This window comes from Musa acuminata, chromosome BXJ3-7, assembly GCF_036884655.1.
Source record: "Musa acuminata AAA Group cultivar baxijiao chromosome BXJ3-7, Cavendish_Baxijiao_AAA, whole genome shotgun sequence".
In the NCBI taxonomy this organism is placed as follows: domain Eukaryota; kingdom Viridiplantae; phylum Streptophyta; class Magnoliopsida; order Zingiberales; family Musaceae; genus Musa; species Musa acuminata.
The window spans coordinates 16,945,696-17,017,784 of NC_088355.1; the positions used below are offsets into that span (position 1 = coordinate 16,945,696).

At 39.9% G+C, this 72,089-nt stretch overlaps 1 long non-coding RNA gene and 3 other non-coding genes across 4 annotated transcripts; all 4 read left to right on the plus strand.

Annotated features, from left to right (window-relative positions):
• Positions 1–33,148: 33,148 nt before the first annotated feature.
• On the plus strand, positions 33,149–39,229 carry LOC135642863 (uncharacterized). The gene is made up of 3 exons (XR_010498105.1): positions 33,149–33,804; positions 37,327–37,461; positions 37,647–39,229. It is a non-coding gene; the product is annotated as an uncharacterized LOC135642863 (long non-coding RNA).
• LOC135643892 (small nucleolar RNA U31b) lies at positions 33,231–33,317 on the plus strand. The gene has a single exon (XR_010498381.1). It is a non-coding gene; the product is annotated as a small nucleolar RNA U31b (small nucleolar RNA).
• On the plus strand, positions 33,400–33,489 carry LOC135643885 (small nucleolar RNA Z195/SNORD33/SNORD32 family). The gene has a single exon (XR_010498375.1). It is a non-coding gene; the product is annotated as a small nucleolar RNA Z195/SNORD33/SNORD32 family (small nucleolar RNA).
• LOC135643891 (small nucleolar RNA F1/F2/snoR5a) lies at positions 33,712–33,853 on the plus strand. The gene has a single exon (XR_010498380.1). It is a non-coding gene; the product is annotated as a small nucleolar RNA F1/F2/snoR5a (small nucleolar RNA).
• Positions 39,230–72,089: the final 32,860 nt, after the last annotated feature.

The following is a 72,089-nucleotide window of genomic DNA, read 5'->3' on the forward strand; positions in this document are numbered from 1 at the left end:
CTGCCAAGCGGTTGAACCACCCAAGGCAGGAGGTTGCACCGCCTGGGCTCAGTCTCCAAGTGAGACTGGGAGGTGCAACTGCTCCAGCCAGGCGGTCGCACCGCCTGGGCTTAGTCTCCGAGTGAGACTAGGCGGTGCAACCTCCCTTGACAGGAGGTGGCACCGCTTGGGCTCGGTCTCCGAGCACTGACTGAGCGGTGCAACCACCTCAGTTAGGAGGTTGCACCGCCTGAGCTCGTTCTTCGAGCTCTTGCAGGAGGTGCGACCGCCCCTGACAGGAGGTGGCACCGCTCAGAGGCTCAATCTTCGAGCTCTGCCAAGCGGTGCAACTGCTCCAGTCAGGAGGTGCAACCGCCTGATCCCGGAATTCCGGGAATTGACAGTTTTGAGCTCCAAATTTGAACTGGGTTGGGGCCTATAAATACCCCACCCATTCAGCACTGAAAAAGCACAGAATACACACCGAAATCTTGATCTTGTTCTGTGATTTTTGGAGCTCAAAATTGTTGTAAAGGCCAAAAGTTCTTCTCCCTCTTTTCTTCTAAGTTCTGAGCTGTAAAGAGAGGAGAGAAAATTCTGTAAGGGTTGTCTCCTAAGCCCGTGAAAAGGAGTGAAACTGTAAAAGGGTGGTTGGCCTTCGCCTATTGAAGGAAGGCCTCTAGTTGACGTCGGTGACCTCGTCGGTGGAGGAAGCCAAAAGTGGAGTAGGTCAAGATTGACCGAACCACTCTAAATCTCAGTTTGCATTTACTTTGAGCATATTATCTTTACTGCAAACCTCCTCTAAAGCTTACTGCTTTCTGTGCATATATGATCGAGTTTCAAGCTTTGCACTTTCCGAATCAGCATTTAGACGTAAATCTATTTTTTCGTATGATCATCATATTTCAATTTGCGTTTACGTTTTGATTTCTGTCGTAACTGCAAACTACCTTTATATCCTTGCTTAAGCTGCATCTCGCCTAATCAAATGATTTACGAATCAGCATTTAGACGTAAATCAGTTTCTTCGTACGAACGTCATATTTCAGTTTGCGCTTATATTCTGGTTTTCATCATAACTGCAAACTGCCTTCATAGATTGACTTTAACGTCATCTTGTTTGATCTTAAGTTAAAGTAATCTTAGAATCGGCTTTCACACCAAAATCATTTTTATCATCGAAAGATTTCTGCTGCACTAATTCACTCCCCCCCCCCCCCTTTTAGTGCTCTTGATCCTAACACACATCCATACCAATTATGTTGGTTGTAGAAAGGAAATGATATCAAAGTAACTAAAAGATGTTTTGTTTCATTTTCTATTGGCAAGTATTATCAAGACGAAGTATGGCGTGATGTTGCTCCTATGGACGCTCGTCATTTGCTATTGAGAAAACCTTGGCATTATGATAGAAGGGTGTTGTATGACAGCTACAAATATACTTATTCTTTTAACGTGAATGAAAAGAAGATTATTTTAGCTCCATTACAACCTTCCAAAATCAGTGCACCAAAGAAGGAAGTTAGTGCTTTTATGTCCTATGGTGAATGCAAAGGGGAATTAGATAAGGGTGGTCATGTTATGGCTCTAGTAGTAATAGAAAAAAATGAACAACACAAGGAGACACCAGCAATCATGAAACAAATCCTGGAGGAGTTTAAAGATGTTATGCCCGAAGAGATTCCACATGGCCTTCAACCTTTGAGAGACATTCAACATCATATCGATCTTATTCTGGAGGGTATTCTACCAAATAAGACAACATATAGAATGAATCCCAAGGAGTATAAAGAACTTCAAAGGCAAGTTGATGAATTACTGAACAAGGTGTTAATTTGGGAGAGCATGAGTCATTACGTGGTTCCATCCTTATTGGTGCCTAAGAAAGATGGTTCTTGGAGAATATGTGTGGACAATCGCACCATCAATAAAATCACAATAGACTATCATTTTACAATTCCAATGTTAGATGATTTACTTGATCAATTATGTGGTGCTTATATTTTCTCTAAAATTGATTTTAGGAGTGGCTATCACCAAATAAGAATGAGGCTTGGAGATGAGTGAAAAACAACTTTTAAAATTAGATAAGGCTTATATAAATGGTTGGTTATGCCATTTGGGCTATCTAATGCTCCTAGTACTTTCATGAGATTTATGAATCGCATACTTAAGCCATGCATTGGAATATTTGTTGTAGTTTACTTTTATGATATATTGGTGTATAGCAGAAGCGAAGAGGAGCATATGAATCATCTGAAAGAGATCTTTCTTATTTTGAGGTAACAAAAGCTTTATGCTAATCTAAAGAAGTGTAATTTCTTTACTTCTAGTATTGTATTTCTAGGGTATGTTGTTTCAAAAGATGGAATCATGATGGATCAAAGTAAGGTAGAAGCTATTCTCAATTGGCCAACACTTGCTTCATTGCATGATGTAAGGAGTTTCCATGGCTTAACTTTATTTTACAGAAGATTCATCAAGGGTTTTAGCTTTATTGTCGCTCCAATCACCGAATATCTGAAATGTGATAAATTCAAACGGACTAGTGAGGCAAATGATGCTTTTGTGCTTTAAAAAAAAAATGTGACCGAAGCTCCTATCTTAGTTCTACCAAATTTTGACAATGTGTTTAAGGTTGAATGTGATGCATCTAATGTGGGAATTGGTGCTGTTTTGAGTCACGAAAGAAAGCCCATTGCTTTTGTTAGTGAGAAGATGAATGATACAAGAAGGAAATATTCTACTTATGATAAGGAGTTCTATGCCATTTATCGAGCTTTATCTCATTGGAGCCATTTGTGCAATATTCATATCATGAGGCATTAAAGTTCAATAATCACCAACACAAGCTTAACAAGAGGCATGCAGCTTCGGTGCAATTTTTGCAATCTTATAACTTTACAATCAAGCATAAATCAGGTGTTCAAAATATAGTTGCTGATGTATTGAGCAGAAAGCATTCTTTATTATCAGCAATGGAAGTCAAAGTGGTTGGATTTGAAACATTCAAAGATCTCTATGAGAATGATGTGGATTTTGGCTCAATATGGCAAAATTACAAATCAGGTTCATTTTAATAATTTTCTATCTTTGATGGTTTTCTTTTTCGAACTAATGTTTTATGTATTTCATCTTATCCTTTGAGACAAGTAATTCTAACTAAGGCCCACAGTGGTGTTTTGGGTGGACATTTTGGTAGAGACAAGACTCTAGCTCTTGTTCAATTAAACTTTTATTGGCCTAAGTTGTTTAGAGATATGGAGAGACATATAAAGCAATGCCGAGTGTGTCATTTGGCGAAAATAAGTCAAAATTCTGGATGGTACACTCCATTGCCTATGACAAATGCTCTATGGGAGGATGTGAGTCTTGATTTCGTTTTGGGACTACTAATAACTCAAAGGAACAAGGATTCTATCATGGTTGTTATTGATAGATTTTCAAAAATATCTCACTTTGTTCCCAGCAATAAATCGAATGATGCATCTCATATTGCTGACTTGTATTTTAAGCAGATTGTTAAATTGCATGGTATTCCAAGAACTATAGTATCTCATCAAGATTCAAAATTTCTTAGTCATTTTTGGAGAACTCTTTGGAGGAAGCTAGGCACGTCTTTGAGTTTCAACAGCTCGCATCATCCACAAACCGATAGGCAAACTGAGGTAACGAATAGAAGTATAGGAAATTTACTTAGAAGCTATGTTGGCAACCATATTAAGCAGTGGGATCTCATTCTTCCACAAATTGAGTTTGCCTATAATCATTCTTTGCATTATAGTATTGGTAAGAGTTCTTTTGAGGTTATTTATGATGCTAATTCTACTGGTCCTTTGGACTTCATCCCTCATTCAACAACTACTCAATTTAGTGGAGATGCTAATGAGAGAGTAAAGCAGATAAAGAAGCTACATGAGGGTATTAAAGCAAATATAGAAAAGCAAAATGAGAGGTACATGGAAGTTGCCAACAAACACATAAAACATAAAGAGTTTAATATTGGTGATTTGGTTTGGATGCATCTAAGGAGAGGTTTCCATGGGACAAATTTAGAAAATTGAAACCAAATGCTGATGGTCTATTCAAAGTGCTTAAGAGAATTGGCAAAAACGCTTATAAGATCGAGCTACCTGAAGATTACAGAATATCCCCAATATTTAATATTGCTGATTTAATTCCTTTTCACAATCATGTAGATGAAACAAATATGGACTTAAGGACAAGTCTTTTTCAACCAGGGGAGATTGACATATTAGTGTCTAATTTGCTACAATTTGCTTATATGGACCTTGCTAATGATATGGTATTTTTTTCAGCCAACAATGTTGCCTCATAATCTTCAACACGGGTCATTCAAATAGGACAGCTCATCAGCATATTCTCTGCATAAAGATAAAGCTGTTTCAAGGTACTTTTCTTCATGACCGAGGAATGCATTAAAGGAGTTGGTTAGTAGTTATAAAATACTTAATTTCAAAATTCCCTATGCATGAAGGGTTGTTTCACGAACTAATACTTATTTTGGGTGTTTAGGGCTTAGAAGGAATATTGAACATAAGAGGATGAATGAGAGAGTTACCATTTTGAAAGCCGAAAAGAGCCATTTCTCTTGGGTGTTAAACCAAATAAGAAAAACTAGGCTCTGATATCAATTGTTAGGAACTAGTCGACACTAAGAGGGGGGGGGGGGGTGAATTAGTGCAGTAGTATAAACGTCAGCTCAATTAAATTCATTGCGATTAAACCGTTTCAGAAGATGTTAACTTGAAAGCATATGGAAGCGTGTAGTGGATGTAAAGCAAGTAAGGCAATTTGCAGTTTAAAGTAAATTGCTCAAAAGAAATGCAAACCGAGTTTATAATGTTTCGGTCATCGTGACCTACATCCACTCTCGATTCCTCCTCCGTTGAGGCCACTATCATCCACTATTGGTCTTCCTTCAATGAGCGAAGACTAACTACCCTTTTACACCCCTCTTCTCCTTTTCACAAGTTTAGGAGACAACCTTTACAAGCACTCATTCCTCTCTAAACAAAGTTAACACTTAGACTAGAAGAGGAAGGATTTTCACAAGAGATTACTGCAACGATTTTTTCTTTTTAAATTCTCTGTGCTTGTGTATGTTAACCAAGGATGAGAGGGATATTTATAGGCCTCAAGTTGATTCAAACTTAGAGCCTAAAAATATCTCATCCTGGGTTTTCGGGGTACGGGCAGTACCACCTCCTACAGCTTGACACTCGATGGTACCACCACCCAGTCTAGCGGTACCACCGCCTGACATAATCTTGAAGATCGTGCCACGACGGTGCCACTTGTTGGATCACTATTTCGACCTTTCATTGGGCCTAACATAGTCCATACATGGGCCTAATTGGCCCCTAATTGGTTGGCCCAATTCCAATCCCAATTATGTGCTAACTACAAAATTTAAGACATTTACTAAGCTAAATAAGTCCATAAGTCTAGGTTTCTTCCGACGAGCTTCCAACGAACTTTTGGCGAACTTTCGATGATCTCTCGGTAATGTTCCAATGGAATCCCAGCAAGCTCCTGGACTTCACGATGATCTTCTTGGCAAGTTTCGATGAGCTTCTTTGGTAAGCTCCTAGACTTCTCGGTCAATTTTGGTAGAACTTTCGACGAACGTCTAGACTTCTGACGAACTCTCGAACTCCCAACGAAATCGCGTTCTTGACTCTGGGACTTCATTTTGCTTTATGCCTTGCTATCATAGTTAATCCTGCACACATAAAACCCACTTCGATTTAGATAATTATTACAAAGGTTGAATCATGTTGTTCGACATGTCATTGGTTCATCGATGCTTCGTCCGATTCTTTGGCGCATCGTCCTCTCTTGCAGCCTATTGCCCAATCGGCTAGTTGACTCCTCAACTCCGATTTTCTTGGCGTAATTTTTGTTTTTCTTGGCCTGATACCCGAACTCATGGCCCGAAGCCTTCTACCGATACATCGACCGATCCTTCGGCGCGACGTCTAATCTGTTGAATCTCGGATTTTGATGATGAAGTCAATTGTCATTTGTTATCTAATCTATGTGTTGAGATAAGTGTGCAGGATTAACTACGATGAGATTAAGACAAGCAGCAGGAGTTGCGCCGGAGTCAAGATCATGATCACGTTGGGAGTTCGAGAGTTCGACGGAAGTTCGGACGGTCGTCGGAGGTTCAGAGAGAACAGATCCGAGAAGTCCAGAAGCTTGCCAAGCGAAGCTCGTCGGAACTCGCCAAGTGGATCGTCGCAAAGTCCAGGAGTATGCCGGATGTCCGCAGGAGGATCACCGAGGGTTATCGGTTGATCGACGGAAGTTGGCCGGAAACTCGCCGGAAGAAGCGATTGACGCATCGGAGCAAGCTGCAGGAGTTGTCTTAGAGATAATCGTAGTTAGCACGATGATTAAGCATGAAAATGGGAGGTGATCCCATTAGCTTAATCTTGGGGCAATTGGGCCCCTGAAAAGATTCAAAGTGGGTCGAATGGAGTGAACCATTCGGACCCTGATTGCACCAGGAGGTGCAACCGCCCCAGCCAGGAGGTGCAACCGCCTGGGCTGTGGGGTTGAGAGGTGCAACCGCCCCAGCCAGGAGGTGAAACCGCCTGGGCTGTGGGGCTGGGAGGTGCAACCGCCCCAGCCAGGAGGTGCAACCGCCAGGGCTGCACGGCTGGGAGGTGCAACCGCCCCAGCCAAGAGGTTGCACCGCCAGAGCTCAAGTTCCGAGCTCTGCCAGGCGATGCAACCACCAAGCTCAGTCTTCGAGCTTTGGCAGAGTGGTGCATCAGCCTGAGCTCAGTCTCGAGCTTTGCCAGGTGATGAATTCACCAAGCTCAGTCTTCGAGCTATGGCAGAATGGTGCATCAGCTTGAGCTCAGTTTGGAGCTCTGCCAAGTGATGCAACCACCAAGCTCAGATTTCGAGCTCTGCCAGGTGATGCAACCACCAAGCTCAGTCTTCGAGCTCTGCCAGGTGATGCAACCATCGAGCTCAGTCTTCGAGCTCTGGCTGAGAAGAAGCAATCGGCAGAGCTCAGTCTTCGAGCTCTGCCAGGCGGTGCCACCTCTCCAGTTGAGAGGTGCAACCGCCTGATCCCAGAAATTCTGGGATTAGATCGATTTGATCGTTTTGAGCTCGAATTTTGAATTGGGTTGGGGCCTATAAATACCCCACCCATTCAGCACTGAAAAGATACAGACATATACCGAAATTGTGATCTTTTCTGTGATTCTAAAGAGCTCAAAAGTGTTGTAAATCCTTGAGTCTCCTCCTTCTGTTCTTCAAGTTTTCAACTGTAAAGTGAGGAGAGAAAGGTCTGTAAAGGTTGTCTCCTAAGCCTGTCAAAAGGAGAGAAACTGTAAGAGGGAAGTTTGGCCTTCGCCCATTGAAGGAAGGCAGCTAGTTGACGTCGGCAACCTCATCGGTGGAGGGAGCCAAAAGTGGAGTAGGTCAAGGCTGACCGAACCACTCTAAATCTCTGGTTTGCGTTTAATTTCGAGCACTCTATCATTACTGCAAACCTCCCTCATCACTACTGCTCTCTGCGCTTTCACGAACAAGTTCTAAGTGCTGTTCTTCCAAATCTGCATTCAGACGTAAACTTGTATTTTCGTACATTACAGTTTACGTTTACGTTTGATTCTGCAGAACTGTTTTCCGCGCTTTTACGAACGAGCTTCCTTGCAGTTTACGTTTACATTTTAATCCTATTAATAACTGCAATCTGTCTTCTGCGAATATACAAACGAGTTTCAAAGTTTAGACGTAAATCTGCGTCTAGACGTAAAACTGCGTTTAGACGTAAAACTGCGTTTAGACGTAAATCTGCGTTTAGACGTAAAACTGCGTTTAGACGTAAAACTGCGTTTAGACGTAAATCTGCGTTTAGACGTAAAACTACGTTTAGACGTAAAACTGCGTTTAGACGTAAATCTGCGTTTAGACGTAAATCTGCATTTAGACGCAAAACTGCGCTTAGACGCAAAACTGCGCTTAGACGCAAAACTGCGCTTAGACGCAATCTGCGCTTAGACGCAAAACTGCGCTTAGACGCAATCTGCGCTTAGTCGCAAACTGCACTTAGATACAAACTGAGAATTTGCTTTTGCATCATAATCGTTTTTGAACGAACGCAGCTTGTTGTTTTTAAATTATTATAAGATTTCCGCTGCACTAATTCACCCCCCCCCCCTCTTAGTGCTCTTGATCCTAACAATTGGTATCAGAGCTCGGTTAACTCTCTAAAGGATTAAAACCCAAGAGAGATGGCATACGCCGGAAACCAAGAGGGGCATTCGATTACACGTCCACCCATGTTCAGTGGAACGGACTACACTTACTGGAAGACCCGAATGAGGATCTTTCTTATTTCTATGGATTTTGAACTATGGAATCTTGTTGAAAATGGATTTTCAAAATCTTCTCTTCCAATGATCGATTGGAACGATTTGGAAAAGAAGGCTTTCGCTCTTAATGCAAAGGCTATGAATGCCTTATTTTGCGCACTAGATAAAAACGAATTTAATCGTGTTTCAACTTGCGAAACTGCTTTTGATATTTGGCACACACTTGAAGTGACCCACGAGGGCACAAGTAGAGTGAAAGAGTCAAAAATCAATCTGTTGCTGCATTCTTTTGAACTTTTTCGAATGAAACCGAGTGAAACCATTGGCGACATGTTTACCCGTTTCACGGATGTCGTCAACGGTTTAAAAGGTCTCGGAAAGAGCTTTTCGGATTTTGAGCTTGTTAATAAGATACTAAGATCCCTTCCTAAGAGTTGGGATCCTAAAGTCACCGCCATTCAAGAGGCAAAAGATCTGCAAAATTTCCCTCTTGAAGAACTAATCGGGTCATTAATGACCTACGAAATGACCTGCAAAGCTCATGAAGAGCAAGAAGACATCCTTCCAAAGAACAGGAAGGATATGGCACTTAAAACTTCTGAATGCCACTTGAGAGAAAACTCAAGTGATGAGGATTGTGACGATGACTTGGCACTGTTGACAAGAAAGTTTAAAAAATTCTTCAAAAGAAACAAGTTTAAAAACGATATGAAAAATAAACTTGAACCTAAGAAGGACCAAGTGATCTGCTATGAATGTAAAAAGCCGGGACATTACAAAAGTGATTGTCCCCAAGTCAAGAAAAGAACAACAAAGAAGAAGGCGCTCCAAGCAACATGGGATGATTCGAGCGCATCCGAGGAAGAAGAATCCAACACCGAGCAAGTTGCTCATTACGCCTTTATGGCCATCGAAGGGGAGGTAACAGATTTATTAGATGCTGATTTATCTTTCGATGAATTATTAAATGCCTTCCATGATTTATTTGATGAATGCAAAGTTATAAATAGAAAATATAAGTTGCTAAAAAGGGTACATGATAATCTTACTTGTGAGTTTGATAAGTTAAAAGTCAAACATCATGATAGTTTAAACTCATGTATCAAATGTCATGATTTAGAAACTATACAAAAAGAAAACTTGCTGCTTAAGGACACCTTGAAGAAATTCGAGGTTGGTAGCAAGTCATTAAACATGATCCTTACAAACAAGGGTCATGCTCCCAAAAGAAGTGGGATTGGATTTGTGAGGAGTCCTCACCGAAATCCAACTACCTTTGTAAAAGGCCCCATCTTACATGTTCAAAACCAAACCAAGTGCAACTTTTGTTGCAAATCTGGACACAAGACACATTGTTGTCCATTCAAGAAAATAAGTCCAAACAAATTAATTTGGGTTCCTAAAGGAACCATGATAAACTCTATGCAACATGATAGAAAATGTAGATCTATTTATGAGGCACCCAAAAGCAAATGGGTACCTAAACGTCATCCTTTCTTGTAGAAAACTAAACAATCGCAAGCTAGGAGCAAGAAATGGTACCTTGATAGTGGATGCTCAAGGCATATGACCGGAGATCCATCTCAATTCTCTAAGCTCTCTAGCATAGACGAAGGATATGTCACCTTCGGAGACAACAACAAGGGTAAAATCATTGGCAAAGGAACCATAGGTAACAAATCCAACCTCTCTATTGAAGATGTTTTACTAGTTGATGGTTTAAAACATAACCTCTTGAGCATTAGTCAATTATGTGATAAAGGATATATTATAAGATTTGAATCTAATGCCTGCATCATTGAAAAACCACACAAAAATATATCTATGATTGCATTAAAACAAAACAACGTATACACTATTGACATCAATGACTTATGTGATGAAATGTGCTTTGCCGTTATGAATGAGGATGCTTGGCTATGGCATAGAAGATTAGGTCATGCTAGCATGAAACTAATCAATCAAGTATCATCTAGAGAACTTGTAAGAGGAATTCCTCGTATCAAGTTCATCAAAGATAATGTATGTGATGCTTGCCAATTAGGTAAGCAAATTAGGGGTAGCTTCAAAGCTAAGAATCAAATAAGCACCTCTAGGCCCTTACAATTGATCCATATGGACTTGTTCGGACCAATCTCTACATCGAGTCTAGGAGGTAGCAAATACGCCTTTGTCATTATTGATGACTATAGCAGATATACATGGACCTACTTCTTAAAACAAAAAAATGAATGCTTTAGACATTTTACCAAGTTTTGTAAACTTGTTCAAAATGAGAAGGAATCTATGATTTCGTCAATTAGAAGTGATCACGGTGGAGAATTTCAAAACCATGACTTCCAAGAATTCTGTGAACTCAACGGATACAACCATAACTTCTCTACTCCAAGAAATCCTCAACAAAATGGGGTAGTAGAAAGAAAAAATCGAAATTTGCAAGAAATGGCTAGAACCATGTTGAATGAACATAGCCTACCCAAATATTTTTGGGCCGAAGCTGTAAACACTGCATGTTATATTTTAAATAGAGTCCTAGTAAGACCCTTACTCACCAAAACTCCTTATGAGTTATGGAATAACAAAAAACCCAATGTCTCATATTTTAAAGTCTTTGGGTGTAAGTGTTTTATCTTGAATGAAAAGGATAACTTAGGAAAATTCGATGCTAAATCTGATGAAGGAATTTTTCTTGGTTATTCTTCGGTTTCTAAAGCTTTTCGCATCTTCAATAAAAGAACCTTAATTATTGAAGAATCCATCCATGTTGTTTTCAATGAGATTTCAGAAATTAAGAAAAATGATCTTGATGATGATATTAATTTTGATTCCTTGAATTTAAACGAAACCCCGTCTCCAACTAGCAACTTGGTTGCATCCACTTCCAAAACATCCTTACCCAAGGATTGGAAGTATATAGATGCTCATCCTAAGGAGCTAATCCTAGGAGACACATCAAAGGGGGTTCAAACACGATCTTCTTTTAAAAACTTTTGTGCCAACGCCGCTTTTCTCTCCCAAATTGAACCCAAATGTGTTGATGAAGCCATGAAAGATGATTCATGGATTATCGCAATGCAAGATGAATTAAATCAATTTGAGAGAAATGAGGTGTGGACGCTTGTTCCCAGGCCAAATGACCATTTAGTAATTGGTACTAAATGGGTCTTTAGAAACAAGCAAGATGAAAATGGTATCGTGGTTAGAAACAAGGCTAGATTAGTGGCCAAAGGTTTCAACCAAGAAGAAGGTATCGATTACGAAGAAACCTTCGCACCTGTGGCTCGATTGGAAGCCATAAGGATGCTCCTTGCCTATGCTAGTTGCAATAATTTTAAGTTGTTTCAAATGGATGTTAAAAGCGCTTTTCTAAATGGTTTCATTTCCGAAGAAGTTTATGTTGAACAACCTCCTGGATTTGAAAATAATGGCTACCCTAATCATGTGTTTAGATTAACTAAAGCTCTCTATGGTTTAAAGCAAGCCCCAAGGGCTTGGTATGAGAGACTTAGCTCTTTTCTCATTGAAAATAATTTCGTAAAAGGCAAGGTTGATACTACATTGTTTATCAAGAATTTTGAAAATGATTTTCTCATTGTTCAGATTTATGTTGATGACATTATCTTTGGTTCTACAAATGAATCTCTTTGTGAATCCTTTTCGAAAACTATGAGTCATGAATTCGAAATGAGTCTAATGGGAGAGTTAACATTCTTCTTAGGCCTACAAATCAAACAACTTAGCAATGGCATCTTTATTAGTCAAACCAAATATGCTGTAAGTTTGCTAAAGAAGTTCAAAATGAATAATTCAAAAGCCATTGACACTCCTATGAGCACCTCCACTAAGTTAGAAATTGATGAGAATGGAGAAAGCTTCGATCAAAAAACCTATAGGGGTATGATAGGAAGTTTACTTTACCTCACTGCCACCAGACCAGACATTATGTTCAGTGTAGGACTTTGTGCTAGATTTCAATCAGACCCTAAGATATCTCATCTCAAAGCTGTCAAAAGAATACTCAGATATCTTAATGGAACTACCAATCTAGGATTATGGTACCCAAAATCAGAAAATTTTGAATTAACAGCCTATGCTGATGCGGACTTCGCTGGCTGTAAACTAGACAGAAAAAGCACATCAGGATCATGTCAATTTTTAGGACATGCCCTTGTATCCTGGTCATCTAAGAAATAAAACTCGGTTGCCCTATCAACAACCGAAGCTGAATACATTGCAGCAAGTGCATGCTATGCACAAGTTGTATGGATGAAAAACACTTTAGAAGATTACAAAGTGAATCTTAAAGATATTCCCATTAAATGTGATAACACGAGTGCAATATGCTTAACTAAAAATCCTATACAACACTCAAGAACAAAACACATTGATATTAGACATCACTTTATACGTGATCATGTCACTAATCATGACGTGACCATAGAGTTTATTGATACCAAACATCAACTGGCTGATATCTTCACAAAACCCCTATGTAAAGAACAATTTGATTACATAAGAAGAGAATTAGGTATGTTGATGTGTCCAAATACTTAAACTAGTTAAAATTATTTTTCGGATGTTATTACTATTACATGCCTTGACAAACGCTTGATCAAATAACATGTTGCAAATTATGTGACAAATATTTTTAAAATGCATGTAAGAAAGTTCATTTTTCGGGTTATATGCTAAAAATGGGATGTTCCCGTACACTCTTATGAAAACTCGTTGGAAAATGACTTTTCTCGGTCAAGCAAAAACAATAAAGTGATATATGTGTCATGACTTCCTTTATATGCTTGATCATGCTTTTTGTTGATGACAAAGGGGGAGAAAAATATGAATTGATAAACACTATGTCATAGCTGAACTGCCATAATCATATCTATGTCAAAGTTACAAATACTTGAGTGATGCTATAAACAATGTTATGCCATCCTTGCATCACCAAGAGATATGTGAACATGTACTATAGTTTGCATCATATCTTGATTTGATATTGTGAAGAAAATGCAAACTTGCTAGAAAATCTCAAATGTAAGCATCATGTAAGAAGTCCTTTGTTGCTTTATATGATTACATGATGAATGGTTACAAACACATGATGAATGGTTACAAACACTATCATACAAACTTATTGACGTATGTCATGCCTTGACATAATTCTTGAAGAGATACATCATGATAGGCATCATGATGGGAGCATTGATAAAGTTTAACTGATCTAACTTATCAATGCGTCACTTGAATTCTTAGGTCTTGAATTCAAGGTTGACTTATCTCAACTATGACATATAGATAGGGGGAGTTAAGGATAACTCCTTTATCAATTGATTGTCATCATCAAAAAGGGGGAGATTGTTGAATCTCGGATTTTGATGATGAAGTCAATTGTCATTTGTTATCTAATCTATGTGTTGAGATAAGTGTGCAGGATTAACTACGATGAGATTAAGACAAGCAGCAGGAGTTGCGCCGGAGTCAAGATCATGATCACGTTGGGAGTTCGAGAGTTCGACGGAAGTTCGGACGGTCGTCGGAGGTTCAGAGAGAACAGATCCGAGAAGTCCAGAAGCTTGCCAAGCGAAGCTCGTCGGAACTCGCCAAGTGGATCGTCGCAAAGTCCAGGAGTATGCCGGATGTCCGCAGGAGGATCACCGAGGGTTATCGGTTGATCGACGGAAGTTGGCCGGAAACTCGCCGGAAGAAGCGATTGACGCATCGGAGCAAGCTGCAGGAGTTGTCTTAGAGATAATCGTAGTTAGCACGATGATTAAGCATGAAAATGGGAGGTGATCCCATTAGCTTAATCTTGGGGCAATTGGGCCCCTGAAAAGATTCAAAGTGGGTCGAATGGAGTGAACCATTCGGACCCTGATTGCACCAGGAGGTGCAACCGCCCCAGCCAGGAGGTGCAACCGCCTGGGCTGTGGGGTTGAGAGGTGCAACCGCCCCAGCCAGGAGGTGCAACCGCCTGGGCTGTGGGGCTGGGAGGTGCAACCGCCCCAGCCAGGAGGTGCAACCGCCAGGGCTGCACGGCTGGGAGGTGCAACCGCCCCAGCCAAGAGGTTGCACCGCCAGAGCTCAAGTTCCGAGCTCTGCCAGGCGATGCAACCACCAAGCTCAGTCTTCGAGCTTTGGCAGAGTGGTGCATCAGCCTGAGCTCAGTCTCGAGCTTTGCCAGGTGATGAATTCACCAAGCTCAGTCTTCGAGCTATGGCAGAATGGTGCATCAGCTTGAGCTCAGTTTGGAGCTCTGCCAAGTGATGCAACCACCAAGCTCAGATTTCGAGCTCTGCCAGGTGATGCAACCACCAAGCTCAGTCTTCGAGCTCTACCAGGTGATGCAACCATCGAGCTCAGTCTTCGAGCTCTGGCTGAGAAGAAGCAATCGGCAGAGCTCAGTCTTCGAGCTCTGCCAGGCGGTGCCACCTCTCCAGTTGAGAGGTGCAACCGCCTGATCCCAGAAATTCTGGGATTAGATCGATTTGATCGTTTTGAGCTCGAATTTTGAATTGGGTTGGGGCCTATAAATACCCCACCCATTCAGCACTGAAAAGATACAGACATATACCGAAATTGTGATCTTTTCTGTGATTCTAAAGAGCTCAAAAGTGTTGTAAATCCTTGAGTCTCCTCCTTCTGTTCTTCAAGTTTTCAACTGTAAAGTGAGGAGAGAAAGGTCTGTAAAGGTTGTCTCCTAAGCCTGTCAAAAGGAGAGAAACTGTAAGAGGGAAGTTTGGCCTTCGCCCATTGAAGGAAGGCAGCTAGTTGACGTCGGCAACCTCATCGGTGGAGGGAGCCAAAAGTGGAGTAGGTCAAGGCTGACCGAACCACTCTAAATCTCTGGTTTGCGTTTAATTTCGAGCACTCTATCATTACTGCAAACCTCCCTCATCACTACTGCTCTCTGCGCTTTCACGAACAAGTTCTAAGTGCTGTTCTTCCAAATCTGCATTCAGACGTAAACTTGTATTTTCGTACATTACAGTTTACGTTTACGTTTGATTCTGCAGAACTGTTTTCCGCGCTTTTACGAACGAGCTTCCTTGCAGTTTACGCTTACATTTTAATCCTATTAATAACTGCAATCTGTCTTCTGCGAATATACAAACGAGTTTCAAAGTTTAGACGTAAATCTGCGTCTAGACGTAAAACTGCGTTTAGACGTAAAACTGCGTTTAGACGTAAATCTGCGTTTAGACGTAAAACTGCGTTTAGACGTAAAACTGCGTTTAGACGTAAATCTGCGTTTAGACGTAAAACTACGTTTAGACGTAAAACTGCGTTTAGACGTAAATCTGCGTTTAGACGTAAATCTGCATTTAGACGCAAAACTGCGCTTAGACGCAAAACTGCGCTTAGACGCAATCTGCGCTTAGACGCAAAACTGCGCTTAGACGCAATCTGCGCTTAGTCGCAAACTGCACTTAGATACAAACTGAGAATTTGCTTTTGCATCATAATCGTTTTTGAACGAACGCAGCTTGTTGTTTTTAAATTATTATAAGATTTCCGCTGCACTAATTCACCCCCCCCCCCCTCTTAGTGCTCTTGATCCTAACATAATCTTCTGACATATTTTTCTCCAACCCAACATGATTCTTCTTGCTTTAATTGTCTCTCCCTGATCGAAGCTTCCTGCATCACTCAAAACATAAATTAAATCATAAACACTCTTAATTGATTTTATCATCAAAATTCGAGATTCAACAATCTCCTCCTTTTTTATGATGACAACTAATTGATGATGGAGTTAACCTTAACTCTCCCTATCAATATGCCATATTGATAGAACTCTTGGATTCAAAAATTCGAGCAACATGTCATGATAAAATCATGCATAGCATCATACTTCTCCCTCTTTATTATCAACAAAAAAAAGAAGTACAATTATCAAGTGTTTTAGATATTATAGTTCAAATCATTGCATAATAAACATTATCTTCAGTTTTATCATCATGCAAGCTAGCAAAACTTTTGAGTTTTACAAGTTTGTAAATTTTGATATATGTGCAAGTTTAGCATGTTTTGCTTCTTGAGATAGGCAAGATAGCACTATTGCTTTCTCTTGAGATTGCAAGCTAGCAAGTCTTGGTGATGTTTAAGATAGCAAGTTCTACATCATGCAAGCCAGCAAATTTTTACATTATTTTAAAATTTGTAAGCTAGTAATATTTGAGATGTTCAAGAAAGCAACTTTTGAAATATGCAAGTTAATAATCTTTGCTTTTCTTTTGAGATGAGCAAGCTAGCATATTTTTGCATCTTCTTGAATTGTATAAGCTAGAAAATCTCTCTTTTGAGATGTGCACACTAGCAATTTTTTATTTCTTCTTGAAATATGCAAGCTAGCAAACTTTATCTCTTCCTTTGTCATCGTCAAAGAGAAGGAAAGAATACAATTTTATACTTCTCTTTTTTTCTTTACAATAATTTTTTAAGCATGACAAAGATAGATAATCATTTTAGAGTATCATTTCAGAAAATGATAATTGTTGACTTTTATATCATTTCATCAAAAAATCATAGTATTGCATGCATCATTCCAAATCATACATATTTCAAATCATGATGGTATCAAAATATCAAATTACATTACATCCTATTATGAATGAGAATTCTCAAGATTCATATAGACAATCTCCTCTTAAGAAAACATCAAAAAAAATCTTAGGACTATAAAGAAGAGATCTTGATTTTAAAAAAATCTCAAGTAATTCTAAGAAATCAAGATTATGATTTGTATAAAACTCATTCAAATTCAAATCATCGAATCAAAGTTGTTTTCAATATATTAAAAAAGAAACATAGATAGATTTATTAATCTCTTCTTTTTAAAAAACGATAAAGTAGAGAAATTTTTTAAGGAGAAAACTTTTCTCTTTTTAGTTGTTTGTTTCATATAAGCATACAATTGTCTTTTTTATGACAAATAAAAAATATACATCATGGTTTAAGACCGAAAAATAAATTTCATCATCACGACCAAAAAATATGACACATTAAATATATGGCTTCTTTAAACAAGAGATTTGACTCATCATTTTAATTCCAATGATAATTCATTTTCTTTTGTATGTATTTCATTTTATGTGATTGATTTCATATAAATATGCTCATGTTTTTTTTTTAATATAAAAACCAACTATCTTGTTTAAAACCAAAAAAGCAACTTTTATTGCGACAAAGATCAAAAATCCATGAATCACAAAAATTATTATGCATAATTTCGAAATATAAACTTATTAAGCATGATCATTATGCATCATTACTTTGGGCATGATATCAAAACATGGTTCAAGTTTTTTTAAGATACAACATGCATAATTTCACATTAAGTATGATATCAAACCTCTTAACATTTTCATTAAGGCATCAAGCATTTTCAATCAAAATCGAAAATCACCAAGATACATATTATTTCTTCTTGAAAAACATACGTAGGATTATCATTAGATTTAAATCTTATATTTTGTTCCTTTATCATAAAACATATAATTTTCAAGAAAAATAATTTTTCTAAAATAAATTAAAAATAACTCATGAAATGCATCATGTAATTTTGAAATAAATTAAAGGGATTTTGGTTACCTCATCTTCGAGAGCCATTAAGGCAAAGTTCGTTGTTTCGTTTTCATCGATTTGCTCCTCGTTATCGGATATGCTCAATTCATTCCAAGCTGCCTTGAGTGCTCTCTTCTTCTTTGGCAACTTCTTTTTAAGTTTATTTTTATTTTTTAATTCTTGTTTAATGAACCTTTCAAATTTTATAGTGAGAAGTTTGAGTTCATCATCACTTGAACTTTCGTTCGAGTGGTCTTCATTTGTTCTAAGTGTCAAATCCTTCCTGTTCTTTAGAAGGTTGTTCTTAAGTTCTTTACATGCATTGCACATCATATCATAAGTCATCAAAGACCCTATAAGTTCTTCAATTGGAAAATGGTTCAAATCTTTTGATTCTTGTATTGTCATTACTTTCGAATCCTAATTTTTAGAAAGATATCATAAAACTTTATTAACAAGTTCAAGATTCAAAAATTATTTGCCAAGTGCTTTTAGACTATTGACAACATCCGTAAAATAGGTGTACATATCTCCAATAGTCTTGCTTGGCTTCATTCGAAAAAATTTAAAATCATGCATCAAAAATTTATATTAGAATCTTTTACTCTACTAGTACCTTCATGTGTGATTTCAAGAGTGTCAAATATCGAAAGTCGTTTTGTATGTAGAAACCCGATTGAATTCATTTTTATCTAAGGTGCAAAATAGAGTATTCATAGCTCTAGCATTTAAAGAAAAAGTCTTCTTCTCCAAATCATACCAATGGTTTCCAATAAATTCACTTTCGATAATATTCCATAAATTCAAATCCAAAGAAAGCAAGAAAACTCTCATTCAAGTTTTCCAATATATGTAGTATGTCCCATTGAATATTGGAGGATGAATGAGAGAGTGACCCTCTTGAAAGCCAAAAAGAGCCATTTCTCTTGGGTGTTAAACCAAATGAGAAAAATCAGGCTTTGATGCCAACTGTTAGGAAATAGAATCTCATTTGAACTCACCAAGTGGATCATCCCAAGTCTAGAAGTTTGTCGGAAGTCTGCAGAAACATCACGGAAGGTTCGTCGGATATTCGCCGGAAGTTTGCCGGAAGCTCGCTGGAAGAAGCGATTGACGCACTAGAGCAAGTTGCAGTAAATGTCTTAAGAAATATCATAGTTAGCATGTAGATTAAGTTAGGAATGGGAGGTGATCCCATTAACTTAATCTAGGGGCAATTGGGCCCTTGCAGTAGTAAAAATATCAGTTCAATTAAATTCGTTAAAGATGCTAACTTGAAAGCATACAGAAGCGTGTAGTGGATGTAAAGCAAGTAAGGTAGTTTGTAGTTTAAAGTAAATTGCTCAAAAGAAATGCAAACCGAGTTTATAGTGGTTCGGTCATCGTGACCTATATCCACTCCCGATTCTTCCTCCGTTGAGGCCACCGGCATCCACTATCAGTCTTCCTTCAATGGGCGAAGACCAACTACCCTTTTACACCCCTCTTCTCTATTGAATCTCGAATTTTGATGAAAAAACTAATTGATAGTATTTATCATTTGATTTGTGTTTTGAGTGACGCAGGATGCTTCGATCAAGATGAGACAATTAAAGTAGGAAGAATCATGTTGGGCTAGTGGAACATGTTAGAAGATTGAACGTCTAGCTAGAGGAACAGATGACGTATCGACAAAAGGTTTCGAGCCATGGATTCGGGCATCGAGCCAAGAAGAGCGGATATTGAGCTAAGGATATCGGAGTTGTAGAGTCAACTAGCCAATTGGGCAATAGGCCGCAAGAGAGGACGATGCGCCGAAGAATCGGATGAAGCGTCGATGGACCAATGACATGCTAGACAACATGATTCAAGCTTAGTAATAATTTTCTAGATCGAAGTATGTTTTTACATGTGCAGGATTAACTACAATAGCAAGACATAAAGCAAAATGAAGTCCCGGAGTCAAGGACGCAGTTTTGTTGGGAGTTTGAGAGTTCGTCGGAAGTCCAAACGTTCGTCGGAAGTTCTATAGGAACCAGCCGAGAAGTCTAGAAGCTTGCCAAAGAAGCTCGTTGGAACTCGCCAAGAAGATCGTCGTGAAGTCCAGGAGCTTGCCGGGAGTCCACTGGAACATTGTCGAGAGATCGTCGGAAGTTCGCTGGAAGATTGCCGGAAGCTCGCAAGAAGAAACTAAACTTACGAACTTATTTAGCTTAGAATATGTCTTAGGAATTGTAGTTAGCACGTAATTGGATTTGGATTTGGGTCAACGCAATTAGGGGCCAATTGGGCTCATGTAAGAACTGTGTTGAGCCAAATGAAAAGGCCTAAACAGTGACCCATGAGGTGGCACCGTCGTGGCATAATTTCTCAGATTGTGTCAAGCGGTGGTACTATCGGTCTGGGTGGTGGTACCACCCAAACACAACCTCCGAGAGGCTGCAGGCGGTGGTACCGCTAGTTTGGGTGGTGGTACTGTCCAGCATAGCCTCCCAAGCGGTGGTACCGTCAGACTGGGTGATAGTACCGGCTAGTGCAGTGTCAATGTCAGACTAACACTAGCGATGGTACCACCCAACACAGGCGGTGGTACCGCTCGAACCCAGGAAACCCGTGATGAGATATTATTAGGCTCCAAGTTTGAATCAACTTGAGGCCTATAAATATCCCTCTCATCCCTGGTTAATATACACAAGTATTGGGAGTGAAAAAGGAAAGAAACGCTGCTATAATCTTGTGTGAACTCTTCTCAAAGTTCTAAGTGTCAGAATAGTTTGAGAGAGGAGTAATTAAGGGTGTAAGGGTTATCTCCTAAACCCGATAAAAGGAGGATCGAGTTGTAAAAGATGGTTGGTCTTCGCCTATAGAAGGAAGACCGATAGTGGATGCTGGTGGCCTCGATGGAAGAGGAATCGGTGGAGTGGATGTAGGTCACGACGACCGAACCACTATAAAATTTAGTTTGCATTTACTTCTTACAATTTATATTAACTGCAAACTATCTTCAATATGTTTACGAACACGCTTTCAATCTAAGCATATTTTCGGAATTGGTTTTAATCGAAACGAAATGATTTGAAGACATGATTTTACCGCGGTACAAATTCACGCCCCACCCCCCTCCCCCCTCCCCTCCTCTTAGTGCTGACTCTTTTCCTGACATTCTCCTTTTCATAGGTTTAGGAGACAACCTTTATAAGCACTCACTCCTCTCTAAATAGAGCTAACACTTAGACTAGAAGAGGAAGATTCTCATAAGAGATTACTATAGCATTTTTTCCTTTTTAAATTCTCTGTACTTGTGTATGTTAACCAGGGATGAGAGGGGTATTTATAGGCCTCAAGTTGATTTAAACTTGGAGCCTAAAAATATCTCATCCCGGGTTTTCGGGGTACGGATGGTACCACCGCCTGTAGCTTGACACTCGACGGTACCACCACCTAGTCTAGCACTACCACTGCCCATCTGGTAGTACCACTATCGGAGAGTCTCTCGAAGACTTTATCTGGGTGGTCCCACCGCTTGACACTAACACTGGGCAATACTACTGCCTAACATAGTCTCGGAGACTGTGCTAAGATGATGCCACCTATTAAGTCACTGTTTAGGCCTTTTATTAGGCCCAACACAATCCATACAAGGGCCCAATTGGCTCCTAATTGGGTTGGCCCAATTCCAATCTCAATTATGTGCTAACTATGAAATTTAAGACATTTACTAAGCTAAACAAGTCTGTAAGTCTAGGTTTCTTTCGGCGATCTTCCGGCGAACTTCCGACGATCTCTCGGCAATATTCTAGCGGACTCCTAGCAAGCTCCTGGACTTCACGATGATCTTCTTGGTGAGTTCTGATGAGCTTCTTTGGCAAGCTTCTGGACTTCTTGGTCATTTCTGGTGGAACTTTTGATGAACGTCCGGACTTCCGACGAACTCTCGAACTCCCAACGAAATCGTGTTCTTGACTCCGGGACTTTATTTTGCTTTATGCCTTACTATCGAAGTTAATCCTACACACATAAAACCTACTTCGATCTAGACAATTATTACAAAGGTTGAATTATGTTGTCCGGCATGTCATTGGTTCATCGATGCTTCGTCCGATTCTTTGGCGCATCGTCCTCTTTTGCAGCCTATTGCCCAATCGACTAGTTGACTCCTCAACTCCGATTTTCTAGGCGTAATTTTCGCTCTTCTTGGCCCGAAGCCTTCTACCGATACATCGACTGATCCTTTGGCGCGACGTCCAATCTTCTGACATATTGTTCTCCGGCCCAACATGATTATTCCTGCTTTAATTGTCTCTCCTTGATCGAAGCTTCCTACGTCATTCATGTTGAATCTCGTATTTTGATGATGAAACTACTTGATATATGTTTATGATTTAATCTGCGTTTTGAGTGACGCAGGATGCTTCGATCAGGATGAGATAATTAAAGCAGGAAAATCATGTTGTGCCGAAAGAACATGTCAGAAGATTGGACGTCGGGCCGGTGGATTGGTCGGCGTATCGACAGAAGGCTTCGGGCCATGGACTCGGGCATCGGGCCAAGAAGAGCGGGTATTGTGCCAAGGATATCGGAGTTGCGGAGTCAACTGGCCGATTGGGCAATAGGCTGCACGAGAGGACGATGCGCCGAAGAATCGGACGAAGCGTCGAGGGACCAATGACATGTCGGACAACTTAGTTAATTGCTTAGGATTAATTGTCTCGATTGAAGTTTTGTTTTAATTGTGCAGGATTAACTATGATAACGATGAAGACATAAAGCGAAACAAAGTGTCGGAGTCAAGCGCGATGGATTTGTTGCGAGTTCGAGAGTTCGACGGAAGTCCGAAGATTCGTTGGGAGTTCGCGGAGCTCGCCGAGAAAGATCAGAGCTTGCCGAAGAAGCTCGTTGGAACTCGCTAAGAACAAATCGTGAAGTCTAGGAGCTTGCCGGGAGTCCGCAGAATGGTTTCCGAGAGTTCATCGGAAGACCGCCGGAAGTTTGCCGGAAGCTCGCTAGAAGAAGTCTTGACTTGCGGACTTTGTAATAGCTTAGAAAATGTCTTTAAATTCATAGTTAGCACGTTAATTAGGGTTAGGATTAGGTGTTAATCCTATAACCCAAGTAGGGGCCAATTAGGCCCAAGTTCGGACTGGTTTGGACCAAGTTTGGAGCCAAACCAAGTGAGCTGGAATAGTGAAGAGGTGCCACCGCCAGGGTTGGAGGTAGCACCGCCCAGGCTATGTCTTCCTGCGAGGTTGGGAGGTGCAACCGCCCCAGCCAGGAGGTGCAACCGCCAGGGCTGCGAGGCTGGGAGGTGCAACCGCCCCAGCCGAGAGGTGCAACCGCCCAGAGCTCAGTCTTCGAGCTCTGGCAGAGAGGTGCATCAGCTTGAGCTCAGTCTCGAGCTCTGCCAGGTGATGCAATCACCGAGCTCAGTCTTCGAGCTCTGGCAGAGAGGTGCATCAGCCTGAGCTCAGTTTCGAGCTCTGGCAGGTGATGCAACCACCGAGCTCAGATTTCGAGCTTTGCCAGGTGATGCAACCACCAAGCTCAGTCTTCGAGCTCTGCCAGGTGATGCAACCATCGAGCTCAGTCTTCGAGCTCAGGCAGAGAGGAGCAATCGCCTGAGCTCAGTCTTCGAGCTCTGCCAGGCGGTGCCACCTCTCCAGTCAAGAGGTGCAACCGCCTGATCCCAGAATTCTGCGATTTGATCGATTTGATCGTTTTGAGCTCGAATTTTGAATTGGGTTGGGGCCTATAAATACCCCACCCATTCAGCACTGAAAAGATACGGACCTACACCGAAATCTTGATCTTTTCTGTGATTCTAAGAGCTCAAAAGTGTTGTAAAACCTTTAAGTCTCCTCCTTCTGTTCTTCAAGTTTTCAGTTGTAAAGTGAGGAGAGAAAGGTCTGTAAAGGTTGTCTCCTGAGCCTGTCAAAAGGAGAGAAATTGTGAAAGGGCAGTTTGGCCTTCGCCCATTGAAGGAAGGCACCTAGTTGACGTCGGCAACCTCATCGGTGGAGGAAGCCAAAAGTGGAGTAGGTCAAGGCTGACCGAACCACTCTAAATCTCTGGTTTGCGTTTATTTTCGAGCACTTTATCATTACTGCAAACCTCCCTCATTACTACTGCTCTCTGCGCTTTCACGAACAAGTTCTAAGTGCTGTTCTTCCGAATCTGCATTCAGACGTAAATTCGTATTTTCATTCATTACAGTTTACGTTTACGTTTGATTCTGCAGAACTGTTTTCCGTGCTTTTACGAACGAGCTTCTTTGCAGTTTACACTTACATTTTAATCCTATTGATAACTGCAATCTGTCCTCTACGATTTTACGAACGAGTTTCAACATTTAGACGTAAAACTGCATTCAGACGTAAATCGGCTTTCCTCGCTCAATCATCAGATTTCAGTTCACGTTTACGTCTTGATTTCAACTGCATACTGCCTTCTGCGAGTATACAAACAAGTTTCAAAGTTTAGACGTAAATCTGCGTCTAGACGTAAAACTGCGTTTAGACGTAAATCTGCGTTTAGACGTAAATCTGAGTTTAAGACGTAAATCTGAGTTTAGACGTAAATCTGCGTTTAGACGTAAAACTGCGTTTAGACGTAAATCTGCGTTTAGACGTAAATCTGCGTTTAGACGTAAAACTGCGTTTAGACGTAAATCTGAGTTTAGACGTAAACTGCGCTTAGACGCAAAACTGCGCTTAGACGCAATCTGCGCTTAGACGCAAACTGCACTTAGATACAAACTGAGAATTTGCTTTTGCATCATAATAGTTTTTTAACGAGCGCAGCTTTTGGTTTTTAATCGCTGTAAGATTTCCGCTGCACTAATTCACCCCCCCCCTCTTAGTGCTCTCGATCCTAACAATTGGTATCAGAGCGGGGTATTTCTCATTTCGGATTTACACCCGAGAGAAATGACTTTTCAAGAGGGCTGTTCGGTCTTTCGTCCACCGTTCTTTAACGGATTGGACTACACTTATTGGAAAACTCGAATGAGAGTTTTCTTAATTTCTCTAAATCTGGATTTATGGAATATCATTGAAAACGGTTTTCAACTTCCCTCCAAACCGATGAACGAATGGTCGGTTTTGGAGAAGAAGAATTTTTCTTTAAACGCAAAGGCTATGAATGCCTTATTTTGCGCATTGGACAAAAATGAGTTCAATCGGATTTCTACGTGTGAAACGGCTTTCGATATTTGGCGCACTCTTGAAATCACGCACGAGGGAACTAGTAGAGTCAAAGACTCGAAAGTTAATATTCTACTGCTTGATTTCGAGCTTTTTCATATGAAACCAAGCGAAACCGTTGTTGACATGTACACCCGTTTTACGGATGTCGTCAATGGTTTAAAATCACTTGGTAAAAGCTTTTCGGATTTTGAACTCGTTAACAAAGTTTTGCGCTCACTTTCTAAAACTTGGGATTCAAAAGTAACTGCTATTCAAGAATCGAAAAACTTGAACCATTTTCCACTTGAAGAACTAATTGGTTCATTGATCACATATGAAATGACGTGCAATGCACGTGAAGAACTTGAGAACCACCTTCCAAAGAACAGGAAGGATTTGGAACTCTGGACAAATGAATGCCACTTGAGCGATGACTCAAGTGATAAGGACAATGATGAACAAACCAACCTTCCAAAGAACAGGAAGGATTTGGGACATAGAACATTTGAAGACCACTCGAGCATAAGCTCAAGTGATGGTGAACTTAAAATGAAACGAAAATTAAAAAGCAAAAAGAATGGAACTACTTGCTTTAAACGCAAGAAGAAGAACAAAAATTGGGATGAATCGAGCTCCTCCGAAGAAGAGAAAGTCAACAAAAGCAAGGCGGCAAACTACGCCTTAACAGCCTACAATGATGAGGTAATCGAAATCCCCCTAATTTACTTCGAAATTACATGATGCTTTTCATGATGCACTTTTCTTTTTCTTTAAATTTTGTTGAAAATTATATTTTTAATAATTTAACAATGAAAATGCAAAAATATGATCATGCTTGTAATCTTGAAAATGATAATGAAAATTGCATGTCTTATGTTAATGCAAGATAGAAATCTAATGATTTTACACCTAGTGAGATTAATCTTATGTGCTTGAGAAGCAAGAATGTATATTTTGATGATTTTCATATTGCTTTTCAATGACGATACATGGCTTTTGTCTGGAAGGCTTGATATTTTTCATTGTCTTTGTTTATTAAATATAATGTATGGTTTTGACATAAGAATAAAGATTTGAGCATGCTATTATAAAGTCAATCATAAATTAAAATTAAAGAAGTTTTAGGCATTTATAAGAATCATTCAAAATTATCTTCAATGAAACCTTGCTTAATGTTGCAATGAAAATATTAAAGTTATACTTGATGATTTCATATTTGACAAATGCTACACTTTAAATATGAATCATTCTTCAATCAGATTAAATGCTTCAATCATTTTTCTAACTCTAGAGTTCTCGATTTTGGTGAAATACAAGTGATAAATTCATTTATGATATCTTGTAAATCACTTGAATTATGAATGAGTTTTTCTTTTTTATGATGTGTTAAAAGAATCACTTAAAAAGAAAATGTTTTTCCCATTTTATCGAGATTAATGATTTCATGATATTATGTGAATCTCGAAACTAATTTTGATGAAATAGTAATAACGTTATTCATGTTATGAATCTTAAAAATGATAATATGCTTCATGTGATAATATGAATACATGAAACACTTATGATATTCTGTGTATTCATAAAATATTTATCTCATCATCCAATAACTCTTCTTGATATTCCTTATGAGATGAAATGAAATAATGCATGAAATACAAATGAGGAGTTAATGATCATGCATAATAGGATGTAATGAATTCTAGATACCATCGTTTGAATATCTATGATCATGCTGCCAAAATGATGTATCATGAATGCTTGAATATCATGTTTGATATGCTCATGATGATGATTGATTTTTCGGTATCATGCATAAATTTTTTGAAATGTAATGTTAATAAATTTGTGCATTGAAACTATAATGATGCACAAATAAGAATGATTACTTACCTTTGTCATGATTTAGAAATTGATGTAAAGGGTTTTTCCCTTGTTGACAATGACAAAGGGGGAGATAGCTAGCTTGTACAAGTCAAGAAGATGAAAAAACTTGATTGCTAGCTTGCCTATCTCAAGAGGCAAAAATGCTAACTTGCACATCTAGCAAAACTTGACAAATTTGCATATATCAAGAAGCAAGAGTTGCTTTCTTGAACATCTCAAAATTGCTAGCTTGCGGACCTTAAAATGTACAAATTTTTTGCTAGCTTGTATATGGTAAACCTGCTATCATACTATCATGATGATGAGTATGTCTTATCTTTATGATTGAATTTGAAAAACAATGGCAAAAATACGTCTTAATGATTGAACGTGTTAAAATTATTTTTCGAACCTTCTTGATTGAATGATTGAATCACTTGACTGGCATAATGATTTTACACAATTACATGTTGAAAATTATGTGCTTGAATACAAAACTTCCATGATAACAAGCATGCTTTACCTTCATGATTGTAATTGAATATCTATAGCAAAACCTTGTTCGAATGGAAGAAAGACTCAAATTTCATTTTCGGATTCTCTTGAGTCTAACATATCAAGTTCACTCTCTTCCAAACTTAACAAGCATATGCCATATCAAGTTTAGTTCATATCATTGATTTTTGACATATGTAATTGACTAGCAAATACATCTCTCATACACACATCATGTGAAAAATATTTTTTGAGAAATGGATTTGATGAATATGGATGAAAGTGTTTTTACTTGCAAAGATTTATTTCACATACATAACAACAAGCACTTATGCTTAAAATTTGCTTATATCGTTCTCCGTTTTGTTGATGACAAAGGGGGAGAAATATATGAATTGATGCTATGAACACTGATGCTAGGCTTGCATCATCAAGAGATATATGAATTGATATGATTGCCATATTTGCAATACTTGCATCATTAAGAGATATATGAATTGATGCTATGATTGCCAAACTTGTATTATGCCATGTTTTCATCATGCGTTAAGATATCAAGAACTTGTATCGTAATTTTACGCGTTGATATCCTACCATGTGATGAAATGCTATAATTGATAAACACTTGAAATGTTTGCATTATGATATCAAAAGCCTACATCGCAATTTTTCATGTTGGTATTTGATATTAGCAAACTTGCATGATGATAAAACTTGATATTATGATTTTCATGCAATGAGTTGAACCAATATCACACACACTTGATTGTAGTACTTCTCCTTTTTGTTGATGACAAAGGGGGAGAAGTATGTTGATGACATGACATGTGATGCATAAGTTCATGTTGACGTGTTGCAAGTATTCATGATGAATATTGCAATGACTTGAATTCAGTTTGAATTCAAGGTTCTATCAATATGGCATATTGATAGGGGGAGTTTGTTTAAACTCCGGGAGTTAAGTTTAACTCCGTCATCAAGTGATTGTCATCATCAAAAAGGGGGAGATTGTTGAATCTCGTATTTTGATGATGAAACTACTTGATATATGTTTATGATTTAATCTGCGTTTTGAGTGACGCAGGATGCTTCGATCAGGATGAGATAATTAAAGCAGGAAAATCATGTTGTGCCGAAAGAACATGTCAGAAGATTGGACGTCGGGCCGGTGGATCGGTGGGCGTATCGACAGAAGGCTTCGGGCCATGGACTCGGGCATCGGGCCAAGAAGAGCGGGTATTGTGCCAAGGATATCGGAGTTGCGGAGTCAACTGGCCGATTGGGCAATAGGCTGCACGAGAGGACGATGCGCCGAAGAATCGGACGAAGTGTCGAGGGACCAATGACATGTCGGACAACTTGGTTAATTGCTTAGGATTAATTGTCTCGATTGAAGTTTTGTTTTAATTGTGCAGGATTAACTATGATAACGATGAAGACATAAAGCGAAACAAAGTGTCGGAGTCAAGCGCGATGGATTTGTTGCGAGTTCGAGAGTTCGACGGAAGTCCGAAGATTCGTTGGGAGTTCGCGGAGCTCGCCGAGAAAGATCGGAGCTTGCCGAAGAAGCTCGTTGGAACTCGCTAAGAACAAATCGTGAAGTCTAGGAGCTTGCCGGGAGTCCGCAGAATGGTTTCCGAGAGTTCATCGGAAGACCGCCGGAAGTTTGCCGGAAGCTCGCTAGAAGAAGTCTTGACTTGCGGACTTTGTAATAGCTTAGAAAATGTCTTTAAATTCATAGTTAGCACGTTAATTAGGGTTAGGATTAGGTGTTAATCCTATAACCCAAGTAGGGGCCAATTAGGCCCAAGTTCGGACTGGTTTGGACCAAGTTTGGAGCCAAACCAAGTGAGCTGGAATAGTGAAGAGGTGCCACCGCCAGGGTTGGAGGTAGCACCGCCCAGGCTATGTCTTCCTGCGAGGTTGGGAGGTGCAACCGCCCCAGCCAGGAGGTGCAACCGCCAGGGCTGCGAGGCTGGGAGGTGCAACCGCCCCAGCCGAGAGGTGCAACCGCCCAGAGCTCAGTCTTCGAGCTCTGGCAGAGAGGTGCATCAGCCTGAGCTCAGTCTCGAGCTCTGCCAGGTGATGCAATCACCGAGCTCAGTCTTCGAGCTCTGGCAGAGAGGTGCATCAGCCTGAGCTCAGTTTCGAGCTCTGGCAGGTGATGCAACCACCGAGCTCAGATTTCGAGCTCTGCCAGGTGATGCAACCACCAAGCTCAGTCTTCGAGCTCTGCCAGGTGATGCAACCATCGAGCTCAGTCTTCGAGCTCAGGCAGAGAGGAGCAATCGCCTGAGCTCAGTCTTCGAGCTCTGCCAGGCGGTGCCACCTCTCCAGTCAAGAGGTGCAACCGCCTGATCCCAGAATTCTGGGATTTGATCGATTTGATCGTTTTGAGCTCGAATTTTGAATTAGGTTGGGGCCTATAAATACCCCACCCATTCAGCACTGAAAAGATACAGACCTACACCGAAATCTTGATCTTTTCTGTGATTCTAAGAGCTCAAAAGTGTTGTAAAACCTTTAAGTCTCCTCCTTCTGTTCTTCAAGTTTTCAGTTGTAAAGTGAGGAGAGAAAGGTCTGTAAAGGTTGTCTCCTGAGCCTGTCAAAAGGAGAGAAATTGTGAAAGGGCAGTTTGGCCTTCGCCCATTGAAGGAAGACACCTAGTTGACGTCGGCAACCTCATCGGTGGAGGAAGCCAAAAGTGGAGTAGGTCAAGGCTGACCGAACCACTCTAAATCTCTGGTTTGCGTTTATTTTCGAGCACTTTATCATTACTGCAAACCTCCCTCATTACTACTGCTCTCTGCGCTTTCACGAACAAGTTCTAAGTGCTATTCTTCCGAATCTGCATTCAGACGTAAATTCGTATTTTCATTCATTACAGTTTACGTTTACGTTTGATTCTGCAGAACTGTTTTCCGTGCTTTTACGAACGAGCTTCTTTGCAGTTTACACTTACATTTTAATCCTATTGATAACTGCAATCTGTCCTCTACGATTTTACGAACGAGTTTCAACATTTAGACGTAAAACTGCATTCAGACGTAAATCGGCTTTCCTCGCTCAATCATCAGATTTCAGTTCACGTTTACGTCTTGATTTCAACTGCATACTACCTTCTGCGAGTATACAAACAAGTTTCAAAGTTTAAACGTAAATCTGCGTCTAGACGTAAAACTGCGTTTAGACGTAAATCTGCGTTTAGACGTAAATCTAAGTTTAAGACGTAAATCTGAGTTTAGACGTAAATCTGCGTTTAGACGTAAAACTGCGTTTAGACGTAAATCTGCGTTTAGACGTAAATCTGCGTTTAGACGTAAATCTGCGTTTAGACGTAAAACTGCGTTTAGACGTAAATCTGAGTTTAGACGTAAACTGCGCTTAGACGCAAAACTGCGCTTAGACGCAATCTGCGCTTAGACGCAAACTGCACTTAGATACAAACTGAGAATTTGCTTTTGCATCATAATAGTTTTTGAACGAACGCAGCTTTTGGTTTTTAATCGCTGTAAGATTTCCGCTGCACTAATTCACCCCCCCCCCCTCTTAGTGCTCTCGATCCTAACAATTCAAAATTTAAATTAAATCATAAACACTCTCAATTGGTTTGATTATCAAAATCCGAGACTCAACACAGATAACACAAGAACTGAAAATAAAAATAAGGGAAAATTCTATTGTAATCTCATGAGTGTTCCCCTCCTTTAGTCTAAGTACTAATTTCTGTTTAAGAGATGAGTAAATGAGGGTGTAAAGGTTCTCTCCTAAGCCTGTCAAAAGAAGAATAGAGTTGTTAGGGTAGTTGGTCTTTGCCTATTGAAGGAAGACCATTAGTAGATGCTGGTGGCCTCAACGGAAGAGGAATCGGGAGTGGATGTAGGTCACGATGACCGAAGTACTATAAAACTCGGTTTGCATTTACTTTAAGCTCTTTACTTTCATTGCAAACTGCTTTATTAACTTATTCACTACGCTTTTGTATGCTTTCAAATTAACATCTCTTCGATATGATTTTTCATCGTACGAAGTTTTAAACCTGATGTTTTTAACGAAAGCACTAATTCACCCACCCCCACCCCCCCTCTTAGTGTCGACTCGATCCTAACAGAAATATGCCTAAGATGTGTGAGTTAGGAAAATCTAACCTGTGCCAAGAGATATCTGCCATGATAGAGTTATAGGCTGAAATATGCCCGAGGTATGTGAGTTAGGAAAACCTGACTTGTGCTAAGAGAAATCTATCACGATGGAGCTATAGGGAGAAATATGCTTGAGGCATGTGAGTCAAAAAAACTTAGCCGGCATTAAGAAATTCGCCAAAGAGAAGATGCAGGACGAAATGTACCTGAGGTAAGTGCATTGAGAAAACCTAACCTACACTAAGAAATTTGACACAACGAAGACGTAGGGTGAAATGTGCTCGTGACATATGAGTCGGGAAAATCCAACCCATGTCAAAAGAAATCCGTGACGGTGGAGACACATAGCAAAAATACTTGAGGTGTGTGAATCGAGAAAATTCGATTTGCACCAAGAGAAATCTGCCCCGACGGAGATGCACGGAGAAATGTTCTCGAGGCTTGTGAGTCCATAAAGCCCAACCCACGCTAGGGGAAATTCGCTACGGTGAAAGTATATGTGAAAATATCCTCGAATTGTTTGAGTCAAGGAAACCTAACCTACACCAAGAAAAATCTGCTCGTCCAATGTGTGTCCTGATGCAAAGGGGCAGGTTGGCAATGAGCTTGTTGGATGAATTAAATGTCATACTCTAGGCCCCCTGACAAAAGCCTTGAATCATGCTTCAGGGGGAGTGGGAATAAATGATAGAAGCTATCGTGGAAGGAAAAAGATCTAGGTCACCTTACTCGTTTACCCACATGGACAAAACTCCAGGGCAAACTGCTCAAGGTTGTCTCCCCCTTGTTACCCACGTGGACAAAACATCAAGAATGGAACGTTGAAGCAATTACAAGTTGTCCCTTTCAAGGCGTGGTATAAAAGATAATCCTTGATACTATGCTAGGGGCTCTTTTCCTAAAAAAACTCGTACGTCCTCGATGACTAACTTGAGCTTCAGAAGGATTGGGTCAGGAAACTTCCTTCAACATCGATCTTAGTGTACGTACCACCTCGAGAGTCCGACATTTCCTCCTTATAGCTGCTACCTTAAAGCTATTTCGGAGTCATCTCAAACACTTCTATGCCCTCAGGTTTAGACTATGTCTGATTGATTCAGACGTCTGACAACTATTTCTCTCAAAATATCCTAATGGATCGAACCTTGACATAATTGTAATTTATATTGGATAAAAATTTGACAATCAAGTAATCTTATTAGTAAATTATAAATCATATATTCATATACTATCATAATGCCATATCGATCCGGATCAACATTCGTAACCGAACCTGCTCGAACAGCTCCTCTTTATCCCCATCCGTTTGAGAACTCATAAACCCTAAATCTCTCTCTTTGAATTCTGCCTCTTCCTTAATATCTTAATGGATCGAACCTTGACATGATTGTAATTTATGTTGATAAAATTTTTACAAATTATAAATCTTATATTCATATACTGTCATAATTCCATTTCGCATATCGGATCCGGATCAACATCCGTAACCGAACCCGCTCGAACCATCCGTTTGAGAACCCGTAAACCCTAAATCTCCCTCTTTAAATTCCGCCTCTTCCTTTCTTCCTTTCTTCGTCCAAACCCTCCCCAAACCTCGTGCTCTTCTCAGATGATTTCTCTTCCGTTTCGATCTTGAGCGAAGGAATTTGATTGTTTGGAAGCGTGAAGATACGATAATGTCGCTCCAGTCTTACGATCCTTCCGTTATTGGAATGGGCGATGGTGATCGACATATCATCTGATTTCTTCCTTAAAATCCCACTTTCTTCTCTTCATTGGTCTCAGATCCTTTTTATTTTTGCTTTTTTTTCCGATTTAAATTTGAATGGGAGAATTAATGATTCCAAATCCATTGTTTTTTTCTCTGCAAGGCAGATGATGAATCATCACAACACATGCACTACCATCTGATCTCCCTACTCCACGCAGTAGCGATATGATTTTGTGGAAAGATATTGTTTTTCGTGTGATTTTAGAGGAAATGAAGAATTTGATATGCAGTCGGTGACGAAGATTTAATGAGATGCTGAGTTTCCTGTGATTAACTCACCAAAATTATCACCATCTTTCGGCTGAGATTACACCTATCTGTTCCCAACTTTCTTTTTTTTTTTAACTTAGAATTGATTGTGTGATGTTGAATGCCATTAGGTATCTGATGCTCAGTTCAATGGTCGTGGCTGGGCATCTCGTTATGATGGCAAAAAGGGAAGAGCAGGTCTTGCGACACTGGTAGCTCCATTTCTCAGAGCTTCCTGTTACTTATTCCCTGCTTACACGCTCCGTAAATCGTTCATCCATCAATGTTATATTATATATGTGCCACTTTCATTTTGTTGATATGTTGTGCATTTTATATTATTGTGTCAATTATTTCTTAACTTCAAATTTTAATGTTTGATAAACATTTTCCAGTTTCTATAAGTAACAGTTTTGATTGATGTATTGTGCATTTTTATCATATTTATTATATTTGAACTCTTTGCTTGTCAATGTTTGATAGACATTTTTCCAATTTCTGTAGTCTTATAATTGCTTCTACATTTCAGCCATGACATATTTGATAAATATTTAATGTTATTTAAGATTTCATCCTTAGATGTATTTGCATTTTTCCTGTACGAGGTTAGGCCTCAATTGCATGGAAAGTCGAGATAAATTCTTTGAGGAAAAATCTATATATTATATATATTTTTTCTTTGGTTTATTTAGTTCAAGAATGTTCTCATATTTAGCACTATTCTAATTCATTTGAGTCCTAATGGACTGGACAGCAGGTGGTGACTTTTCATTATGCAAAATTGTGCATTTCGCATCAATCATAGGTTTGTTTATGTAGTGAGACAGGATCCACTGATTGATTGTTCGGAAGTTAATTTGTTGTAAATAGTTCATTTGCTAGCATTTAGTTGCTTGTGTGCTACTTGCGGCACATGTACATGCTACTAAACTCTCATATGCTATTAGTGTATTTGCTATTTGAAATGCTCTTTGTTGCTTTAGCAAATTGGTTTGTAAGATATTCTATGCATTATCTCATGTGTTGCCACCTTCTTCACGTATCCATCTTTCCCAAGTAACATTTGTATGTTGGAACATTTTGTTACTTGCATCTGTGATTGTTGCCTATAATAGTTTTTTGTTTGTATTTGTTTCTTGCAAACATATCTAATCGCAAAGAATCCAATATTCTAAACATCCTAATGAAGTATAACTTTAGGATAAAAATGCATAAAGATGGTGTAGAATTATAATAAAATGGAAATTCTGGTGTTGTCGTTGGCAATTATGAAATTTGAAATCATTTGTTTATGTTGATGACTACTACTACTGTGAAGAATGCAAAAAAATAATGAGTAGTCTGATGTGATGCTGAGTAATGAGTAAATGGATTGGCAATGTATTCTTTATGAAACACAAAAAAGTAGTCACCTTTGGTTGTCTAATGTAGTCATTCCATACTAAAGTTATGTTTTGATTCTTCCATGGATGGAGCTGTGAGTCAAAAATTGTTTTCTCTGGGCATCACACAATTGTAGCTTCAGGAATTTGTTATGACGCTATAGTTGCATATTGATGTCTGTTAGCAGTGCATACTAGTAGTTTTGACAAGCCCTGTAACTGTAGTTCCAAATTTTCTATCAGTGATATCAGATGCATTGCACAAACATTTATCACCACTCTTGTTTCTTGTAGATGTCTTGTTGGACATTCATTTTTTTCATTACCAGTAGTTAAATTCTGAAAGCTGATATTTTGGAGCTGCACTAAGGATCTAGTCATGAGAGTTCAATGTAGTATGGAAAAAAATTAGCCTGGTGCCAGTGTCATGAAAAGCTGGATCTGAGCAAGCATTTTTTTTCCCTAAAGCCAGTATTTTGACATTCTTGAATTGCACAGACTGAAACTGGTGATTTGAGTGCAACGTAGTATGGAAATATTTAGCCTGTGCCAGTGTCATGAAAGCTGGATCTGAGCAAGCATTTTTTTTCTAAAGCCAGTATATTGACATTCTTGAGTTGCACAGACTGAAACAGGATCAAGACATGAGAGTGCAACATAATATGGAAAAATGTAGCCTGTGCCAGTGTCATGAAAAGCTGGATATTGACATTCTTGAGTTGCACAGACTGAAACTGGTGATATCTCATGGCTAGGACATAGAAGCTCATCTATACTAGTAGGTAGGATGCAGAATTATTGATGACCTCATTAATAGTCTCAATGTTGTGAAGAGATGTATGTAGTATATTCTATATTGGTTGTGTCACATAAAACCTCTCTACATACAGTTTGATCTATTGTGTTTCTACATAATCCAACTGATGCTAGCAGTGGTGTATATGAATTAGGTCTCTTTTCTTTTAAACTGAAAATGTTACAAGATAATATCACAATGTCTTGGATTTCATGTAGTTTAGGAAAAGCATATTTTTAATTGGATGAATCTCGAAAAAGAGCCCCTGCTTTGGGGCTTTTCTTGAAAAGGCTGTTTTTTTTTTATATTTCCTAAAGTGTGCCCTTCTTTTTGGATTGGTGAAATTTCCTAGTTGTTGTGATTTTGTATAGTTTTATTGTGTTTTCCAAAACAACACTATAAGTTGAGTGAAAAATATTATTAATTGATATTGAAGCTTCACTATTTGGCGGTTTTTTCCAAAGTCAATAAATATAGTTATTTGAAACTTTATTTTTTATATGAATTGGTTTCTATTGAGTTTTGAGTCCATTTGCCTAGATTACAGTATTGTAATTTGGTGGAGATAACAAAAGCACCCTAAGTGAAAAATAGGGATAACTGGATAACTTGTTTGGCTATGTTATGATAGGCGATGAAGGGGTAACTAATCTATGGTTACCATAGGAATTGGTTTAGGATTAATTTGCATATTGGAAACGAAATAGGGATTACAATGTCTCTGCTTCCTCGTATTAATATGTGTATCTGACATATTTGGTTGCTAGTCAATTGGTTTTTTTCAGCTTTAATTGATGATGGAGTAAATGAGCAAGTGCAATGTTGCACTATTGCAAGCCCCACCGATCACTAAGGAAAAGTATAAGGAAATATTTTCCTTCAATTGGATAAGTTATGACACCATTTGATTTAATATATCTAATAGCTGTCCATGGAAAAAGAAAAGATTATCTAGAAAACCTATATTACATGCCAAGTAGGCAGGTTATTAGAATTTTAAACATATTTACCTAAGCAAAATGCTGAAAAATTAGCAGACCATTAGAATGACATGACGTATGTTTGTCTCCTTCAGAACTTTCAATATACATAGATGTAATTTTTATTTCTTGCAATCAAAATGTTGTGGCAGATCTCTGGACACCATTGGGTTTGTCTCGGTGGTCGTGAACACTTCCCATCTAGCATTTTCTCTCCTTTCCAGCTCTCTCAAGTTTGACCCTTGGTTCTTGGGTTGGATGGGCATGTAGTATATTTTGATATGTTTTGGTTGGTGAATCTGGTCCTGGATGATCATGTACGTGGAGCAGACATTTGTTTTGCATTACAACATATGATACTTCATAGAAAATTGATTTAAATTTTAGTTGATTTAAATTGATTTTATATGTTGAAAGCAATAGTTCTATCTGCTACTTCTATGTTTCTGAGCTATGTTTCTCCCAGGTATGATGAGTTAACTTCGAATTTTGACAGCACTTTGGAGTGTTTTTAGTAGTGCAACCACAAAAGTTCTGCATATCAAAATTGCTGATATTATCTAATATATTGAACAGAACATTTAGAAGAAAGATTTCTACAGTTTGAAAGTGATGTACTACGCACATTGCATCAAATCAGAGTGATTGGATAAACTGTGGCCGGGGCTTGGATATAATTGTTGAACCAAATGTTTAGATCATATGAATCAGGTGAGTAAAGTTGTGCTCAGAGTCACAACAGGAGACAAGTGAGGTGTTCGGACCTTGGATATCAGCTTGATTGCCATTTCTTTTCGTAAAGCTATAATGGTTTACGTGCTGGAACCCAAAGTTAATGATTTGAATGATTTGTTTACATGGACAATGACACAGTTGTTTTCTTTGTCATTCGTAAGGGAAGCTGCAGTGGACTGTAAATTTTTGGGGTTTATGTTATGCATAGGACACCGAACACACAAGTGGCATCACCTTCATTCAAATGCAGAAGAACGATCACATTATTACCTATCCAGATTCTTCTTTTGTTGGGAATTCATCGTTGACTCCGTTGGATTTTTGCGGAGGTTTGTCAACATGTTGGAAGGTCAATATCATATCTGGTAGCACTGCAATCTTCATTCTGAAGGCTAATGTTTGTCAACATGGGAATAATTATTTCTGTTGACACCGGTCAATGGATCTCCACAAGTTAATTGACATTAATTCCGATGGTGCTGACAGTGTCCGTGCCTCGTGAGAAAACCAACTGCCACAGCCCTGTGGGTTGTGACAAGAGTGCACAGAGAGTTATCAAAGACATGTTTCAATCCATCAGTTGGATCTATACTTCGAATAAACATTACATGGGATAAGAGCGTACCAAGAAAGCTTCAACTGTTAGGTTATCTGTCAATATCCTCAAGTCAGTCAACCATGATGTCTGATCTTGATGAGTCCCAAAGTTTGAATAGCTTTCATCTCAAAACAACACTCTTCAAGAACCCTAACATAATTATGAAATGACTCAGAGCATCTTCTTGAATGTCAAGAGTTTTAAATACGAGAATATTGTAGCTATCAGACAATCATAATTAATACGAATAAGAGAAAGATGAGACCTGTGGGCACCAAAAAGACAGCGATCGTCAGTTGCTGGGAAACTCTCCTGGAAATTGACATGATGATGCAGCTGAGCAGAACAAGACGAAGGAAGACTTTAAATTCTAGGTTGCTTCCTTATACTTTTCAATAGAAAGACCAAGGAAGACTGTCGATTGCAAACAAAAGCAAGTCGCTCATCTACTAATGCGACAGCAAGTTTGCATCATCTCTGAATCTTAGGTGATGCCACTTGTTTGTTCTTCTGAATTGACTCATCACAGTGCACCCCTGAGGCAGCAGAGTTATCAGACCACCTCGCTAAGTCCTCTGGTTCTCGGTCGTGAGATTGATGAGCAAAAGATAAAAAAAAAAAAAATGTTGCTGCCATTGGCTGAGGTGACCGACCGTTGCATCACAGTGATTCCCATCTTTGGGATGCCTGGCATAGGGAAGACGACTCTCTCTCAACTAGTCCGGAATGATGAGTCTGTGAAGAACCATTTTGAGCTTAGACTGGGTTTATATGTCTCAGGATTTTGATATGATGAGGATTATGAAGACCATCATCGAATCCATCGATGGTTTTCAGTGTGATTTTGTCATCATCGACAATCTTCAGAAAGAACTTAGAAAGAAGTTGAGTGGGAAGAGATACCTGCTTGTTCTGGACGATGTTTGGCATGTGAGCCCACAGGACTGGGAAAGGATAAAGAACTTCTTGTACTCCGGTGCTCAAGCAAGTAACAAAGTGCAGTGTCAGTGTCTGATAATTTTTTGATAATTTGATCTCTAATAAAGTGGAAGTCGATGGTAATGTATTTTGTATGTAAGTGGAACATTGAATTGGCGCATAGGTAGATAACATTGACATTATCATAGTATATTATAGGAGTGGATTGGGAGGTGATATTACATTTCTGTAATAGATTGGTGATCTAATTGAGTTCTACAGTGATGATGGTAATAGCTCGGTATTCAGCTTCAGTGATGGATCTTATAATTATTTTTTATTTCTTAGAACTCCAATTTATTGAACTTACTCCAAAGAAAATAATATAAGTTGATATAAACATTCTATCACCAATATTGTTTGCTTAATGAACATTGAGTAAGGCACGGAGATAAAGAGATGAGCATTTACGAAGAAAAAAATTCATGATTGAGAGTTCCTTTTAGATATCGTAGGACTCGATTTATTATAAATCAATGCATAATAGAGGGCTGATACATAAATTATGATAATTTATTGATTGTAAATAAGATGTTTGGACGTGTAAGAAATAAGTACAATAAGGAGCCAAGTACTTGTCGATATTATGTGAGATCCATAGTAAGGTTGCCATCATATAATTTGAGTGATTTAGTAGTGGAGAGTTGATTGACGACTTCTTTGGCATTCTGTACATTCGTCTTTGATAATAAATCTTAAATATACTTCTTTTAAGATAGGAAAAGATTAGAAGATGTGAATGTTGTTTCTACTCCCAGAAAATAATTTAAGGTTTCTAGATCTTTGATGGAGAATTGATATGCTAATTTCTTAAGGATTTACTTAATTTTTATGTGATTATTATCTATAATGATAATGTCATCCACGTACACCAATAGATATATGGTACTTCTTTTTTGTTATCATAAAAATAATGAGATGTTAGACTTAGAGTTGACAAAGTAAATTGACGCTAAAAACAAGCCAAGTTTGATATACTATGCTCTTGGAGCTTGGTAAAGTCTATAAATAGCTTTTTTTGTAAATATGGCTTAGATATTAAAGATGAATGAAGTCGGGAGATTACTACATAAAGATTTAACTAGATAAGGTCCCTTTAAAAAAATATTACTAACATCCAGTTAACGTATGTGCCAACCTTGAGTGACAGTCAAACTTATGATGAGACGAATTATTATCGGTTTAACAACTACACTGAATGTTTCAGTGAAGTCAACACCTGATTATTGATGAAATCCTTTGGCCACTAAACGTACTTTGTATCTGGTAATGGATCCATTTTAGTTTCGCTTAATTTGAAAGATCAACTTATATTCGATGATATTTTATATGTGATAAAATGGTACAAGGGTCCATGTGATATTATGGAGTAGGGCATCGTATTTTTCATATATGACTTTGTGCTAATGTGAAGATTTTTGGGTTTGGGTGATGATTGTGAGTTCAATAGTTTCAAGTTGAGAGCTTGTGGTAGTACGGAGGTCAGGATTTGATGTGGTTTGAAGATATCATTTTTGAAGTGTGTTGTCATGTGATATTCAAGCATAATGGTATTATTGGGCTGTGTTGGAGGTACGAGAATTGGTATAAAATTATTGATATATACTTGATCAGGTTGATGCACTTCAGTGTCACTTGGTTGAGGAGAGGACAAAGACATCATTTGTGGTGCCAAAGGTACTGTTTAATCGAGTATGAGAAGTAGGTAAAGAAGTTGCAAAGAAGGTGAGGTGTTATTGAACTGGAGTGATAAGGGAGTATATGTCTTAAGGAAGACTATTGATTGACATGGTGAGAGGTGTGTTTAAGAGAGTTCGAGGTGTACTCATATGAATCCAATAATGCATAGTTGTTGGAGTGGCTCGCATTGCTAAATCCCCATGGTTTTGGAAAGGAAAAATAAACTCGACAAAAATAATATGACATGATGTAAAGACTTTTTAAGTTTGAGGATCATAGTACCGGAAAGTATTATATTCAAGAGAGTACTATATGAAGATGCAAAACTTGGATCTTTGTATTAATTTATGTGAAGCGTAGGGGTGTAGCTAAGGATAACATAAATAATCAAATACTTTAAATTTTTAAAGATTTAAGATTTTATAAAATATTTTTTTAAATGGTGACTAGTGTTAGTCATAGGTGCCCTGCAAGCCAATCACGTGAGTGATGATACGTGTGATTTGACATGCAATCTTTTTGTTTATTATTATTATTTGATATTTTATCACTTTATATTGCTTGTTACATAAATATATTTTGATGTCCAATGGATCTATGCAATGAGAATCAGATCGTGATGAAATCACGATAATGAGACCGATTCGCCTTTAAACACAGATCTTAAATAATCCCGATTATAGATTACTCGAGGGGAACATCGAGATAATCGGACAGATTAGTGTGCTATATATCCGTCTATATGATGGATGCAGCTAGTCTCATAGCTGCTCGTGTGGGAACACTAGGGATACAATGCAGGTGCTCATTGGAGAATGAGTTCACTGATTGATCCGCTCATGGAATGCTAGATGGTTGATGATGCCTTATTGTCAGACAACAATTTCGTCGTCCTAGTGGTGTATCTGGTCCTTAGACTTGAGATACCAAGGATGTCCTGTATGAGAACTCCACTCTTTGATACCAGACTTATATGTCTAGAGGTTCCAAATTTAGCACAATCGGTCGTCGGGAGTGGTAGCCAATCTTACGAGGGCTATTGAGTGTCGATATAGGATCATCCGCTCTTGGTGTCATGAGAGGAATATCTCATGTGTTCTTGCTTTGACAAATCCCTAGTTAGGGCCATTCGGATTTAGAGAGAAAGAGTTCTTCAAGAGAATCCGATTAGTGCAAAACTTGAGTAAAAACTATATGGGCTTGATAGTACTATTGGAAAATCTTGGGGGTGACATCATATGCGCAGCGGAAGAACAAGAAAAAATAAAATCCCTAATTTCCCAAAAATATGTTCGATGTAGTGCGAAGATTGGTGCGAAAAAATCCGCAAAACAAACTGCGTATAGAATAGATTGTGTTACCTAGGGAGATCGTATATCTCTATTTCCTTGCAGATCTCTAGGAGAGGGTGAAGGAGGTCAAGCGTCCTCCTCTCAGGCCTGCTCTAAGGTGGAGAGGGGGAGGAGAATAGGAGAGGCAAGCAAAAGGCTCTAGCTTATGAACCACTAAATCCCTCCTATTTATAGAGGTCCATTGTCAAACCCTAATGGATCCTCCCCTAGTGGGTATTGGATCTGCATCCAATTACCCAAGCCTTTTAGATTAGTGGATCTCTATCCAATAATCTCTCATGGGCTCGTATTAGATCTCGTCCATGGAATCAAATAATTCAGGGGCTTATTAGATATCCAATAAGATAGGGGCTCTAGCGGATATCTCATATCCGAACCTCTACTCATCGCAATGCCTATCATATGTGTATGACTCTCTAGGCCCAATATCGAGCTGGTGATGAGTTATACTTATTAGAACTCCTTCTAAATTAGTAAATTATTATCTCTATAATAATTCACTCGACTCATCGACTACGGATGTACTAGGCAACTATGCCGTAGTCCCCAAACGATACAGGGGAATCCAATCCATTGGACCTGTCTATCCTCAGTTACCGTATACCGGGTATGGTGTTGTCAGACCCATACGGTTTCTTCCCGAGTCTCGTTCTAATCGGATTCTCCTAGAGAACTCTTTTTCTCTCAATTTGAATGACCCTAGCCAGGGATTTGTTTGAGCAAGAACACATGGGATATTTCTCTCATGATGTCAAGAGTGGATGATCCTCTATCGACACTCAATAGCCCTCGTAAGGTCGACTGCCACTCCCAATGACCAGCTGTACTAGATCTGGGACATCCAAACCTATAAGTTTGGTATCAAAGAGTGGATTACTCATACAGGACATCCTTGGTGTCTCAAGTCTAAGGACTAGATACACCGCTAGTACTATATCCCTAGTGTCCCCACACTAGTACTATATCCCTAGTGTTCCGTAAGCAGATCAATCAGTGAATTCATTCTCCAATGAGCACCTGTACTATATCCCTAGTGTCCCCACACGAGCAGCTATGAGACCAGCTGCATCCATCATATGGATGGGTATACAGCACACTAGTTTATCCGGTTATCATGATGTCCCTCTTGAATGACCTATGACTAGGATTATTTAGGATCTGTGTTTAAAGGTGCATTAATCTCATTATCGTGATCTCATCACGATCCAATTCCCATTGCACAGATCCAAGGACATCACAATATATACATGTATATATGCAATAGTTAATATAAAGTGATAAATGACAAAATATAATAAGCAAAAAGATTCCATGTCAAGTCACACGTGCCATCACTCACGTGATTGTCTTGTTGGGCACCTATGACTAGCAAGTACCATGCTTGGTATACGGTTTCTATGGTATTAGATGGATGAGGGACTATAGATATATGGTAACTGAGGACATATCGATTTAAATGATTGGATTCACTTGTATCGTCTTAGGACTACTGCGTAGTGGCCTAGTACTTCCGTAGTTGGTGAGTCAAGTAAATTATTATGGAGATAATAATTCACTAAGCCAAAAGGAGTTATGACAAGTATGACTCACGACCAACTCAATATTGGGCCTAAAGGGTCACACGCATATGGTACGCGTTGCGACGAGTAGAGGTTTTGATGTAAGAACTGTTGGACCCCCTATCTTATTGGATATCCGATAATCTCCTGAATTATTAGATCCTATGGATGAGCTCCAATAAGAGCCAATGAGAGATTATTGGATAAAGATCTACTAATCTAAGAGGCTTGAGTAGTTAGATGGAGATCTAATCCCCAATAGGGCAGGATTCATTAGTGTTAGTTAATATGGGGCTTCTATAAATTAGAGGGAACCAAACACCCATAGGCTAGAGGTTTTCTTGGTTGCCACCTCCTATTCTCCTCTCCCTTTCTCCTCCTTAGATAGCAGGCTTGGATATTTGAGGAGTGTTATCGCAGCCTTGCTGTGTGGATCACCATTAGAGAGGAGGACAATTGATCTTCTTCATCCTCTCCTATAGATCTACAGTGATTCAGGAATATACGATCTCCCTAGGTAACACAACTATCTCGTGTGTGGTTTTTAGTTTTGTGGATTTTATGCACCAATCTTCGCACGATGATGAACACATCTTTGGGAAATTTGAGAATTTTATTTTCTATTCTTTCATTACGCATGTGATGTCACCCCGAGATTTCCCTTCAGTGGTATTAGAGCTAGGTTATTCGTGTGATAGATTATTTTTAAATTGCGTGTGTTGTGTTTTAGAGAAGCTTTTAACATCAAAATTTTTGACACAATAGCAAGGAAGGGCAGCAACTATTGTCGTATGTGTAGCCACCCGCAGTGACAACCGTAAGGGCGGTGAGCGCAGGTAGGCGGCACATCACCGACGCAAGGGCAGCATAGCAACTATTCTCTACGCCTACAACAGCAAGCCGACGACGTGTTTGTAGTAAGGCTTGCGGCCAGCCCCGTTGGCCACCCACGGGTGCCCCACCCGCGGGCGTTGCCTGTGGGCACAACGCTCATAATAGCCGCGCCCACAAACGTAACCGACGGGCATAGCACCCGTAAGGGCGGCGTCGCTCGTGGGCCTACCAACAATGGCAGCATAGTGCCCGTAGGCGCGATGCTTGTGGGCATTGCACCCTCAGGCACAGTGCCCGTGGGGGCAATGCCACCCGTAGGGGCGATCGCCGCCTACAGTGGCGGCGCTTGTAGGCACAACGCCCGACGGCGGGGTGGCGGCAACCACAATAAGCAAAGGCAAGGGAGGGAATTAGGTTTTTGGGCAAAAGATAATTTTGCCCCTCAAAATTTTAGAAATTATGAGTTCTATTTTTTTATCCAAATTATGAAAATAGCCCTCATAATTCAAAAATTCCCTACATGTCCCTAATTTTAAAAAATATTAATTAATTAAAAATTTTAATTAATTATTATTAATATTATCTAGTAGTCCTACATAATGATATTTATATGTGATGTATAATGTGGATGAATAATCATTGACCATGTGATGTGTGTGTATTTATGATTATTATTATTGAGGCCTACGAGCCTCCATTTTATTTCTCGTTTATTGTCGGGCTTGTGTGTCTATGATTAAGTTGTAATCACATGAGGAGGCGTAATGGGAGTGTGGAAGTGATAGCGGGACCGACGAGGCTGAGACGGATGATCGCGATGCACGGAACCGATAAGAACGGGATGGACGATCATAGGGCATGGAGATGCATCGCTGCACACATAGATCTTGATGTGAGTGATTAGGCCCACTAGTTGTGGTCTATGATTATCTAGTGTGATTGCTAATGTGATGTGTGATTGCTTGTATACCTTCTAGATATGTATATATATTTTCAAGCGATATAGATATATATTAAATATGTATATGTGTGATATGTCATATTAAAAGCCCAAATCAAAATCCCCTCTCTCAATAATATTAAGTCGGTAAATGTGAGACAATTAGATTGACCTACGTAGCCTTCCATCGTTATAGGTAGGGACCGATTCTCGATGTAGGTTGAGTTGGTCGAGTCCCTCGAGGCTCACCTATATTGTGATTCACTATCTTGCCTACGACATAGAGATGTCACCGGTGATATGAGGACATGATATGCTTGGTCGAGTACCTCGAGGGTATATCATCGAATCAGACTCATCTTGTAATAATGGTATTGACTTAACCGAACATCATGGTTAGTCGAGTCCCTTGAGACCATGGTGGTTTAAAGGCCGAACAGGATGGAAATCATAAAGAATTGTGATCGGCAAGAGTTGCCTATCATTTGGGCTTAGTATGATTGGTCAAGTCCCTCGAGGTTATACTAAGACGCTGATTGGATCCCGATCCCCACTAGAAGTTTGCTGGAGACTTTCGTTTCACGTGTTGAGGGTGTCACGTAGGAGTAGATTAAAATAAAAGTCCATATCTTATTTATTTTTCTACGAAATTTGCATATTATTTATTTCTGTTGCATCTTTATTTTCAGAAAATGTCGCTTTCAAATCCCTTACGTGGTATACTTGATGTAAGGGATTGGCTCACTAGTCCAAATGTCAACCACCTCACTAGTCTAAATTATACGGATTGGCTCCGTAACTTGAGAATTGTTCTCACGATGGAGAAAATCATGTACGCCCTTGACATAGTGATGCCTACACCTGAGGAAGGGGCAAGCGAGGATGAGATCGCTCGCTACGTGAAGTACATAGATGACTCCACTCTTGCTCAGTATTACATGTTAGGCTCTATGACTCCTAAGTTACAAAGATAGCATGAAAAGATGGATGTCAGATTCATTCTCCTACATGTTCGTAAATTATTTACGGAATAGGGAAGGACACAACGATATGAGATATCCAAGAGTCTCTTCCGCGATAGGATGACTAAGGGGACACCGGTTCAGAACCATGTCCTAAAGATGATTGAGTGGATAGAGAAACTTACAGGTCTAGAAATGGTCTTAGAGGAAAACTTGTGTGTAGATCTTGTGCTTCAGTCCCTACCATATTCCTTTTCATAGTTCATAATGAATTTTAATATGAACAAGCTTGAGGTGACTCTTCTTGAGCTCCTCAATATGTTGGGGGAGGCAGAGAGCACTATAAAAAAAGAGAAGCTAGTTCTCTATACTAGTGAGATCAGAAAGAAAAGGAATGCAAAAAGTCCCCTAAGAAGGGCAAAGGCAAGGGAAAACTAGGTAAAGCAAAGGTTGCTAAGAAAGACCCAACAAAGGTCAAAGGTCCATGCTTCTACAATAGCAAATATGGGCATTGGAAGAGGAACTGTAAATAGTACCTTGCTGAGAGGGTAAAACAAAAGTTTAGAGAATCTTCAGGTACATTCATAATCAGTCTCCATTTGTCAGACTCTTATAATAACACATGGGTATTGTATACCGGTAGTGCTTATCACATTTAGAATTTGTTATAGGATCTGGCATGACCTAGGAGGTTGGTGAGAGGCAAGATGAACCTAAAGATGGACAACGGAGTAAAAGTTGCTGTAGTAGCTGTTGGCGAGGTCACATTACATCTGCTTGGTGGAGCTATTATTGCATTAGATGCATGTTATTTTATTCCTTATATTATCAAAAATATTATTTTCATTTCATATTTAATAGTTAGTGGATATAAATTTATTTTTGAGAACAATGATTGTCCAATAATATTAGATGATGAGATCATCACGAGAGGAACATTGCATAATGATTTGTTTATACTAGACACTACTCCATATATCATGAATGCAAGTGTGTCTAAGAGAAAACGAGATGAGGTGAATGGTGCATACCTATGACATTGTATGCTAGGTCACATCTATAAGGGAATGATTCAAAAGTAGCTAAAGGATGTGTATCTAGATCTATTCGACTATGAGTCATATGCAACTTGCGAGCTTTGCCTTCGTGAAAAATTGACCAACTCTCAATTTAGTGGAACTAGAGAGAGAGCCACTAGGTGGTTACTCATACATAGTGATATATGTGGACCCATGTCAACTCATGTCATGGGTGATTACTCATATTTTGTTACTTTTACTGATGATTTCTCAAGGCATGGACATGTGTACTTGATAAAGTACAAATTCGAGGCCTTTGAGAAATTCAGAGAGTATAAGAATGAAGTGGAGAATCAAACTGGAAAGAGTATCATGACTCTTTGATCAGATCAAGGAGGTGAGTACTTGAGTATAGAGTTCACCCAATTCCTTAAGGACCATAAGATTCTATCCCAATGGACACCTCCTTATACACATCTCCTTATACACATCAGCTTAAAGGTGTATATGAAAGGAGGAATCATACATTGTTAGACATGGTATGGTCCATGATAAGCTTCGTCGAGCTTCCCATCTCATTCTAGGGATACGCCTTAGAGACCGCAGCTTACCTTCTGAATAGAGATCCAACTAAGTCAGTAGTGTCTACACCATATGAGATATGGAAAGGGAAGAAACCCGATTTTAAGGTTATTAAAATTTGGGGCTACCTTACCCACGTTAAAAGACACAACCCCGATAATATCCTAAGGAAACTTATGGGTATTATTTCTATTATCCCGAGGATCAAAAGATCTTTTTAGCTAAGAGAGCGGTGTTTCTTGAGAAGGAACACATTCTTGGTGGAGATAGTGGAAACATGATAGAGCTGAGCGAGGTTGGAGAACCGAGCTCAAGCATCACTCCACAAACCGAGTCTTTTCAAGTACCTAGCACATAAGTTACTGTTAGGAAAAGAGTTGGCACTAAGGGGGGGTGGGGGTGAATTAGTGTAGTGGTAAAAATTACGTCGGTTAAAAACTTCATTGCGATTAAATCCATTTCCGATGAAAAACCGTTTCGTAAAGGTATTAACTTTGAAAGCATACGAAAGAGTGTAGTGGATGTAAAGCAAGTAAAGTGGTTTGCAGTAAAGTAAATTGCACAAGAGAAACACAAACCAGATTTTTATAGTGGTTCGGTCATCGTGACCTACATCCGCTTTGCCGATTTCTCTTCCGTCGAGGCCACCGGCATCCGCTATCAATATTTTTTCAATGGGCAAAGACTACTATCCTTTTACACATCTCTTCTCCTTTTTACAGGTTTAGGAGACAACCTTTTACAACCCACTTTTATAAGGTATCCCTCTCACACCTCTCTTAGAACTCTCTCTAAGCTTTGGGAGGAGGGAACTCAACTTTCTAAGGTTTACAACTTTAGAATCATTGGGTTTTTCTCAATATTTCTTGCTTATCCATGCAGGAATAGCTAGGGTATTTATAGGCCCTAAATGAATTCAAATTTGGTGCCCAAAATTCAAACCCCCGAAATTTTAGGGTATGGGCGGTACCACCGCCTGCACTTGGCGGTACCACCTCCCAGACTGGTGGTACGACCACCTAGACAATCTTGGAGACTGACTCTGGGCAGTACCACCACTTGACACGGTCTCGGAGATTGTGCCACGATGGTTTCACTTGTTTGATCATTGTTTGGGCCTTTCTCTTGGCCCAACACAGCCTAAACTTGGCCCAACTATCCCCTAATTGGGTTGGCCCAATTCTAATCCATAGTATGTGCTAACTATGAATTTTAAGACATTTACTAAGCTAAACAAAGTTCGTATGTCTAGGTTTCTTCCAACGAGTTTCCGGCGATCTTCCGGCGAACTTCCGACGATCTCTCGGCAATGTTCTAGCGGACTCCCGGCAAGCTGTTGGACTTCATGATGATCTTCTTGGTGAGTTCCATTGAGCTTCTTTGGTAAGCTCCAGGACTTCTCGGTCAATTCCGATAGAACTTCCGACGAATGTCCGGACTTCCGATGAACTCTCGAACTCCCAACGGAATCTCGTTCTTGACTCCGGGACTTCATTTTGCTTTATGCCTTACTATCATAGTTAATCTTGCAAAAGTAAAAATAAACTTCGATCTAGACAATTATTATTAAGCATAAATCATATTGTCCGGCATGTCATTGGTCCATCGACGCTTCATCCGATTTTTTGACGTATCGTCCTCTCTTGCAGCCTATTGCCCAATCGGCCAGTTGACCTCCGCAACTCCGATATCCTTGGTGCAATTTTCGCTCTTCTTAGCCCGATGCCCAAATCCATGGCCCGAAGCCTTCTGTCGATACGTCATCTAATCCTCCGGCTAAATGTTCAATTTTCTGACATGTTCCACTGGTCAAATATGATTCTTCCTGCTTTAATTATCTCATCCTGATCGAAGCATCCTGCGTTACTCAAAATGCAGATCAATATATAAACACTTATCAATTTGTTTCATCATCAAAATATGAGATTCAACAATCTCTCCCTTTTTGATGATGACAACCAATTGATGAAAGAGTTTAAATAAACTCCCGAAGTTTAAACAAACTGCCCCTATTAATATGCCATATTGATAGAGACTCTTGGATTCAAAAATCCAAGCAACATGTTATCATAATCTTATGCATAACATTATACTTCTCCCCGTTTGTCATCAACAAAAAGGAGAAGTGCATCTAGCAAGTGTTTTTAGACCTCTAAGTTTAAATCATTACTTAATAAATCTCAAGTTTTATCATCATTGCAAGCTAGTAAAAATTTTGAGTTTTACATCATGTAAGCTAGCAATATTTAAGATGTTCAAGAAGGCAACTTTTTCTTTTTGAAATATACAAGTTAGTAATCTTTGCTTCTCTTTTGAGATGAGTAAGCTAACATGTTTTTATATCTTCTTGACTTGTGCAAGCTAACAAGTTTGCCTCTTTTCATGATGTGTCTGCTAGAAATTCTTTCTCCCCCTTTGTCATTGGCAAAAAGAGAAGAATAACAATACAATGATGCAAATCATTTTCCTTGACATCAATTTTCAAATTATGACAAAGATAAAGTATCATTATTATTTCAATATGTTTGTGCATCATTATAGTTTCAAATTAAAACATGCACAATTTCAAACTATAAACTCATTAAGCATGATATCAAATCTCTTAACATTTTCATTAAGACATTAAGTACGACTTCATTGAACATAATGTTGAATGATTCTTAAAGATATCTAATCTTCTTTAGTTTCAATTTGTATGATTGATTTTATATTAGCATGGTCAAATATTTGTTCTTATATCAAAACCGTGCATCATGTTTAAAATCAAAAACCAAGGACAAGATTCATCACAAAAATCATCAACCCTTCCATACAAAAGCTATCATGTATAACTTCAAAATCTCATGCATAGAATAAATTCATCAAGCATTGTACCAAAACTTTTATTAAAAACAACAAACACGATTTCATTGAGCGTTTTCAATCAAAGTCTGAAATCAATACGGAAATCAATATGATACACATTATTGTTTCTTTAGACAAAAGATTTGATTTATCATTTGATTTTTCTTTTTATGTGTTTCATTTTATGTGATTGATTTTATATAAGTATGCTCAATTTTTTCATATGAAAACCATCCAACAAAACTCAAAAAGCAATACAAAATCATCACAATACACATAATTGTTTATACCATACAAGAAATTAATCACTACATTTAATTCTAACATTTTGTTATATTTTCATAAAACATATAATTTTTATTATCATTTTCAAAATTACTAGAAAGATAAGTATGATCCTAAAACTTTGAACATTTTCATGCAAAAAAAAATTATATAATTTTTCTAAACTAAATTAAAAATAACTTATAAAAAGCATCATGTAATTTTGAAATAAATTAAAGGAGTTTCGTTTGAGTTGTTTACCTTATTGTCGAAAACTGTTAAGGCGTAGTTTGTCACCTCGCCTTTGTTGGATTGTCCTTCATCTTCGGATGAGCTCATTTCGTCCAAAATTGTTTCCTTCTTCTTGCGTTCATAGCAAGTAGTTGTGTTTTTTTAAGTTTATTTTTGTTCTTAAATTTTTATTTCATGAACTTTTTAAATTTCATATTGAGGAGTTCAAGTTCACCATCACTTGAGCTTATGCTCAAGTGGTCTTCGATTGTTCTAAGTCCGAAATCCTTTCTATTCTTTGGAAGGTGGTTCTCAAGTTCTTCACGTGCATTGCACGTCATTTCATAGGTCTTCAAAGACCCTATAAGTTCTTCAATTGGTAAATAATTCAAGTTTTTTGATTCTTGAATAGCCGTTACTTTTGAATCCCAACTCTTATTAAGAGAACGTAAAATTTTGTTTATAAGTCCAAAATCCGAAAAACTTCTACTAAGTGCTTTTAAACCATTGATGAAATCCGTAAAACAGGTGTACATGTCAATAGCGGTTTCACTTAGCTTGATTCAAAAAAGTCCAAAATTATGCATTAAAAGATTGACCTTAGAATCTTTTACGTTACTCATGCCTTTGTGTGTGATTTCGAGAGTGTGCCATATTTTGAAAGCCGTTTCACAGATAGAAACTCGATTAAATTCAGTTTTATCCAAAGCACAAAATAGAGCGTTCATAGATCTAACATTTAAGGAAAAAGTCTTCTTCGCCAAATCATTCCAATGGTTCGTTAGAAGAGAAGACCTTCAAAAATCGCTTTCGACAATATTCCATAAATTCAAATCCAACGAAAGCAAGAAAACTCTCATTTGAGATTTCTAATATGTGTAGTCCGTCCCATTGAACAAGGGAGGACGAATGAGAAAGTGATCCTCTTGAAAGCCGAAAAGAGCCATTTCTATTTGGTTGTTAAACCAAATATAAAAAATGAGGCTCTAATACCAATTGTTAGGAAAAGAGTTGGCACTAAGAGGGGGGGGTGTGAATTAGTGCAGCGGTAAAAATTACATCGGTTAAAAAATTCGTTGTGATTAAATCCGTTTCTGATGAAAAATCATTTTGTAAAGGTATTAACTTTGAAAGCATACGGAAGAGCATAGTGGATGTAAAACAAGTAAAGTGGTTTGCAGTAAAGTAAATTGCACAAGAGAAACGCAAACCAGATTTTTATAGTGGTTCGGTGTTAGGACTCTAGCTTGGAGAGTCCTAATTGAGAGGGACATTCATGTAAAACTGTTAGGACTCTAGCTAGGAGAGTCCTAATTTGAGAGGGGCATTCATGTAGGAGGTTTTTTCTTAGAGAAGAATTAGGAGTTGTAAGGGAATAGGAGTCTTGAGTATGAGTCCTATTAGGAGTTGGTTAGAAGTAAGAGTCTTAAGTAGGAGTCCTATTAGGAGTTAGGGTTTAGAAGCCCTATAAATAGTCATGTATTCCTTCTCTTTTCTTAAGCAATAGATGAATCTTTTCTGCAGCCTTTGAGCAGCAACTTGGAGGGAGGAACCCTTATAGAGTTCCAAGGAGGCCGATCCCCTAAAAAGATCAACCCCAAGTTTAGAATCTACAAGGGTTCTAACACCTGGTATCAGAGCAGCGTTCTTGGCGTCTCGCTGCCCTTCCACAGCCATCTATCAACCCTCCACAATCATCCAAAGCAATTCCCACAATTGCTTAAAAGATCGTCATCTCCACCACCACGGATCATCCTTTGATCTCCCCATGAATTGCAACAGGTTCTGGTTTTCTACCTTACTACTGTTGCAATTTAGTTATCCTTATTTGAAAATCATAAAAAAATTATTCCTATATTGCTGCATAAACTTTTCGTCATAAAGTTTTCATTTCTACAACGAAAGATACATTACAGAATTCCAACCGTATAGCATCGTCTGTTGGATCTTGCTACTGTGTTTTTTCTATCCAAATCTCTACGAAATTTTTATAACTTCTTTGACACTTCCTAATAGCAGATTTTCCTTTGGTTTTGTCAAAAATTCTCAATATAAACCATTGATATTTTACATCTAATCTGCTATACTTGACAATCTGCACTGTAAAATTTCAACCGCATAGCACTATTTTTTTATCTTGATATTACATTGTTTCTATCCAAATCTCTACAAAATTTTTATGATAGCTTTGACACTTCCTAAAAGTGCATTTTCCTTTGGTTTCATCAAAAAATTCTCAATATAAACCACTGATCTTTTATGTCCAATCTGCTATACCTAAAAATCTGTGCTGTAGAAAATTTCAGCCGCATATTGTTGCCTTAACCCATCTATTTACAATCTTTTTTGAATGAAATTTCTTATACACTTCATAGATCATATTGGCTTCCATCTAAGATTGATCTATTAAAAAATTCATCTCTAAAAATGATTTTATGTTGCTTCAAATTTTCGTCGTAACCCGCTAAAATTTTTTCGATGAGAATTCTGCAATCGCAACTTGCACCAATTTCCTTGCTGTTATACTGCCAAAATTTTCTTGATTAAATTAGGTATCCTTGCTGTCATATAAATTGTGATTTTGCTATCAAGTCCCTCCTCAATTCTCTCAAGTTTTTGGTGGAAATTACGTCGAGAGACCGTTGTTTCTTCGATGACAATTCTACTTTTACAAGACAGCATATACTTGTTGCAACTTCCACTGATTTCTATCAAACCTTTGCTACCATCTATCACAAATCCAAAACATTCATCCACAGCCCTAAAACTCCACCAAACCACACCCTCAAACTACACAAAAAATAGCCACAAAACAATCCTAAACCGTAGCCTACATCCACCAATCCACCAACCCTTTCGACCATCACCTCTCTCAACCAATACATGCCTTTAACCCGACAACAAAAGAGAGATCTTAACATCACAGATTTGGCGGCATATACTATGGCATCTGAGGAAGTAATCAATGCTAAATTTGAAGCCTTCGAGGTGCGAATGGAGGATAAGATTCGGACGCTCTTTACCGAACTCAGATTGGGCCGACCATTAAGCCTGAAGAAATCACATTAAGGAGAGAGCTTTGCCCAATCGCACCAAGCCCGAAGATATGACTTCCAAGAGAGGGGAAGCTCTATGACCAACCCCAACTATCCATGCATGAGAGTGAACTTTCCTAGATGGGAAGAAGGAGACCCGATTGGTTGGATCTCGCGCGCGGAGCGATATTTTCGGTACCATAAAACCGCGGATGCATCTATGGTGAAAATTGCAGCTATACATCTTGAAAGGGATGTTATACAGTGGTTTGACTGGTTTGAACATACTTATGGAGTCCTTTCATGGCGACAATTTAAAGAAGGACTGCTGATCCGATTCAGACTAACCGATTACGAGAATATTAACGGACAACTAGCAAAGATCAGACAAACCTCTACCATTCAAGAGTACCAAACCAGGTTTGAAAGGTTATCTAATCAAACTCATGATTGGTCTAAAAAATAGCTATTGAGGACCTTCATTGAGGGCTTGAAGTCGGAGATCTGGGGAGAAGTTAAAGCGCGACAACCGTATACGCTTATGGCAGCCATCTCTTTCGCACGACATCAAGATGAGCAATTGAACCATGAAACTCGGAGGACTAGGGTCGCTACTCAACCAGTAATATTGAAGCTCTTAGCCCCCCCTACTGTCGACCAAGTCCCTACACCAAAGAGGTTAACAAGAGAAGAGCTTCGGGAGCGATATGCGAAGGGGTTATGTTGGCATTGCGACGAGTCGTGGAGCCGTGAGCATCGCTGTAGTAAAGGTAGACTTCTTATGATTGAACCAATAGAAGAAGAGGTCATTAAATATCTATAAGAGAGCCTTGAACATGAAGAATATGCAGAAGAAGAGCCACAACCGACTGAAGTTATGGTACATGCACTAGATGGCTACTCAAACCCGCAAACGATGAAAGTTGGAGGCATTCTCAAACAACAACCGATCACTGTTCTCATCGACATGGGCAGTACTAATAACTTTCTAAACAGTAAGGTTGCTGTCCAGATGGCTTTACCTATCGAGAATTGCAGCAAGTTTGACGTTAAGGTCGCCGATGGATGGATTTTGAATTGTGATCGTAGGCGCCCGCAGGAGAAACTATTGCTGCAGGACCAAGAGATAATTGCAGATTTCTTCTTTCTCCCTCTTAACAATCATGAGGCCATGCTTAGAATTAAATGGTTGATGACATTAGGTGATGTTTTCTGGAATTTTATGAAACTAATTATGAAATTTTACAGTAAGGAGAAACAGGTGACATTGCACGGGAAACATGGGGGCGACATAACAACGATTTGCATACAACAAATGGAGAAGGTTTTTCATAAAGAATGCAGCGGCTTTTTGGTACAACTTGAGAAGCAAACTAAGGGAGAGCCAACAAAATTTGAAGATCCAAATTTACTTCCTTTGCTTGCTGAATTTTCAGATATATTTGACGAACCGCACAACCTACCTATTACCCCTCGGCATGATCATTGTATAACGATTCTTCCAGGCAAATCTCCAATGAAAGCTCAACCATATTAGTATCCACATCTCCAGAAGGATGAAATAGAAAGGATTGTAAAACAGATGCTAAAAACATGAGTTATTCGGCCATGTTGCAGCCCCTACTCTTCATCGGTGCTCCTCATATGCAAGAAGGACGGAACATGGCGAATATGCGTTGATTACCGAGCTCTCAATGGCATAACCATCAAGGACAAATACCTTATTCTAATAGCAGATGAATTGCTAGATGAAAGGGAGCACAAATCTTCACAAAGCTGGACCTTGTTAGGATCGAGAGCACTAAGAGGGGGGGGGGGGTGAATTAGTGCAGCGGAAATCTTATATTAAATTAAAAAACCAAAAGCTGCGTTCGTTCAAAAACTATTATGATGCAAAAGCAAATTCTCAGTTTGTATCTAAGTGCAGTTTGCGTCTAAGCGCAGATTGCGTCTAAGCGCAGTTTTGCGTCTAAGCGCAGATTGCGTCTAAGCGCAGTTTTGCGTCTAAGCGCAGTTTTGCGTCTAAACTCAGATTTACGTCTAAACGCAAATTTACGTCTAAACGCAGTTTTACGTCTAAACGTAGCTTTACGTCTAAACGCAGATTTACGTCTAAATGTAGTTTTACGTCTAAACGCAGTTTTACGTCTAAACGCAGTTTTACGTCTAAACGCAGATTTACGTCTAAACGCAGTTAGACGCAGATTTACGTCTAAACTTTGAAACTCGTTTGTATACTCGCAGAAGGCAGTATGCAGTTGAAACTAAGACGTAAACGTGAACTGAAATCTGATGATTGAGCGAAGAAAGCCGATTTACGTCTGAATGCTGTTTTACGTCTAAACGTTGAAACTCGTTCGTAAAATCGTAGAGGACAGATTGCAGTTATCAATAGGATTAAAATGTAAGCATAAACTGCAAGGAAGCTCGTTCGTAGAAACACAGAAAACAGTTCTGCAGAATCAAACGTAAACGTAAACTGTAATGTATGAAAATACGAGTTTACGTCTGAATGCAGATTTGGAAGAACAGCACTTAGAACTTGTTCGTGAAAGCACAGAGAGCAGTAGTGATGAGGGAGGTTTGCAGTAATGATAAAGTGCTCGAAAGTAAACGCAAACCAGAGATTTAGAGTGGTTCGGTCAGCCTTGACCTACTCCACTTTTGGCTTCCTCCACCGATGAGGTTGCCGACGTCAACTAGGTGCCTTCCTTCAATGGGCGAAGGCCAAACTTCCCTCTTACAGTTTCTCTCCTTTTGACAGGCTTAGGAGACAACCTTTACAGACCTTTCTCTCCTCACTTTACAATTGAAAACTTGAAGAACAGAAGGAGGAGACTTAAAGGCTTTACAACACTTTTGAGCTCTTTAGAATCACAGAAAAGATCACAATTTCGGTATAGGTCTGTGTCTCTTCAGTGCTGAATGGGTGGGGTATTTATAGGCCCCAACCCAATTCAAAATTCGAGCTCAAAACTGTCAAATCCCAGAATTTCTGGGATCTGGCGGTTGCACCTCTCGACTTGAGAGGTGGCACCGCCTGGCAGAGCTCGAAGACTGAGCTCTGCCGATTGCTTCTCTCTGCCAGAGCTCGAAGACTGAGCTCGATGGTTGCATCACCTGGCAGAGCTCGAAGACTGAGCTTGGTGGTTGCATCACCTGGCAGAGCTCGAAATCTGAGCTCGGTGGTTGCATCACTTGGCAGAGCTCCAAACTGAGCTCAAGCTGATGCACCATTCTGCCAGAGCTCGAAGACTGAGCTTGGTGAATGCATCACCTAGCAAAGCTCGAGACTGAGCTCAGGCTGATGCACCACTCTGCCAGAGCTCGAAGACTGAGCTCTGTGGTTGCATCGCCTGGCAGAGCTCGGAACTTGAGCTCTGGCGGTGCAACCTCTTGGCTGGGGCGGTTGCACCTCCCAGCTGTGCACCCCTGGCGGTTGCACCTCCTGGCTGGGGCGGTTGCACCTCCCAGCCCCACAGCCCAGGCGGTTGCACCTCCTGGCTGGGGCGGTTGCACCTCCCAGCCCCACAGCCCAGGCGGTTGCACCTCCTGGCTGGGGCGGTTGCACCTCCTGGTGCAATCAGGGTCCGAATGGTTCACTCCATTCGACCCACTTTGAATCTTTTCAGGGGCCCAATTGCCCCAAGATTAAGCTAATGGGATCACCTCCCATTTTCATGCTTAATCATCGTGCTAACTACGATTATCTCTAAGACAACTTCTGCAGCTTGCTCCGATGCGTCAATCGCTTCTTCCGGCGAGTTTCCGGCCAACTTCCGTCGATCAACCGATAACCCTCGGTGATCCTTCTGCGGACATCCGGCATACTCCTGGACTTTGCGACGATCCACTTGGCGAGTTCCGACGAGCTTCGCTTGGCAAGCTTCTGGACTTCTCGGATCTGTTCTCTCTGAACCTCCGACGACCGTCCGAACTTCCGTCGAACTCTCGAACTCCCAACGTGATCATGATCTTGACTCCGGCGCAACTCCTGCTGCTTGTCTTACTCTCATCGTAGTTAATCCTGCACACTTATCTCAACACATAGATTAGATAACAAATGACAATTGACTTCATCATCAAAATCCGAGATTCAACAATCTCCCCCTTTTTGATGATGACAATCAATTGATAAAGGAGTTATCCTTAACTCCCCCTATCTATATGCCATAGTTGAGATAAGTCAACCTTGAATTCAAGACCTAAGAATTCAAGTGACGTATTGATAAGTTAGATCAGTTAAACTTATCAATACTCCCATCATGATGCCTATCATGATGTATCTCTTCAAGAATTATGTCAAGGCATGACATACATCATCAAGTTTGTATGATTGTGTTTGTAACCATTCATCATGTAATCATAAAACAACGAAGGACTTTTTACATGATGCTCACATTTGAGATTGTCTAGTAAGTTTGCATTTTCATCACAATATCAAATCAAGATATGATGCAAACTATAGTACATGTTCACATATCTCTTGGTGATGCAAGGATGGCATAACATTGTTTATGGCATCACTCAAGTATTTGTAACTATGACATAGATATGATTATGGCAGTTCAGCTATGACATAGTGTTTATCAATTCATATTTTTCTCCCCCTTTGTCATCAACAAAAAGCATGATAGCATTATCAAGCATATAAAGGAAGTCATGATACATATATCACTTTATTGTTTTTGCTTGACGGAGGAAAGTCATTTTCCAAGGAGTTTTCATAAGAGTTTACGGGAACATCCCATTTTTAGCATACAACCCGAAAAATGAACTTCTTACATGCATTTGGTTAAAAATATTTGTCACATAATTTGCAACATTTTATTTGATCAAGCGTTGTCAAGGCATGTAATAGTGATAGCATTCGAATAATTTTGATGTAGTAACACAATTATTTCAAGTGCAGCATTATATCATATTGCATAGCAAGATTCTTATTTCAGCAAGTGTGGTATTGTATCATATTGCATAGCAGGATTTTTATTTCAGCAAGTGTAGCATTGTATCATATTGCATAGCAGGATTTTTATTTCAGCAAGTGTAGCATTGTATCATATTGCATAGCAGGATTTTTATTTCAGCAAATTTTTGTTTGGCATCTTGATACATGGTATGATAGCAATCATATTAGCAATAGCAACCATATCAATGTCATACTGCTGACTTATCAACTTACATTGGTATGTTGCTTCATATTTTCAGGGCATAGGCTTTTAAACCTTTTTAGTTTCAGTGCAAAAACCGAGATAAACAACAAGAGATGTTTGCAAATTTGCTTATACAGACAAAGATAACCATATCAAGGTAACATATGTACAGCATATCAGGTAACCATAAAGACAAAGTCCTTCATGAATAACATAAGGAGTTTACAACATGTCATATCAAAAACATCAGATGTTTATACAAGCTTATTCATGAGGTGGAAGATTAAAGTGCCTAAGTAAAGAGTCAAATTGTCGATGGATTTGCTGTAGCTCGGTTAGGATTTGATCTTGTCGAAGTTCGAGCCGTTCTTGTCGTTGCTCAAATCGGTCCATCCGAATCCCGATATCTTCGATGGATGATGTGTGAGTTTGCTCAACCGGATGTGTTTCCTCAAAGGGACAGATTGGAGGAGAGTGGGTACTCCTAAAGACTGGGGTTTCCGGCTCTGGTTCAGGTTCAGGTTCAGGGGGATTAGTTCTTCTAGGCATTCTAACCCAGTTGCCGTTTCTATAGTGACATCTTAGTCGGTGAAGTAGATTTTTGTTTATTATGCTGTATCTATCTGATTTCATTACTTCTTCTTCTAGTGGTATTTGAATGTCGTAAGCTTTCATTATTCTAGTAATAATTCCACCATATGCGAGCATCATATCTTTCGTAGATAATTCCCACATGTTTTGTTGGATCAGATACCCAAGACAAATGTCACGTTCTTTCATAATTAGGTACATAATTCCTAATTCCAATTGACTCACTTCATCATGATGATATTGCTTAGGAAGAATTATACTAGTCATGATATGATGAAGTATCTTAGTGTTAAAGGGCATTAAATGTTCACAACTTTTGGGAATAGATTCTACGTTAGGATTGGCAAGGATTGTTCCTAAGGCTTCAACGTAGGATGTTTCAATAGTTTCTTCATCCCATGTTCCTTTAAAGTAAAGTCCTATGCTTTTCATGGGAATACCTATTGTATCACATATGAATTTATCAGTGATTGAAATGTGTTGTCCTAAGAGATAGGTTGATATCCTTTCTTCATCATCTTTTTGCATGTTGTTATAAAACAATCTAATTAGTCTAGGATAAATGGGTTCGTTGATCTGCAAAATGGGAAGTAGATTTAGGTTTGCAAACCAATGGATAGTTTCTACATCTCTTAGTTCATTCAGATCTACATATTTTCCCTTATTGATGCTTCTTAGTTCGAAGGAGAGAAATTTTTCAGCATGGTTTTTGGAATCAAAAAGAGTGAGATCAAACTCTTCTACTACTCTCCTCTTTCCCTTGTCCCTTGAGGATCTTCTAGATCCCATTACTATTGCTGTTTTAGAGGGATGATGATGAGCTAAAGTAAATGAAGAACAAAACAGAATTTAAGAGCTTCTTAGAGAGTACCTTTGTGAAATCTTCAAGAGAAGGAAGGATTCTTGATGTTTTGCTCCGAAATAAGAGGTATTTGGAAGGCTTAGAAGAGTGAAATGGGAATGGAGGAGACTTGGAAGAGTAGAGGAGGAAATGGGGGTGAGTTGGGGTCGGTTCCTCAGCCGGCCCTAGCGTGATTTTAAGGGGCAGAGCTGCTGGCGGTTGCACCTCTGGCTGGAGCGGTGCAACCTCTGGCAACCCGTGATGGCTGGAGGTGCAACCGCCAGCTGGAGAGGTGCCACCGCCTGCAGCAGGTGAGTACTTAGGATGATTTGATTTGGGAGAATTTGCCTTGAGGAGAGTTTCAGAGCAATTGATGTTTGTTACATGATTTCGTATGAGTTTTTATTTAAGGAAGAAGCTCTTTGTAAGATAGATCTTTTAACGTGCATACGAATGTTTGTTTGGTGTCCCTTTTAAGATCATGACGTGTTTAGTTTCTACAAGAATTAATTCGTAGATGAACAGGTTTTGAAGATCAGGGGGGTATGTGAATTTGGATATCATAAGTTTCTAATTGTATCGTATTTGTGATTTCATAGCTTCCACTTGTTACTTAAGCGTTGCGAGTTTCTTTTTGATTCTTGGCTTATGATCATTGAGAGTTAAGGAGCAGAACATTATTTCTTGCTCCGGCCTAGACTTTTAATGTTTTTATAGGAACGGATGAACTTTAGGAACCCATTTGCTTTTGGGTGCCTCATAAACAGATCTATATTTTCTATCATGTTGCATAGAGTTTATCATGGTTCCTTTAGGAACCCAAATCAATTTGTTTGGGCTTATTTTCTTGAATGGACAACAATGTGTCTTGTGTCCAGATTTGCAACAAAAGTTGCACTTGGTTTGGTGTTGAACGTGTAAGATGGGGCCTTTTACAAAGGTAGTTGGATTTCGGTGAGGACTCCTTACAAATCCAATCCCACTTCTTTTGGGAGCATGACCCTTGTTTGTAAGGATCATGTTTAATGACTTGCTACCAACCTCGAATTTCTTCAAGGTGACTTGCTACCAAACTCTTCTACTACTCTCCTCTTTCCCTTGTCCCTTGAGGATCTTCTAGATCCCATTACTATTGCTGTTTTAGAGGGATGATGATGAGCTAAAGTAAATGAAGAACAAAACAGAATTTAAGAGCTTCTTAGAGAGTACCTTTGTGAAATCTTCAAGAGAAGGAAGGATTCTTGATGTTTTGCTCCGAAATAAGAGGTATTTGGAAGGCTTAGAAGAGTGAAATGGGAATGGAGGAGACTTGGAAGAGTAGAGGAGGAAATGGGGGTGAGTTGGGGTCGGTTCCTCAGCCGGCCCTAGCGTGATTTTAAGGGGCAGAGCTGCTGGCGGTTGCACCTCTGGCTGGAGCGGTGCAACCTCTGGCAACCCGTGATGGCTGGAGGTGCAACCGCCAGCTGGAGAGGTGCCACCGCCTGCAGCAGGTGAGTACTTAGGATGATTTGATTTGGGAGAATTTGCCTTGAGGAGAGTTTCAGAGCAATTGATGTTTGTTACATGATTTCGTATGAGTTTTTATTTAAGGAAGAAGCTCTTTGTAAGATAGATCTTTTAACGTGCATACGAATGTTTGTTTGGTGTCCCTTTTAAGATCATGACGTGTTTAGTTTCTACAAGAATTAATTCGTAGATGAACAGGTTTTGAAGATCAGGGGGGTATGTGAATTTGGATATCATAAGTTTCTAATTGTATCGTATTTGTGATTTCATAGCTTCCACTTGTTACTTAAGCGTTGCGAGTTTCTTTTTGATTCTTGGCTTATGATCATTGAGAGTTAAGGAGCAAAACATTATTTCTTGCTCCGGCCTAGACTTTTAATGTTTTTATAGGAACGGATGAACTTTAGGAACCCATTTGCTTTTGGGTGCCTCATAAACAGATCTATATTTTCTATCATGTTGCATAGAGTTTATCATGGTTCCTTTAGGAACCCAAATCAATTTGTTTGGGCTTATTTTCTTGAATGGACAACAATGTGTCTTGTGTCCAGATTTGCAACAAAAGTTGCACTTGGTTTGGTGTTGAACGTGTAAGATGGGGCCTTTTACAAAGGTAGTTGGATTTCGGTGAGGACTCCTTACAAATCCAATCCCACTTCTTTTGGGAGCATGACCCTTGTTTGTAAGGATCATGTTTAATGACTTGCTACCAACCTCGAATTTCTTCAAGGTGTCTTTAAGCAGCAAGTTTTCTTTTTGTATAGTTTCTAAATCATGACATTTGGTACATGAGTTTAAACTATCATGATGTTCGACTTTTAACTTATCAAACTCACAAGTAAGATTATCATGTACCCTTTTTAGCAACTTGTATTTTCTATTTATAACTTTGCATTCATCAAATAAATCATGGAAGGCATTTAATAATTCATCGAAAGATAAATCAGCATCTAATAAATTCGTTACCTCCTCTTCGATGGCCATAAAGGCGTAATGAGCAACTTGCTCGGTGTTGGATTCTTCTTCCTCGGATGCGCTCGAATCATCCCATGTTGCTTGGAGCGCCTTCTTCTTTGTTCTTTTCTTGACTTGGGGACAATCACTTTTGTAATGTCCCGGCTTTTTACATTCATAGCAGATCACTTGGTCCTTCTTAGGTTCAAGTTTATTTTTCACATCGTTTTTAAACTTGTTTCTTTTGAAGAATTTTTTAAACTTTCTTGTCAAAAGTGCCAAGTCATCGTCACAATCCTCATCACTTGAGTTTTCTCTCAAGTGGCATTCAGAAGTTTTAAGTGCCATATCCTTCCTGTTCTTTGGAAGGATGTCTTCTTGCTCTTCATGAGCTTTGCAGGTCATTTCGTAGGTCATTAATGACCCGATTAGTTCTTCAAGAGGAAAATTTTGCAGATCTTTTGCCTCTTGAATGGCGGTGACTTTAGGATCCCAACTCTTAGGAAGGGATCTTAGTATCTTATTAACAAGCTCAAAATCCGAAAAGCTCTTTCCGAGTCCTTTTAGACCGTTGACGACATCCGTGAAACGGGTAAACATGTCGCCAATGGTTTCACTCGGTTTCATTCGGAAAAGTTCAAAAGAATGCAGCAACAGATTGATTTTTGACTCTTTCACTCTACTTGTGCCCTCGTGGGTCACTTCAAGTGTGTGCCAAATATCAAAAGCAGTTTCGCAAGTTGAAACACGATTAAACTCGTTTTTATCAAGAGCGCAAAATAAGGCATTCATAGCCTTTGCATTAAGAGCGAAAGCCTTCTTCTCCAAATCGTTCCAATCGATCATTGGAAGAGAAGATTTTGAAAATCCATTTTCAACAAGGTTCCACAGTTCAAAATCCATAGAAATAAGAAAGATCCTCATTCGGGTCTTCCAGTAAGTGTAGTCCGTTCCACTGAACATGGGTGGACGTGTAATCGAATGCCCCTCTTGGTTTCCGGCGTATGCCATCTCTCTTGGGTTTTAATCCTTTAGAGAGTTTACCTTGCTCTGATACCAATTGTTAGGATCGAGAGCACTAAGAGGGGGGGGGGGGGGGTGAATTAGTGCAGCGGAAATCTTATATTAAATTAAAAAACCAAAAGCTGCGTTCGTTCAAAAACTATTATGATGCAAAAGCAAATTCTCAGTTTGTATCTAAGTGCAGTTTGCGTCTAAGCGCAGATTGCGTCTAAGCGCAGTTTTGCGTCTAAGCGCAGATTGCGTCTAAGCGCAGTTTTGCTTCTAAGCGCAGTTTTGCGTCTAAACTCAGATTTACGTCTAAACGCAAATTTACGTCTAAACGCAGTTTTACGTCTAAACGTAGCTTTACGTCTAAACGCAGATTTACGTCTAAATGTAGTTTTACGTCTAAACGCAGTTTTACGTCTAAACGCAGTTTTACGTCTAAACGCAGATTTACGTCTAAACGCAGTTAGACGCAGATTTACGTCTAAACTTTGAAACTCGTTTGTATACTCGCAGAAGGCAGTATGCAGTTGAAACTAAGACGTAAACGTGAACTGAAATCTGATGATTGAGCGAAGAAAGCCGATTTACGTCTGAATGCTGTTTTACGTCTAAACGTTGAAACTCGTTCGTAAAATCGTAGAGGACAGATTGCAGTTATCAATAGGATTAAAATGTAAGCGTAAACTGCAAGGAAGCTCGTTCGTAGAAACACAGAAAACAGTTCTGCAGAATCAAACGTAAACGTAAACTGTAATGTATGAAAATACGAGTTTACGTCTGAATGCAGATTTGGAAGAACAGCACTTAGAACTTGTTCGTGAAAGCGCAGAGAGCAGTAGTGATGAGGGAGGTTTGCAGTAATGATAAAGTGCTCGAAAGTAAACGCAAACCAGAGATTTAGAGTGGTTCGGTCAGCCTTGACCTACTCCACTTTTGGCTTCCTCCACCGATGAGGTTGCCGACGTCAACTAGGTGCCTTCCTTCAATGGGCGAAGGCCAAACTTCCCTCTTACAGTTTCTCTCCTTTTGACAGGCTTAGGAGACAACCTTTACAGACCTTTCTCTCCTCACTTTACAATTGAAAACTTGAAGAACAGAAGGAGGAGACTTAAAGGCTTTACAACACTTTTGAGCTCTTTAGAATCACAGAAAAGATCACAATTTCGGTATAGGTCTGTGTCTCTTCAGTGCTGAATGGGTGGGGTATTTATAGGCCCCAACCCAATTCAAAATTCGAGCTCAAAACTGTCAAATCCCAGAATTTCTGGGATCTGGCGGTTGCACCTCTCGACTTGAGAGGTGGCACCGCCTGGCAGAGCTCGAAGACTGAGCTCTGCCGATTGCTTCTCTCTGCCAGAGCTCGAAGACTGAGCTCGATGGTTGCATCACCTGGCAGAGCTCGAAGACTGAGCTTGGTGGTTGCATCACCTGGCAGAGCTCGAAATCTGAGCTCGGTGGTTGCATCACTTGGCAGAGCTCCAAACTGAGCTCAAGCTGATGCACCATTCTGCCAGAGCTCGAAGACTGAGCTTGGTGAATGCATCACCTAGCAAAGCTCGAGACTGAGCTCAGGCTGATGCACCACTCTGCCAGAGCTCGAAGACTGAGCTCTGTGGTTGCATCGCCTGGCAGAGCTCGGAACTTGAGCTCTGGCGGTGCAACCTCTTGGCTGGGGCGGTTGCACCTCCCAGCCGTGCACCCCTGGCGGTTGCACCTCCTGGCTGGGGCGGTTGCACCTCCCAGCCCCACAGCCCAGGCGGTTGCACCTCCTGGCTGGGGCGGTTGCACCTCCCAGCCCCACAGCCCAGGCGGTTGCACCTCCTGGCTGGGGCGGTTGCACCTCCTGGTGCAATCAGGGTCCGAATGGTTCACTCCATTCGACCCACTTTGAATCTTTTCAGGGGCCCAATTGCCCCAAGATTAAGCTAATGGGATCACCTCCCATTTTCATGCTTAATCATCGTGCTAACTACGATTATCTCTAAGACAACTTCTGCAGCTTGCTCCGATGCGTCAATCGCTTCTTCCGGCGAGTTTCCGGCCAACTTCCGTCGATCAACCGATAACCCTCGGTGATCCTTCTGCGAACATCCGGCATACTCCTGGACTTTGCGACGATCCACTTGGCGAGTTCCGACGAGCTTCGCTTGGCAAGCTTCTGGACTTCTCGGATCTGTTCTCTCTGAACCTCCGACGACCGTCCGAACTTCCATCGAACTCTCGAACTCCCAACGTGATCATGATCTTGACTCCGGCGCAACTCCTGCTGCTTGTCTTACTCTCATCGTAGTTAATCCTGCACACTTATCTCAACACATAGATTAGATAACAAATGACAATTGACTTCATCATCAAAATCCGAGATTCAACAGACCTTTGATCCGGGTATCATCAAATACGAGTGTGCAAAGAAGATATACCAAAAATCACCTTTTGAACACACAACAACCATTACGAATTTTTGCTTTCTTCAACAGAAGGTGGAATATCTTGGGCATATCATATCAAAGGAAGGTGTGGTAGTGGACCCCTTCAAAATTGGAGCAATGCAAAACTGGTCGACCCCGAGAAACATAAAATTGCTACATGGCTTTTTGGGTTTAACAGGCTACTACTGCAAGTTTGTGAAAAACTATGGAGAGATCAGTGCACCACTTACTTCATGTTAGGAACCTTTTTCCGAGCTTTTAAATAATGTTTATTGAGTCTGTTTAGTCCAGTTGTTTATTGAGTCGGTTTGGTTCAGTTAGAGTCAAGTAGAGGTTTATTTAATATTTATTTATTATTAGAGTTCAAGTCCCGATGGACCTTGGGTGGAACTCTATAAATAGGGATGTAACTACTTCTTTTCAGTAATCTATGAAAAATACTATTGTCTTTGGACAAACCCTAGGAGGCCGATCCCCTCGAAGTGATCAAGGAGGGTCGATCCCCTCGAAGAGATCAAGGAGGGCCGATCCCCTCGAAGAGATCAAGGAGGGCCGATCCCCTCGAAGCGATCAAGGAGGGTCGATCCCCTCGAAGCGATCAAGGAGGCCGATCCCTTCGAAGCGATCATTATCATCCATATTTCTCCCCTTTCTTCCACGATAAGACTTTAGGGTCTTATCATTTGGTATCAGAGCCTACGATAAGACTTTAGGGTCTTATCATTTAGTATCAGAGCCTACGATAAGACTTTAGGGTCTTATCACTTCCTTACTGAAAAAAGATGTCTTCCAATGGTCGGACAGAGCCTCCGCTGCCTTCGACAAACTTAAGGCAGTCATGACGACGACGTCGGTGCTAACACTACCAGATTTCAACCGACCCTTCATTATTGAGGCCGACGCATCTGGAGTCGGAATTGGAGCCATTCTCATGCAAGATGGTCGACCACTCACATACCCTAGCAAGGCATTATCTCCCTCCCATCAAAATAAGTCAACATATGATAAGGAGATGCTTGCCATTGTGCGCGCAGCAACGAGGTGGAGACCCTACTTGATTGGTCAACAATTTCAAATTAAAACCGACCATAAAAGCCTCAAGTACTTTTTGGAGCAAAAGATATCATCCCCTGAGCAGCAAAAATGGGTAACAAAACTTCTTAGATTTGATTATGAAATAACTTACAAAAAGGGGAAAGAGAATGTTCTAGCAGATGCGCTTTCGCAGCTACCCGAGCAAGCTGAAGTTTCAGCCGTTTCACTTTCGACCAGCGACTTCCTTGAGGACATTAAGATGGAATGATAGGAAGATCCAGAGACCAGTAAGATCAAAAAAAAAATTAGAGGAAGCACCAAGCTCCGTGGCTCATTACAATCAGGACTCAAAAGAATTATGCTATAAGGGATGCATTGTGCTTGTGACAAATTCTACTTGCATCTTCAAGAGCAGATTTTGGACAAAGTTATTCCATATGTAGGGTACTAAATTAAAAAGGAGTACGACATATCACCCACAAACCAACAGCCAGACGAAAGTTTTAAATAGGTGCTTGGAGACAGCCCAAAGTCACCCACCAAATATGACTACCCAAAGAGAACTCCAGACCCAACCAAGTGCCATTATTGATCGACGGATCGTGACTCGATGACGAAGACCCACTAATGAAGTGCTAATACAGTGGGCGAACCTACCAATAGAAGATGCCACTTGGGAGAACTATGACGACTTGAAGATCAAATTCCTAGAATTCACCAATCATCAGCCTCGAGGACAAGGCTGATTTGAAGAGGACGGGTCTGTTAGGACTCTAGCTTGGAGAGTCCTAATTGAGATGGACATTCATGTAAAACTGTTAGGACTCTAGCTAGGAGAGTCCTAATTGAGAGGGACATTCTATTAGGACTCTAGCTAGGAGAGTCCTAATTGAGAGGGGCATTCAAGTAGGAGGTGTTTTCTTAGAGAAGAATTAGGAGTTGTAAGGGAATAGGAGTCTTGACTATGAGTCCTACTAGGAGTTGGTTAGAAGTAAGAGTCTTAAGTAGGAGTCCTATTAGGAGTTAGGGTTTAGAAGCCCTATAAATAGTCATGTATTCCTTCTCTTTTCTTAAGCAATAGATGAATCTTTTCTGCAGCCTTTGATCAGCAACTTGGAGGGAGGAACCCCTATAGAGTTCCAAGGAGGCCGATCCCCTAAAGAGATCAACCCCAAGTTTAGAATCTACAAGGGTTCTATCATTCGGTCGTCGTGACCTACATCCACTTCGCCGATTCCTCTTCCATCAAGGCCATCGGCATCCACTATCGGTCTTCTTTCAATGGGTGCAGACCAACTACCCTTTTACACCCCTCTTCTCCTTTTCATAGGTTTAGGAGACAACCTTTTACAACCCACTTTTATAAGGTATCCCTCTCACACCTCCGTTAGAACTCTCTCTAAGCTTTGGGAGTAGGAAACTCAACTTTCTAAGGTTTACAACTTTAGAATCATAGAGTTTTTCTCAATATTTCTTGCTTATCCATGGAGGAATAACTATGGTATTTATAGGCCCCAAATGAATTTAAATTTGGAGCCCAAAATTTAAGGGTACGGGCGGTACCATCGCCTGCACTTGGCGGTACCACCACCTGCAGCCTGACACTGGGCAGTACCACCTCCCAAATAGTCTTGGAGACTGAGTCTGGGCAGTACCACCACCTAGACTGGTGGTACCATTGCCTGACATAGTCTCGGAGACTGTGCCACGACGGTTTCACTTGTTTAGTCACTATTTGGGCCTTTCTCTTGGCCCAACATAGCCCAAACTTAGCCCAACTATCCACTAATTGGGTTTGCCCAATTCTAATCCCTATTATGTGCTAACTATGAATTTTTAGATATTTACTAAGCTAAACAAAGTCCGTAAGTCTAGGTTTCTTCCGGCGAGCTTCCGACGATCTTCCGGCGAACTTCCGACGATCTCTCGGCAATGTTCCAGCGGACTCTTGGCAAGCTCTTAGACTTCATGATGATCTTATTAGCGAGTTTCGATAAGCTTCTTTGGCAAGATCTAGGACTTCTCAATCAATTCCGATAGAACTTCCAATGAACATCCGGAGTTTCGACGAACTCTCAAACTCCCAACGAAATCTCGTTCTTGACTCTAGGACTTCATTTTGCTTTATTTCTTGCTATCATAGTTATCCTACACATGTAAAAATACACTTCAATTTAGACAATTATTACTAAGCATGAATCATGTTGTCCGGCATATCATTGGTCCATCGACGTTTCGTTTGATATCCTTGGCACAATTTCTACTCTTTTTAGCCCGATGCCTGAATCCATGGCCCGAAGCCTTCTGTCGATAAGTCATCCGATCCTCCTTTTGAATCTCGGATTTTGATGATGAAGTCAATTGACATTTGTTATCTAATCTATATGTTGAGATAAGTGTGCAGGATTAACTACGATGAAAGTAAGATATGCAGTAGGAGTTGCGTCGGAGTCAAGATAATGATCACGTTGGGAGTTCGAGAGTTCGACGGAAGTTCGGACAATTGTCGGAGGTTCTGCGGGAACAAATCCGAGAAGTCCATGAGTTTGCCAAAGAAGCTCATCGGAACTCGCCAAGTGGATTGTCGCAAGTCCAGGAGTTTGCCGGAAGTCCACAGGAGCATCACCGAGGGTTCATCGGATGATCAACGGAAGTTCGCCGGAAGAAGCGATTGACTCACCAGAGTAAGTTGCATTAAATGTCTTAGGAAATATCGTAGTTAGCACAATGATTAAGTTAGAAATGGGAGGTGATCCTATTAGCTTAATCTTGGGCAATTGGGCCCCTGAAAAACCCAAATTAGGCCAAATAGATCAACCCATTTGGACCCAGATTTTTGCCAAGCGGTTGAAACCCCCCAGCCAGGCGGTGGCACCACCTGGGCTCAGTCTCCGAGCGAGACTGGGCGGTGCAACCGCCCCTGACAGGAGGTGGCACTAACTGAGCTCGGTCTTCGAGCTTTAGCAGGAGGTGCAACCGCCTCAGTCAGGCGGTGGCACCGCCTGAGCTCGTTCTTCGAGTTCTGGTAGGAGGTGCAATCGCCCCTAACAGGAGGTGGCTCTGCCAGGCGATGCAACCACCTCAGTTTTCGAGCTTTGCCAGTGTAATATCCCTCGCTTTTAAAAAATTATTAATAAAGATTTATATGTAAATTGGAGGACCTATATGTAAATATAGAAATTACAAGGACTAAACTGCTAAGTTGCAAAAAAAAAAGAAAAAAAAAAGGGAAAACCGAAAATTCGGTATTATCCCACCGCCTCCCACGCACTCTGTTTCTTCCAGAAACAGAGAGAGCGGTGGGGCGTGAGGAGAAGAAGGAGAGTGGTAGAAGAAGAGAAGAAGAAGAAGAAGAAGAGAAGAAGAAGAGGGAAAAGAAGAGAGGAGGAAGAAGAGGGAGTCGAGAAGAAGAAGAAGGAGAAGAAGAAGAAGAGGAGGTGACTGCAGCAAGGGCTGCAGCGAGAAGCTGTGGGGCGTGGGGAGAAGAAGAGAGGAAGAAGAGGGAGAAGAGAAGAAGAAGAAGAAGAAGAAGAGAAGAGGATAGCTGCGGCAAGGCTGCAGCGAGGAGGTGTGGGGTTGGGGAGGAAAAGGGAAGAGGAGAAGAAGAGGGAAAAGAGAGGGAAGAGGGAGAGGAGCGAGAGGTGGCAGCAGCTAGGGCTGCAGCACCTCTGTTTCCTGCAGGTGGAAACAGAGGAGAGGTGTGGGGCGTTCGAAGAGGAGAAGAAGAAGAAGAGGAAGAGAAGAGGAAGAGGAAGCAGGGGAAGAGGTTGTGATACCTCTGTTTCCTGCAGAGGAAACAGAGGAGAGGGTGTGGGTGACGTCGGGGAGAAGAAGGGGAGGAAGGAGAAGAAGAGAAGAAGAAGAAAGGAAGGAAAAGGAAGAGGAGAAGGGAAGAAAGTAGCTGCGGCTGCGGTTGTGGCAGCTGCAGCTGTGGCTGGGAAAGAAGAGAAGGAAAGGAAGAAGAAGAGAAAGGAAGAAGGGAAGGAGAGGAAGAAGAGAAGGGGCTGCGGCTGCGGCGATGGCAGCTGCAGTTGGAAGAGAAGAAGGAGAGGAAGATGAGCAGGGGAGGAAGAAAAGGCTGTGGCCGTGGCTGAGGCTGCGACTGCAGCATGCAGCTGGGAAAGAAGAGAAGGAAAGGAAGAAGAAGAGAAAGGAAGAAGGGAAGGAGAGGAAGAAGAGAAGGGGCTACGGCTGCGGCGATAGCAG